General features: G+C 34.4%; 1 pseudogene; it reads left to right on the top strand.

The window, feature by feature from the left end:
- Positions 1-50,181: 50,181 nt before the first annotated feature.
- On the top strand, positions 50,182-59,114 carry LOC119511977 (annotated as a pseudogene).
- The last annotated feature ends 12,975 nt before the right edge of the window (positions 59,115-72,089 follow it).

Raw genomic sequence — 72,089 nt, 5'->3', positions numbered from 1 at the left:
CCTTTTTAGTTTTTAATGTATTAGAATAGCTAGAAAGATACACCTGAAATGGTTGAACGACAACCCAGTATCCTTCATGCTTGAAGATGATTGTATAATTATATTGCTTACATGGTGTACCCATGTGATTGCAAAAACCTTCTGGCTCCCACTCCCTTTATCCAGTGTATGGACAGATGAGTAGAAAAATGGGGACAAAAAGTAAATGAATAATAGGGATTGAGGAAGGGTGTGAGATGTTTTGAGTGTTCTTTTTTACTTTTATTTATTTATTTATTTATTTATTTATTGGAGTAATGAAAATGTTCAAAAATTGATTATGGAGATCAATGCACAAGTACATGATGATATTGTGATCAATTGATTGCACACTTCAGATGATTGTATGGTATGTGGATATATCTCAATAAAATTTCATCTTAAAAAAATAATGAAAAAATGCATATTTGGAATTTTTAAAATGCATTTATAAAGAACCCATGCATCAAATAGTAAATCATAGTAGAAAGTTTTTAATGTTTACTGAATAATATTGAAAAAATCCTACATAATTGGATGGTTTTGATTGCTTTAAAATGTTTTTTATTGTGCACAGCTAAAACATTTAATTGCAGCTTGAAAAAAGGAAAAAGCTTAGATTGTCTTAAACATCAAAGTTCAAAAGGTTTGCATTATACACATTTGTGTACATATATGGTAGCAGATAAAAAAACAATAGTAAGAAATCAGAGAGCTTATTATATTGTACAATTTCCAGTTTAATAAACCACATAACTAGAAATGCAATTCAAAGAGCATTTGCCATTTTGCTGGAGCAGCATATCTTTCAGTCAGCAAGGACTTTATTTTCCATATAAATTGCTTTCCTTCATGCTGTAAAAGAATATATTAAAAATAAACAAAAGCAAAAACAGAAACCTCAATAAGCATACTTAAAACAGTGGAAAGTTTTATATACCTGTGTTTTACACTCAGATAACAATAATTTCAAGAATTCCTTTTAGCTTAGCTCACATAAAATGCTCTTTAATTCTACTTTATTACAGTTTGAAATGTGCTTTAATGTAACTATTAAAGAAACTTCATAATAGATATTGAATTGAATAATATTAGAAATGCTGATTCAACAGCCCCTGTTATTATCTAAGTCCTAGATAATTAAATAAAAAAACTGGGCATTAGGCAACAGACATCTGGTTCTAAAATACATATTGATCTACATTTTCTTTATGTACAAAATATATTTTAACTGCTAAGTAGTGAAGGTTCACCAACATTATTAAATCAATCATATTTAAGACAGCCTCATTAGAGGGTTAAACTGTTATAAAGAAAAATACCAGTATTTGAAAAAAGTGTTTGAAGATGATGAAAGGTTTCATCAAGAGTATAATAACCATTGAATGAATGCATAAAGGCTAAAAAGTTAAGGAAGTGTGAGTTTAAAATTAAAGGAGTCTGAGCATAGTGTCAGAGATGTTACTTGAAACACTGATTTCTTTATTGTGAACTTTACCATATATACATAACTGTGATAACTTTCAAAGTATGATTTCACAAGTTGCTAGAGAACAAATTTCAAAGAATGTCATGGGTCACAGTTCCACAACTTCAACCACTTCCATTATTGTAAAATACAACATAAGTAAAGAAAGGTGCAAATTCTCAATGTACAGCTCAACAGGCAGTTATATAGGTATTTTCAAATTGTTATGGATTCCGGTTCCATAGTCTCGGTCTCTTCCCTTTTATGCAATACAAGGTATATACAGAAAGGTGAAGACCGTAAAGGCACAATTCAACAAGCAGCTATAGAGAAAATCCCAAAGGATGCTATAGGCTATATGCATCATGTTCCACTGTGTCATTTACCTTCTTCCAGCCATTTCAACACCCTGACATCCAAAAATATATATAATCATGTAAAGTTTCAGTGTTCAAGACCTTTGTTAAATCTTTTCCTGTTTGTTGCTACCCCTTCCTCTAACTTAATCTCTTTCTCCATCTTCAGGGGTGTCTAGGCAGTGACTACCCTGACTTCTTCATGTTAAAGGGGGTGTTTAAATTTATTTAAATTTTTTAAATAAACTTTCTATTTTAGAAGATACACAGAAAAATATTTAAGGAAGTATATAGTTCATGTATACCTCACCCAGTTTCCTCTATATTGTACATTTGCTTAGTACATTTGGCACAATTAATTAATGCATAGTAATACATAATTATTCACTAAAGGCCATATCTTACCCAGATTTCCTTGGTTTGGGCAAATGTTCTTATTCTGTTACAGGATCTTATCCAGTACCTCATGATATTTAGTCATCATATCTTCTTAGCTTCCTCTTGGCTGTGACAGTTTCTCAGATTTTCCTGATTTTTGATGACCTTCAGAGATTTGAGGAGTACTTGTCAGGTATTTTGCTAAATGTTCAATTGTGATTTGTCTGATAGTTTACTTATGTTCATTATGGGAAAGATGACATCATACCAAGGGTATATATTCTTGACATGACTTATGAGTGTGGATGTTGGAATGAAGATCTCAGAAAGAAAGTACCATTTTTAATCACATCATATTAAAGGTATATAATATTTGTGGGGAGGACAGTGAATTTTCCTGCAGAGTTGGTTTAGAGAGAGAGGCCACATCTGAACAACAAAAGAGGTTCTCTGGGCGTGACTCAGGCATAATTATACATAGGCTTAGCTTCTTCTTTGCAGGAATATGTTTCATAAGGGAAAGCCCCAAGATCGAGGGCTTGGCCTGTTATTTGTTAGTCCCCAATGCTTGTGAGAATATCAGGAATTCCCCAGGTGGGGAAGTTTAATATTTTCACATTTTCCTTGTCCTCAAGTGGTCTTTGCAAATGTGTTTTTACTCTCTGCCAAAATTACTCTGGGATGAATCAGGGCATCACAGTAACCTTTACAAACCATCAAGGTCTCATTTCCTATTCAGTGTTCCATGTACTCATGGTATTCAGATAAACTGACTATACAAGTTAAATTAAATAGTGTGGTACATAAGATACAAATTTTGTGCCGCAAAAACATCTTTTCCCTTGGTCTCACACAGATGACATTTTAATACACTGTCAATATCATTTTTTACCCTTTAGTCTGATTTGCCTTAGTCCTAACGAGATCAGCTTCCTTGATATCTTTAATTGAAGTCTGATTTCTTTTTTAACTTTTTGTTAACAGTTGCTGTATTGAGTAATACTGACTTTCATAGCTGCAGAACTGTAATTCTGATTCTCAGGTGTCACACAGATACCCAAAGTTCCAGGAAATGACAAGGTTTGTACACAAAGATCCCAGAATGTCAGAATGCAGAAATAACCGTAACACCTCAAGAATAAATGTGATTGCTGTAAGGAATGTTTACAATAAGCCTTCCCCTGATAACCTATACTTTTGAATTCAGTTCTCAGAGTTTGCACATTATATTTAGCCCCTATTAGTGACTATTTCATTTCTGGCTTATTTCACTCAATATACTGTCCTCAAGGTTCATTATCTAGTTGCATGCTGTGCCAGTTTGGGTGTATTGTGTCCCCCAAAATGCCATTATCTTTGGTGTGGTCTTGTGTGGGCAGATGTGTAAATGTTGATTAGACTGTGATTCTTTGGGTGTTTCCATGGAGGTGTGACTCACCCAGCTGTGGGTGATGACTCTGGTTGGATGGTTTCCATGGAAATGTGGCTCTGCCCATTTGGTGTGGGCCTTGGTTGGTTTGCTTGAGCACTGTGTAGGCTCAGACAGAGGAGCAAGCTTGCTACAGCCAGGAGGAACACCTTGAAGAATGCACAGGAGCTAAGAGAGGGGCTGCAGATGAGAGACATTTTGAAGATGGCCTTTGAAAGCAGATTTTTGCTACAGAGAAGCTAAGAGAGGAACAACACCCTAAGAGCAACTTAGAGTGACATTTTGGAGAGGAACTGGAGCTAAGAGAGGAACATCTTGGGAGAAAGCCATTTCTGGAGGAGATGCCAGCCACTTGCCTTCCCAGCTAACAGAGGTTTTCCGGATGCCACTGGCCATCCTCCAGTGAAGGTACCCTATTGTTGATGACTTTCCTTGGACACTTTATGGCCTTAAGACTGTAACTTTGTAACCAAATAAACCCCCTTTATAAAAGCCAATCCATTTCTGGTGTTTTGCAAAAAGGCAGCATTAGCAAACTAGAACACATGCCTTATGACTTCATTCCTTTTTGCAGCTGCTCAATATTCCATTGTATGCATACACCATAGTTAGCCCTTCTATTCATCAGTCATGTACCCTTAGACCACCTCTATCCATTGCAAATCATGAATACTGTTGCCGTAAATAACAATGTGCAAGTGTCCATTCGTGTCACTCTTTTCAGTTCTTCCAAGTATACACCTAACGACGGGTTGCAGGATCATATGGCAACTTTATACTTGGTCTCCTGTGGAACCACCACAGTGCCCTCCAAATAGGCTGCACCATTCTACTTCCCAACCAACAGTAGATAGGTACGTCCCTCTCTACACCTTTTCTCCAGCACTTGTATCTTTCTGTTTGTTTTTCAAACAGTGTTATTCACACATAACACAATCCATCCTAAGTAAACAGTCAATGATTCCTGTTATAATCAGATTGTTATGAATTCACCACCACAATCTATATGAGGACATTTCCATTAGAATTAAAGAATAAAATAAAATGAGATAAAATAAAAAGGAGAAACAACAAACTGGATTCTTTTGATGTTTTTCAGAATTTTTTCTGTTATTTTTTAGTTTTATTTCCGGTAACATTTATTTAGTACTTATTATATACGGGGCCATGCATACATCTGCATTCCCCTCCCATGGCACAGTATTTCTGTCTCTGTTATGATACTGCTGTGCCTTTGCAATGTTCCTCCTGGTGTTTAGTCCACTCTGCCATCTCAGTCTTAAGTCAGATTCAGTGTTTCATGTGTCAGGGTTTCAGTCCAATCTCATGAGGGAGGAGTGCTCTGCTGTTAAGGCAATGCTCTCCCAATCAGTGATGGCTAAATATGGTTCCCCCTAAAATATCCAAGTGCAAAGTGATTTTATCCTTTGAGGGTTTAATTTTCTTCTGAGGATCTCAAAGCATAATTTTGTTGATAGATATATTCTTACCTTTACTGGGACTTTGATTCTATTCTGTAAGAAATATAATCATGCCTGTATTTTGCTAAAAGTATATTCATTATATCTCTAGGGTGGTTGCCTTCACCCGTAAAATCACTGCAACTCAGCATGATTATTTCCTTTTTCACATCTTATACAATAGACATAAAATAACTGATTTCACTAGTCAAAGACCATTCTGCTACAACAATTGATTTGTGGAGTTTTATGACATTTTCATATTAAAATAGTGATGGAAGCAATGTTCATATTACTCCATATTAATGATAGATTAGCATTAGCATTCATTTACATTTAAGTAAGTCAGGGATTGTCCTGCCTAGAAACCTGGAAATATTTTGTTTTATTAACTCATTATCAGATATTTAGAAACTTTTAAAATTCAAGTTGTGCTCTTTAACTAGATTTTAAGCATACTGTAAGCATGCTTGACTTATGCCTTTTTAAAAATGTGGTTATAAATTAAAAGTTCAGATACTGTAAAGATACTTCAAAAAATGAATTAGGCATCAACCAGCTGCATTCTCCTACCTCATAAACTTGACACCTCTTTTCAACATGATGAAGTTAGAATGGTCATTGCCCAAATATCCCTGAAAACCGAGAAAACAATGAAATGAGAGGGAGGAGATGTAGCAGAGAAGTTAGGATTTAACAAACGATTGTGATTACTGAATCATAATATAGATATTTCTTTTTAGTTTCTAGAATATTGAAACAGCCAGAAGGAAATACCTAAAATTGTGGAACTGTAACCCATATTATACTTTGAAATTTGCTCTATAACTACCTGTTAAACTGTGTTTTGAAATTTATCACTTTTCTGTTCATATGTTTTATTTCACAATAAAAATGTTTTAAAAATAAAAATAAATGAGTTAGGACCAAAATAATTTAGATATTTTTGAAGATTAATGAAGATTTGTAGTTTAGTAGTTATTTAATAGATCCAATTATCTTCATCATAACCATCTTTAAATTTTGATTGTTTTTCTGACAAAATTAAAACACATTAACATAAACATAATTCTAAAACATTTTAATCTATTTTTCAAAATGCAAAAGGGACATTTACCAGTAAATCAATAAATAAATGGTGAAACAAATATTTCTCTAAGAAAAATTGGCAAAATTGTTGAGCAACTAGCAAGCTTAAATATGAATTTCTTTAAGACAATAGAAGATTACTGACTAATGTGAATATATGAATACGAAACAAGTCATGCTAGTCAACTCTAAGGAAAGTTAATTTTATGGTTTGTAGGAATGAAACTACAATTCACCTTTAAGGCTACTTTATTCCTTCAGATATACTTCTGGAGTCTAGGACCCGGTATGGTAGCATGGGTTCAATGATTGATCTTTCTTCAGTGATGTTAGCACATACCCAGAGGCATTTAGAAAACTAAATATCAGTTAGCATGTTTATACTAACATGTGTAGCCATTAAAAACTGTGGAGAGTTGTCTTAGTTCATACCCAATAAAGAGCTCAATAGTTGGTGAGGGGTTCAAGAAAAAAAGTCTAGGACATAAAGCTGTTATCCACACCTTGTTACAGGGAAACTGGAGAGAGGCAATTTTACTGGGACCAATACTTTTGAGGGAATAAGGAATGGAGAAAGTATCAAAATATAACCCAGATCTGAGGATAAAGGTGGAATTTGCTTCCATTTTCCACAACAGTGACAGTGGGATACTTATGGCTCCAGAGATGCTTAGGGCTGCAATTTAAAATTGGATTTTTTATTACTCAAAGCTTTGAGTAATATGTAGCTATATTTGCAAATACATGTTTGAGGGTCAGTGATTGCAGGGAGCTCTGGGTTATGCTCAAGACAAAGAACTGGATGCTATTTCAGCAGTCATGAGAAATTTAAATTTACCTTTTTTTTTTTTTTTTTTTTTTTTTACAAAAATAGCAATATATGTCTTTGTCTGAGCTGCTCTAACAAACATCACATAATTGGTTGGTTTAAATGATGGGAATTTATTGGTTCATGATTTTGAGGCTAGAAGTCCCAAATCAAGGTGTCAACAAGGATTACTTTCTTGCTGAAGTCTGTAGCATTCTGGTCCTGGCTGCCTGAAATCATTTGGGGTTTTGGCTTTATTCTTGCCACATAGCAATGTCCTCTCCTTTCTGGCTTCTGTGATTTCCTGGTTTTCTCTCTCTCTTTTTGTAATAGAAAAGTTGTAGATTTACAGAAAAATCATGCAGAAAATACAAAGTTCCCAAATACCCCCTAATATTAATTCCTGGTTCACTTTTAAAGGCCTCCAGTAATCCAGAATAAGATCCACCCTCATTCAGTTTGGACACACCTTAACTAAAAATAGCATCTTAAAGAGATCCTGTTTATAATGTGTTTATACCCACAGGAATGCTGATTAAGATAAAAAACCTGCCTAACTTGGAGTATATAATTCAATCTACACAATATATAATGGTTAAAACTCTCTTTGAAATGTCCTATAAGCATAGTTACTAATGTTTAGTATGATAGAATAATTATCTTAGAATCATTATTTTCCTTATAACTGATATCAATAATTATAATTTAATCTGCATCCACAGCTCATAAAATATTCGCTTAATGCTAGAAAACTTTTTGGTGCATTGAATTCATGATGCTAAAAAAATAAAGCTATACCAGCTTATTACATAAATATATGAGGATATAGTATAAAGCATTTGGCAAATTGAAAATATTGTGCAAATATTTTCAATCTAAAGCAGCCTAAATAGACTGATAAATACTTAAGGAGTGGAAGATAGCTTGAAATGGTGGTGTGAGAATCTCTGAGGAGCTTCATGCTCTTGAAACAACCATTATTGATAAGCATTATTGAAATTAATAATAAAAAATCTTCTGGAAATTGAACTAAGAGCGCAAAGCAAATGAAGAAACATTTATCAAGAAAATGTACTAAATCTTGGTAAGAATAGTAAGAATCTGTGGCACTTGTGCCAAGACCTGCTCCCTCCCTCATTCCCCCTGCTCAGCCTGACAAAAGTTTCACTCTGTGTAGGTGTGATAAAGAAGACTGGGCTTTGTGATTGTTGTATGTCAATTTGAATAGATTATGGTTTCCTGTTATTTGTCCGAACACTAGCCTAGATGTTGCTGTGGAGTCATTTTATAGATGGCATTAGCATCTACATACAGTTAACTTTAAGTAAAGGAGGCTACCTTTGATAATTGAGTCACATCTATTCCATTGAAGACCTAAAAAGCAAAGACCGGAGGGTTCTGGAGAGAAGAAATTATGCCTCAAGACCATACCATCTACCCCTCTTTAAGTTTCCAGCCTACTTCCTTCCTCTGTGGATTTCAGACTCAAGACTTTGTGATCAATTCTTACCAAAACCATGAAACATATTTCATCCCATGAAACTTTTCAATGAATTTTTCAGAGGGTGACCCCAGCAGAGAAGAATTTTAATAATTAGGTGGATAAGTAATAATCAAAGTGGCCCATTCTGTGAAAACTAGTCAGCTGTTTTATTTGCTCACTCTTATCATTGGGCAATGGACTAATGAACAAAACAATCATCATGGCAGTGATGAAGATATGTATGAACTCAGCAACATGGACTTCGACCAAAAAGTCCACTACACTACACTCAGCCACTGCTGAGTGTCCAGTGTACCAGCAGTAGAGACCAACTGTGAGCTTTCAATATGGCACTATATACCAACTCATCTGCCAGCTAACTGGTGGCAGGATGATTTACATTGGATGGCTTTCGTCAAGGAGGGGCAGTGATTTGTTCTTATTGGAGTACACACTGACTGTGGATACAGGTTTGCCTGTATACAATGATTCTGCCATAACTACCATTCATGGACTTATAGAATGCCTTATCCACCATCATGGTATTCCACACAACTATGTTTCTGATCAAGGAACTCACTTTACAATAAAATGAAATGGGTCAATGAGCTTATGCTCTTGGAATATGGTTTTACAGTATTCCCCCAACATCCTTCAGCAGCTGGATTGATAGAATGTTGAATAGCTTTTTGATTCAATTATAATGTCAGCTAGGTTTTCTTCTCTCTATTATCCCATTATAAAGCATATGTTGTATTAGCTTTATGTCAGAGTATTTAAGTAGAAGGTTATCAATGATGAGAGTAAGTTTCACCCAAGGACTTGCATCTTCTTCTGAGGAAAGTGCTAGTGAATTTTCCATTGTAGGTGAGACAATTGTATTATGTTAGCTGAAGGTGTGACAATGTTATTGTCTTTATTGGGTGAATAATTATGGTATAAGGAGAGTATGGGTGTCAATTTGAGAAGGGTATGGAACAAGTTGCTACAACAATGTGTTGTGAGAACAAAGGTTCAGGGCACAACAGAAATTTTTAGCAAATGATCCCTTCATTACTTGCACAGCATAAAAAGTCCAGAAAGGATAAATATTGTCTTTGTCATGTACATAGAACAAAGAGTCCAAAAGAGCAGGGTAAGTAATAATCAAAATGACCCATTCTGTGGAAACTAGTCAGCTGTGTTTTTGCTCACTCTTATCATAATGGCCAGTCTCTGGGCTTGGACAGAAATGCTCCAGGTCTGGGTCAGTAGATGACAGTTTTGCACACCCCATTTTCCATCAGCGAAGAGAGAAAAATCTATTCTGAATGTGATTCTTATCCATTGGGGGTGAGGGTCCTGCTACTGAGAATTCCTGTTCTGATAGCTTCTAGGGCTGCTTGCTCCCAGTTTCCTGTTCAAGGCAGGGTCTTTTCATTAGAATAACATCTCCCACAGTTTGTTTAATAGCATACAATAGAAAAGGAGGTGGCACAGTGGCATGTTTCAATTTGGATAGATGGTGGTGCTCAGTTGTATGGTCAAGCAAGAACTGGCCTGATTACTACCATGAGGTTATTTTGTAAATAGATTTGTGTGTATAGTCAATTGGCTGCATTTGATTGATGGCATCTACAGCCAACAAAGGGGATTGCCATCAGCAATGAGGGAAATCTCTTCATGAAATCAGTTGGAGGTCTTAAAGCAAGAACTGAGGATTTCAGAAGTCAAGAAGATGAATTCCTGCCTGTACTTCAAGAAACCAGCTTCTCCTAGGGAATTCATTTCACCTTCATTGGAGTTTCCAACTTGTGGCCTGCCGTATGGAATTTGGAATCACCAATCCCCATGGGTGTGTGAGACAATTCCTATAAAAACTCTCTTATTTACATGTATGTACATTCTGTTTGTTCTATTTCTCTGGAGAAATGCTGACTAATACACTACCTTAGATGGGCAGGCTGCCAGCATTTTTCAACCCACTTGATTTAAGTTGTAGACACTAAATTACAGGTTAGTGAAACCAACCAAGAAGCTGGGAGCAACCTTCTTCCACCAAGTCCTCTCATGTTGGATGGATGTTCTCCCCCAGGCATGGCTATCCAAGAATATTGTTGTATCAATCACCTTTGCTCCAGCTCAAAAAGACAAGAAGCTACCTCTGCCTGGCACTCTGAGAGGAGGAGCCCCCACAGTCACAACCCTAACTTCTGAGGTGTGGTGTAGAGATTTTGACTGGAGGAGATGCAGGCCTTAAGAACAAAGAGCTCAAAATGTCTCCCCAAGGGAAATGACTTTATTTAAATAGAGTGTGGAGAGATTCTAGCCTAAAGGTACTCTCAAACACAATGGAGATTTTAGTGGTAAACAATAAGTAGAAGACTGGTAACTCCCTCAGATTAACTATCTAAACAGTAGTAGAACTACTTTACCAGAGACAACCAGGTTATCATCATATTCAAACTGTTGTTTTTAGCAGTAGGTTCATGAGTTTTTATTAAATTATTGAAAATAAGAAATTAATTCACTGATTAATACAACAGGACTTATGAGAAGCAATGAAAGTGTGTCATGAATAGTCCAGTTGTGTGTAACTGAATTACCCCCAGATTAAAGTAGAGAAATAATGACAAAAGAAAAAAAAGATGCATTCTCAATTTTATATTGAATTTGGTCTTCTTTGAAGACTTTCCTTTCTCTCTCTCTCTCTTGCTCGCTCTACCCCCTCCCTCCCTTCCTCTTTCTCTGCCTATAAAAGGAACAAGTAATAAAATTCATTGCTTGATTTCTCTGATGAAAATGTAGGGATAGTCTAATTTTTTAGAATTTTACAACTTTAATAATTTTCTATAATTTCTCCTGACTTTTCTGTTTCTATTGTCTACATATTTCACTTAGTAAATCTTCCTTAATTTTTAAATTACAAATATTATCTCATAAACATCAGTAAAAATCATCATATATATTATTTGAAATGCCACATAATATCCTGGCAAATGGGCATAAGTTTAATATTTCATGCACATTTAATGTATAGATTATTTTTCCTTATATAGATTATCAAAGACAACACCATGAATAATTTGCCTGAATTTTGTGTAATTTTTCTAGATTATATTCTTATAAATGCCACCTCTATGACAACAGTATGATATTTCTAAGGATCTTGATAATGGGGTTGATAGTAGGTAGTTGCTAATATCTATAATTTGCATAGAATTTTACAGCCATACTGAGCTGAAGTTTCCCAGGATACTTACTTGAGAATTTTCTGTCTTGAGAGCAATTATAAGTTTTCTAATAAGTACAAAATGGCTACTTTTTCCTTCAGCATTGGAACAAATAGTTGATTCTTAGGTTGCACAACAGATTTTTAGTTGCATTAGGATGATTTATTTTATGAAAACCATATACTTCAAAATAACATCAAAGGTATCACAGCTACATACTCAGAACAGAAAAGGCAGAAGGAAGAATGAATTCACATCTTACAGTGAAAACTCACTGTAAGACATCCACTTATTAAGAGGAATGACAATTAGGATTGTATATCTAATAAAAATATTTTAGTTAAGGGCCAACTGAATTAACATCTATACATTGCTTAGAAAATGGCTAATTTGTGACTGTAAGTTCATGTTGTAATTTGTTTGTTAAATGCTAGAAATCATTATATTTACTAATATTATTGTTAGTATTACTCATTATTAAATGAAAGGGCTGTTTAACAGAGTGATGTCTTACATGAGCCACACAAGTAACAAAGTAAGGGAATGATAAAGTATTGTATAAAAATAATATATCATACAAATAATGTGTTATGGATACTTGAATAAGAACACTCTTTGGCCTTTTATCTAAGATAATATATTATGTAAATACCATTTTTATTTCACTTTTATTTGAGTCTTTATTTATAGCTTTCATGCCAAAAACAGTAAAAGAGAAAAACCTAACCATACAAAAATTCTTTTTATGTTTCTTGGATATGTCACCCATCATGCACATGATTTGTTTTGTTTTTCTCCCAATGTGGAACACATTCTCTTCTCTTTATTATATATATACAAATATTCCATTTCCTAAGTGGCTCACACTTTTATCTCAGATGTAGCTTTGTTTCATATAATATTTTTCTCATTATATACTCTATATTGTAGTATTTTATTTTTCTATTTTAGCATCAGTCTAAATAATTTATCATGTAAAACTCAAGTTACTGACTAGTTCCTAGAAAGAATTAAAAGAATTAAAAGTGAATATCCTTGCACAATGACTTACATCTCAGGGATGACATCTTTATCATGCTTTATGATTATTCTATAATATACAGAAGTGAGTCATTTGAATATTTGAATATTTGTACACTGCATCAGCAAGAGGAACCAGAAGATGCTTCATTATACCAAATTCTATCCTCCCTTTATTTCTAATATTCAGTATAAATGTTCACCAATCATAGATATTTTGTAATTTTATGTATTATAAATATATTTATTATTTCTACTTAGACTTTAGTATTTAAACTTGCATCTACCTGATAAATTTTAGGTTTTATTTTTCAAACTATGGGAAAAATAATTTTTCGAATATAAACCAATTAACTCTAACAAGAAACATAACTAAATAAAAGAACAGATGTTTTCATTCATTCATATTATTAAAGATAGGGTCACCAGTGTAAATTAATAAAAATTAAACAGATTAAAACTTAAAGGAAAATTTCTGTATTGCTCCATTAAGACATAATGAAGAAATAATACAATACACACATATTCCCTTTTCAAATATAATTACAACTGTTTTAATATCACAAATTAAATTATGTTTTTCATACTTTTTTTTAGTGTTTAATGAGGTTGTTCACATACCATACAGTTTTCCAAAAATTCAAAGTGTATAATCTATTACCTATGGTGCCATCATACAACTGTGCATCCAGCACCACAATTAATTTTTTTCAATTTTTAGAACACTTTCATTACTCCAGAAAAGAAATAAAGAGAGAAAAAGGAAACTCCAATCCTCCCATACACCTAACCACCCCCCCTCCATTATTGATTCATGGTTTTGGTATAGTACATTTCTTACTGTTGATGAAAGAATGTGACAATACTACTAACTGTAGTGTATAGTTTGCAATGGATATATTTTTTCCCATATGCCCCTCTATTATTAACTTGTAGTTATAGTGTCATATATTTGTTCTAGTTCATGAGAGGAATTTCTAATATTTGTACAGTTAATCACAGGCATTGTCTACCACAAGATTCATGGTTTTATACATTCCCATCTTTTAATCTCCAACTGTCTTTCTGGTGACATACGTGACTCTGAGCTTACCCTTTCCACCACCTTCACACACCATTCAGCACTGATAGTTATTCTCACAATGTGCTACCATCACTTCTGCCCATTTCCAAACATTTAAGTTCACCCTAGTTGAGAATTCTGCTCATGATAAGCAACTACTCCCCATTTTTAGCCTCGTTCTATATTCTGGTAACTTATATTTCATGTCTATGTGTTTACATGTAATAATTAGTTCCTATCAGTCACACCCTGCAATATTAGTCCTTATGTGTCTGTCTTATTTCCCTAAAAACAGTGCCCTCAAGGTTTCTTCATCAACACATTTTTAAGACAGTTTTGTTCACACACCATATATTCCATCCTAAGTAAACAATCGTTTCCCCCTATACTCATGTATTTATGTATTCAGCACCATCACTGCTATCTATATGAAGACATTTGCATTTCTTCCACAAAGAAGAAGGAAGAGTCATAGAGGGTAGAGAGACGAAAGAAAAATAAAAAAATAGAAAAATAACATAGCAGCTAGAAAACAACAAAAGGAAACATAGCATTAAACTAAAATAGAATTTGTCTGATAAATTGTCTGAAAAAACAGTAGAATTATCTGATAAAGTCAGACAACGTCACCAATGTCAGGAGTCCCATATCCTTCCCCTATCACCCCCCCTTATGCCTTTAGCTTTGGTATATTGCCTTTGTTATATTAAAGGAAGCATAACAAAATGTTTCTGTTAATTATAGTTTCTAGTTTGCATTGATTGTATTTTTGCCCCAATCCCACCCTATTTTAAACACCTTGCAATGTTGACATTCATTTGTTCTACCTCATGTAAAAACATATTTGTACCTTTTATTACAATCATTGAGCACCCTAGGTTTCACTGAGTTATACAGTCCCAGATTTATCTTTCCTCTTTCCTTCTGGTGTCCCATATGGTCCTAACCTTCCTCTTTCAACCACATTCACAGTTAACTTTGTTCATTGTTATTGATATAAGTTATCAACTTATATTGCTGTGCTACTATCTCCCAAAGTTGTTTTCCAAACCTCTCACTCCTGTCTTTTCCTTTTTGTCTGTGCTTCCTTTAGTGTTTCCTGTAGAGCAGGTATCTTGTTCATAAACTCTCTCATTGTCTGTTTGTCAGAGAATATTTTAAGCTCTCCATCATATTTGAAAAACAGTTTTGCCAGATAGGATTCTTGGTTGGTGGTTTTTCTCTTTTAGTATCTTGAATATATCACACCACTTCCTTCTTGTCACCATGGTTTCTATTGAGAAATCCACACATAGTCTTATCAAGCTTCCTTTTATGTGATGGATTGCTTTTCTCTTGCTGCTTTCAGGAGTCTCTCTATTTCTTTGACATTTGATAATCTGATTATTGTGTGTCTCGACATAGGCCTATTCTGATCTATTCTGTTTGGGGTATGCTGTGCTTCTTAGATCCATAATTTTATGTCTTTCATAAGAGATGGGAAATTTTCATTGATTATTTCCTCTACTATTGCTTCTGCCCCTTTCCCCTTCTTTTCTCCTTCTGGGACACCAATGACACATACATTTCTGCATTTTGTTTTGTCCTTAAGTTCCCAGAGATGTTGCTCATATTTTTCCATTCTTCTCTCTATCTGTTCTTTTGTGTGTAGGCTCTCAGGTGCCTTGTTCTCCAGTTCCTGAGTGTTTTCTTTTGCCTCTTTAGATCTGCTGTTGTATGCCTCCATTGTGTCTTTCATCTCTTGTGTTGTGCATTTTATTTCCATAGATTCTGCCAGTTGTTTTTTTGAACTTTTGATTTCTACCTCATGTATGCCCAGTGTTTTCATTATACACTTCATCTCTTTTGCCATATCTTCCCTAAACTTTTTGAATTGATTTAGCATTAGTTGTTTCAATTCCTGTATCTCAGTTGAAGTGTAAGTTTGTTCCTGTGAGTGGGCAATAACTTTATTTTTCTTAGTGTAAGGTGTGATTTTCTGTTGTCTAGGCATCTGTTTCCGTGGTTACCACAATCAGATTTTCCCAGACCAGAATAGGTTCAGGTCTCAGCAGGAGGAAGTGGTATCATGTCTCCCTTAGGGTTTGTCTTAGAAGATTGGTAAACCCTGTAAGGCCTCAAGTCAATGTGCTTTTCTGCCCAGCAGGTGGTACCTATCAGCCTTTAGCTGCAGACTGGTGTAAGGAGGTGTGGCCCATGGCTGTTTTCCCAGAGGCTCTTGGGTCTGGTTCTGAATGGAAGGTGGGTAGTAGAGCTTGGCACTACCTTCTTCCTCTTAGGGAAGACACACCCCCTAGGGAGAGGTCATTAACATTTGAATGGTCTCTCTCTACCTGTGCTATCTGAACCCTTGCCTGGTCAGAGTGCTGGGGACAGAAAATGGCTGAGGCTTTCTCCACTGAGCTGATAAATGGACAGAAAGTCCCCTTCAGGGCCAGTCTGCAGCCACTCTCTGGCTCTCCAAGGTCAGTCATCACCAAAAGCCTCTGTCTGCTTTTTGAGAATTTGTATCTTGTATTGAGGAATCCATGTTTGTTAATTAAAACCCCAGTTGGAGCTCAGCTGAGTTATATTCACTTGCTCAGAGAGTGCTGCTCTCTAGCACCATGAGGCTTTGCAATTCAGGCCATGGGGGGAGGGGTCTGCAGTTTTTACTTACAGATTTTATGCTATGATCTTGGGCAATCCTCCCAATTCAGGTTGGTGTATGATGAGTGGAAACTCATGTTTGCCCCCCCACAGATATTCCAGATTATTTACTAGTTGTTCCTCGCTGTTTATTAGTTGTTCTGGGGGGGACAAACTAGGTTCCACTCCTCTCTATGCCACCATCTTCTTTAATTAAAAATAATTCTTAATTTTCAATGACTAATTCAATAGACTTAATATCCAAAATGCACTGTTGATTAGATGCTTATGTCAGTTTTCTTTTAATCAAATCAGTAATATTTTGATTTGTGACACATGATTTCTATTTTTATTTTTTTCTACATGGACTCAGTTCGGACAACTTTCCTTGAAGTGTGAACATATAGAATCAATTGTCTCAGTTTATCTAAAAACACATTAACCATTGCTGTCATTTAATGATCTCCAATTGTGATGTGCTGTTTGCATAAGTTCTTTCTAATTTCCTATTTTACAAATTGGGAAACTGAATTTGAAACAAGTTAAGGTCCTGCCCTGGGAGATTACACAAATCAAAGTGATGTTCCTATATCCTCTTGAATCCCTGAAAATCATAACATGTAGCATAATCATTCTTCTTCCACTCCAAAGTAATGAATATTTCTATCATCTGTCAGTATAAACTAAAATATTTCTATATTCCAAGTAGTCAAATATTTCTTAGATCAATTTAGACACTTTTATTTTGTAATTAAAATATTTATTTTGAGATGTAAAACAAAATGAAAGTGTAACCCATACACAGGAAATAAAGCAGGCTATTAAGGGGGCCCTGTTGTGTAATGAGACAGACAAAATCTTAAAAACAGCTATTATAAATATGATCAAAGGATCAATGGAAACAATGTTTAAAGAAAGTTTAACGATGCTTAATAACAATGTTTAAAAGAGGTAGGAAGACAATGTGTCTTCAAGTAGAGAATATCAATAAATATATATAAATGATAGCAAACAAATAAAAATCCTGGAGATGAAAAATACAGTAAACTAAATGGAATATTCATTAAAGATGTTTAATGAAGGATTAAAGCTGACAAAAGAAAGAGTAAACAAACTTAAACATAAATTGATAGAGATTACACAATCTGAAGAGCAGAAAGACAAAAAAAAAAAAAGAAAAATGAAGATATGACACTATTAAGCACACCAAGACATAGATAGCAGGAAAATTAGGAGGACAAAGACAGAGAAAGGAGCAAAGTATTTAAAGAAATAGCCAATAACTTATAAATTTGATGAAAAATATTGCTTTAAACATCCAAGTATGTTAGCAAACTCCAACCAGAATAAAAGCAAAGAGATTCTCACTGCAACCCATCAAAGTTAAAATGTTGAAAGACAAAGAAAATATTGAAAGTAGAAATAAAATAACATTATCTTATACAAGGGAGTACCCAAAAGATTAGTAGGTGATTTAACAATGGAAATAGTCCGTGTGAAGAGGTGACATGTTCAAGGTCCTGAAAGAAACAAAAGAAACTGTCAATCAAGAATCTTATATCCAGCAAAAATATCTTTCATAAATTAAGACAGAATAAAAATACTCCCAGATAAACAAAAACCTGAAATAATTTTTGACTTACAGACTTTTCTCATAAGATATGCTATAGGAAGTTCTTTAGGATGAAAATAAGTGAAACCAGAAAGTAATGTGAATCCACAAGAAAAAACAGAGTACCAATAAAGGTAACTATGTTAGTAAATTTTATAGACAGAATTATTGAATATTTTTGTCACTTTTTCTCTTAACTGAATTATAAATTGAATAAAATAGTCTCTATGCAATTGTACTGTCAGGTCTATAATAAATAAAAATATAATATGTTTAATAATGGCACAAAGGAAGTGAGTTGCAACAAAATTGTAATTGAATAAGGAAATGACACTAACTAGTAAAGCATATCCAGAGGAAGAAATGAAAAGATTGGAAACCAGAAATAAGGTTAATATAAAAATAAAACATAAATATATACTTGCTCTCCTTTCTACTCTCAGTTTAAGTAAATGGCATAAATTATATAAAACAATAGTTAGAACAATGCATTGTTATTACATCTATATATGCTTGTTATATTTCTAGATATACAGAGAGAGAGAGAGAGAGAGAAAAGAGAATAGCTCAATATAGCAGAAAATTTTCCCTGTCTCACTGGAATTAAATAAGTATAAACTTTAAACTCATATATAGAGATGAAAATCAATAAATAAATTAAACGTTACAGTGGAAAATATTCATTTGATGCAAAAGAAAGAAGTAAAGTAGCAACAGAGGAAGAAAAAGGCATGAGTCACATGAAAAACAAACAAACAAAAAATATGGAGATGGAAATCTGACCTCATTAATGATAGCATTAAATGTGAAAAGACTAAATCATCCAATCAAAAGTCAGAAATTGTTGAACTGGATAAAATCATAAAACTCAACTATCTGCTATCTGCACACTTTAGATTCCAAGACACAAATAGTTTAAAAGTAAAGGAGAAACAGACATATCATGCAGAGAGCAACCATATGAGAAATGATGTAGCTATACTACCATCAGACAAATAGACTTTAAATCAACAATAAAAATATTCCTAGAGTTAATGAGGGACATTATGTAATTATTAAAGAGTTTACCAACCAGGAAGATATAACAATTATACACATATACCTACTTAACAACAAATCCCCAAAGTACATGAATCAAAACTGACAGAATTAAAGGGAAAAACAGACAATTCAACAGTAATATTTAGACATGTCAATACCCCCTTTCAATAATGGATGGAACAACTAGGTTGATGATCAATAGGAAATAGAAAACTTGAACATGATAAGCTGACTAGACCAAACAGTAATGTATGCAACACTGTACCAAAAAATAGCATAATGCAAACTTGTTCTCAAGTGCATTTAGAACATTTTTCAGGTTATATTATATTATAGGCTATAATAAGCCTAAATAAATTTAAAATGATAGAAATAATAAAAATGGGACTTCAATTAGAAATCAAGCAGAGAGGAGGATTTTGGAAATGCACATATATGTGATTATTAATTGCATACCCCTACATAACTGAGGGGGCAAGTAAGAGGGAACTTAAACACAAAATACCAAAACTTATGGTATGCAGCCAAAGCAGTCATATGTCTTTGAATGCCTGCATTAAAAAAGACGGAAGGTCTCAAATCAATATCATTAACCACCACCTTTAAAAAAAACTGGAAAACAAGAGCAACACAACACAAAACAAATAGAGGAAGTTGATAGTTAAGATTAGAGTGGATATAAATGAAATAGAAGTAGACAAAAAGAGAAAATTGGCAAAAACAAATATAGGTTGTTTCTTTGAAGAAAATGACAAACATCTAGCCAGACCAAGGTAGTGAAAGGAGACTCAATAAAATCAGTTATGAAAAGGAGACATCACTACCAACCTTAGAGAAATAAAAAAGGGTAAGGATGGGGAATACCATTCAAACTAATAAATACTATGAGAAATGTATACCAACATACTAGATAATTTAGATAAAGCAAATTCCTAGAAAGGCACAAATCTACTGATATTGCCATAAGAAAAAATAGTAAATTCAAATAGATCCATAAAAAGTAAATGAGATTGAGTTCATAAAGAAAAAAATTAATTTCCCCCAAATGTAAGCCCAAGCCAAGATGCTTTCTTTGGAAAATTCTACCAAACATTTAAATAAGAATTAAACCAATCCTTCTCAAATTCCTCCAATATCTCCAAACTTATTCTATGAGGCCACAATTACCTTGATAGCAAAACCAGACAAAGACATGACCAAAAAATAAAACTACAGATCACTACCCTTTATAGATATGGACTGTAAAAATCCTCAACAAACACTTGCAAAGAAATGCTTCAGCATAGGAGAGCAGTTATACACCATGACCATGTGGGATTTATCCCATGAATGCAAGGTTGTTTAACATTTAAAAATCAATTAATATACTATACCATATCAATATTATGGAAATGCAAAAACACAGAGCAATTTCAATATTTGCAGAAAAAGCATTTGACAAAATTCTACACATTTTCATTATAATACACTCAATAAACCAGGTATAGAAGTGAACATCCTCAAACTGGTTAAGGCTGTCTAAGTCACAACTAACAGCATATACAATGGTAAAAGTGTGGATGCTTTTCCCCTAAGATTAAGAGCAAGGAAAGTATATCTGTTTTTATCACTTCTCTTCAATATTGTATTGGGCATTTGAACAAGTAATATTATTCAATGAAAAGATAACCCATTGAAATTGGAAAGGAAGAAGTAAGACTATACATAGATTGCATAAACTTGTATATAAAAATTGTAAGAAACAATAAAATAGCAATTAGAGCTAACAAAAATTTCAGCAAATGTGTAAAAGAATACAAAATCAATAAACAAAATTCAATTGTATTTCTGTATATTAGCAACAAATACTTTAGAAATGAAATTAAGAAGAAAATTCCATTATAATAGCATCAAAATGTATAAAATAAATTGAAAACTACAAAACATTTGCTTAAAATGTTAAGGGAGATCCAAATAAATCTATATTCAAGTAACTGAAGATTTATAATTATAGGATGGCAATACTCCCCAAATTTATCTACAGATTCAATACAGTCACTATTAAAGTCACAGCAGGATTTTTTGCAGAAATTGACAGGCTGACCATAAAGTTTATTTTGAAATGTAAGGGTACCTGGATACCAAAATAATATTTTAAAAGGAGGATAAAGTTGATGACACATTTACTGATTTCTAAATTTAATAAAAAGCTTCAGTAATAAAGAGATATATAAATCAGTGCAATATAACTGAGAGTTCAGAAAGCTCAGGACAAGACACAGGCCCAGAAAGAAAGGGAAAACCTTGCACACTGCATTCTCCTTGGGCACACCTTCCTGACGGGAGGCCGAAGCTCAAGAATTCTGTTTCTTCATCAGCTGGTTAAAAAATCAAGAAACAGTCATGCCAGGGAATAAATCCCAGAGTTAAGATTTTAAAGTAATAAAACATGCAACAAAAGCTTACAAAACAAATAAACATGAAATGTTGGCCCATCCAAAGAAGAGGATAAAAATTCAGAAAATACCAACAAAGAAGACCAAAACTAGATATACTGAAAAAAGCCTTTTTAAAAAATGATCTTAAAAACAAGGAGATGAAGGTAAATACAGAGAAATAGCTAAAGCACATCTGGAAAACAATGAGCAATATGAGAATCTTAGTAAAGAGACAGAAATTTTTAAAAAAGGAACCAAACAGACTTAATGGAGTTGAAAACAACAATAACTGAAATGAAAAATTTCCAGGAGGAATTCAAGAGCAAATTGGAGATGGCAGAAGAAAAGAATCAGCGAACTTGAAAACAAGACACTTGACATGAGTCAGGCTACGGAGCAGAAAGAAAACAAATTATAAGCAATAATAGCCTAAGAAACTTCTGGGACACCATCAAGCATACCAGCATATGTATTATGGGAGTCTCAGGGAGAAAAGAAACAGAGAATGGGGCAGAAGGAATATTCAAAGAAATAATGGCAAATAACATCCCAAACATAGTAAAAGATTTGGATATGGACATACAAGAAGCCCAGAGAACACCAAAGAGGATAAACATGAAGAACAATACATCCCATCTATATTGATCACACTATCAAATGCAAAGGACAAGGAGAGATTTCTGAAAGCAGCAGGAAAAGAGCAATGTGTTATGTATAAGGAAGTCCCTATTAGATTAAGTGCCTTACTGTTTATAATCTCAAGTTGCTCTCTAAACTCAGAGGCCTATGCACAATATGGTTTAAATTTGAAGATGGTTCCATTAATTCAATTTTTGCCTTTAAAACACCCTGCTTTCCTGCCCCTGGTTCCAAGTTTTGGACTAAGTCTCTGACCTCTATCCATTCCTTTGGTTTACCTTCAACATTTGGAATCAAAGCTCCTGAGGACTTGACTCTTAATATTATATGAGTTACGCTATGTTAGACAACTACTCACAAACAGGATGACAAGTTGGAGTGATTTTAATTTGTGTCATCAATTCTGTACATATAGGAAATCACAAATTTTTATATCTTAATTTTAAAATAGTGTTTAACACAAACCCTTGTGAAATTCAAAATGCTAGACTAGATTTTTTTTTATTAAAAATAAATTTTATTTTGAAATAAGTTCAATCTTATGGGAACAGTTGTAAAAACAGTACAAATCCCCTACATAGAATTCCATCATACCCCAACCCCTCTCCCCCGATACCCTGATCCATCACCTTTAAGATCCTGTCACACCACTGTCTCTTTCTTTCCCTCCCTCTCTCCCTCCCTCCCTCCTTAACACCCATCAACTATTGCTCTGTCTTCTGAACATATGAGAGCAAGCTGCACGTATCTTTGAACAAACAATATAATTCACATATACCTTTCCCATGAACAAGAACATTATTTTATGCAATCTCATTAAACGCAGCTAAGAAGTTCAAGAAATTCAACATTGATACAAAGCTTACAGTCTATATTTCCTTTTTTTTTTTTCCTTGTGTCCCATCTGTGTCCCTTTGAGCCTCCTCTCCTCTGACCTCAGATCCCTTCCAGGATCATACTTGGCATTTAATTTTCATCTATTTAGACTGTCTTATTTTTTTTTTTCAATTGTGGAAAGATGTATATAGCCTAAATCTTCCTTTTCCACCCCTCCCTAGCATTCCCTTAGTGGGATTAATCACATTTAGAATGTTGCAATGCTATCACCTTCCAACCACCCGTTTCTAGATGTTTCCCTTCACCCCAAACCAAAACCCCTACTCTCATTTCTTAACTCCCCATTGCCCCTTCCCCCACTTCTTGGAACCCCAACTCTACTTTTCATCTCTTTGGTCATATTCTTTGATACAATCACTTCCAGACAGATGAGAGAGAAGCTAAATCAAGATCATGGTATAAAGTGATTGAGTGTGTGTGTGTGTGTGTGTGTGTGTGCGTGCATGTTTATGCATGCATGCATATGTGTGTTCCTGTTCTCTAGTTGATAACTTAAACAGTTGGGAGGAATTAAGATTTTTTAATAAAGATTGGGAATGGAGCTAGGAAATGCCAATCTTTTTATCATCTAAATTGTAGTTGACAATCTAAATTGTCCCTAGAAATCTTTTTACTTATTTTGTTTCCTAAATAGAGCAATTGATTTGCATCATATAAGCAAAATCAACATGTTATCTGAAAGGAAACTATATGTAGAATTATAGGGGAAGGAAAACAAAATATGTTTATATTTTAATTTCAGTGAGGAAATGAAATCTTACAAAGGTGACAAAAGTAAAATAATTAAAATCAATAACCAAAGCATTTTTCAGAAGAAATGTTTTTAGTCATTTTTCCAACGCCTTACCTGCATTTCTAATTATAATTATTATTCTTAATTGTAGGGAAAATTGGAATTAAATTCCTCATCTTATATTATGTATATATGGATATATAAAAATATTTTAGTATTCCTGTGCTTCCAGTAATAAATTTAGCACTTAAAATATTGCAGTGATTATATGAGACATTTTAATTTTAAGATTACATTGATTTATTAAAAAATACATAAGACCTTATAATATGGAATGCTGTGGTCAGTACTGAAAATATACTTTTCCTATATTGGGGGAATTGAAAGTGAGGCACATTGGTCAATTGCTATTTTCCAAACATTTTAAAGACAAAGTACATCCTGCCTGTGGTTGTAAGATGTGCTCATGATTTTGAAAGCCCATAGATTATTTCCAGTTTTTATTTATTATTCATTGCTATTTCTTCTCCCTCCTTCTAAACATATTGAAATTTATTTCTCATTTCCACTATTTTTTAGAAGCTATTTTTATCACTCTAAATAATTTAAACTTCAGTGTTTTAGTCAAGACTCTCAAATTGAGTTCTCATCAGTACTATTAGTGTCTGAACCAAATTATCAGGAATATTGGGAAATGAATATTTTTTGTAAACATTACATAAAATAAAACTAAATGAATTCACATATATGTACATGTATATCATCACTTTAAGCTATTTGAATTATTATTTGAATTATTATTATTGAATTATTATTTGAATTATTATTCTCTTTTTTAATCATTGCCTCTGCCCTTATTTTAGATATGTTTTATAACTCATTTCAAAGTTCTTTCACTGAATACTCTTACAAATAATACAAATGGGAATGGCAAGTAGTTTTGAGCTCTCTTTCTAGACGAGGCAATTCAAAATGGTTAGTGACAAAACCAGGATTAGAAACCATTTGTTTTTACTCTTAATCTGGACATCTTTAACAATAACACACAGTATCTATATGTGATTTTCCAGTGAAATGAAACAACTTAGAACATTTATCTGTAAACATTTTGTAAAATAAATTGTTAAACATAATGTATGTTCCCATTTCTTGTTTCAGTTATGACAATAGCTAAATTTAATGGAGATGGGTGATTCTCTACTTAAGTCCTAAAAGATACTTGAGAATTGACTTGATATTTCAAAGTAACATTGAATGCAAAGTTCAGCAACAATAGGGATAGGAAGGAGACTTTTCCACCATAAATTATTAGAAACCAAAGATTATTTTCTGTCCCCAAATTATAATCTTTCACAATTTCAAGCTTATTTCTAATTAATAGCTTTTTCAAGATCTTAAAAAATAATTTCAATGTGCATATAATTTATCTTTTTATAAAATTTACCATGTACTTATTTATTGTTAAAAACAATTAAGATAGCATTTGTTCAGTAATTATTTATTGAGTATCTTCTATCTATAATTTCATGGTCTGGTTCAACAGCATGTTTAAAATACAAAGTATGAAGCCCAGCATAAATATTTATAGCTACTTTCTTCTAGACAAAGTTCACATGAGTGGAAGACTATTAGGGAAATCAGGTAACTAAAAAAAAAAAATCGTAATCTAGAAAATAGGAAATATTTTAAATTATGCAATCTAAATAAATAAAAACTAAATGAAAAGATGTAAGGTAATATATACATATAACACATATGAAATATAAAAATTCAAAGCTTCTCTTTATTTAAAGTAGCAATATCATCTGTTGCCTCTTAAAAAGATCCACACTTTCCACTATACATTCTTTGAAAAATTCACTAGCAGAAAGAAGTTAAAAATAATATATCAACTATATAAAGCCAGTTGATTTTTGCCCACTTGTTTGTCATACATCAGGACATGCTTCTATTTGTGAAATGGGCTGGAAAATAAAAGATGCAAATATGCAAGAAGTTATAGCTGTGGCTGATGTTTCTGCATGTAAAAGGTATCTAGAATTAAGAATAAAAAGAAAAACTACTGTTACATGTGTAATTAAACTTTTTCAGGCTTCTAAATGTTTAAGTCTGAGTCAATCTTGTAGATAAGCAAAGTACAACAGATGGTCTTTACCAATTTATTTTCTATAACCAGAAGCATTTAAATATTACAATATTTGAATTCTTTGCTGTCTTACGTACTCAACAGAGACTGAACCTTATTTCTCTCTCTCACAAACCATGTCTGTTTTTAACACAAAATATAGTATGCAGTATTTTTGGTTTAAACTAAAGTAAAAACAAAAAAAGAAATATGAGAAGTGGAGCATGATTCAATTTTTGCAAAATCTGTTATTTTCCAAGACCATGTCTAGTTATCACTTTGAAAAATGTATTAGATAACAATTTGATAATAAGAACATCACATGACTAATTGCTGTCATGTCATTTACTATGGAAAAGAAAACAGTTCACATTAAAATCCTTTTTACCCATTGTCATAAGTAAATTGTCATCAACTTTCAAAATCTCAATTTTTACTTTTCTAGAATTTTGGAAGCATATTTTCTTAAGGACTCAGGTTAATATATAGATCCCTTGAATAGTTATCTTTTGGGGCATTACTTGAAACAATTTTCAGTGTAAACAAAATTTTCCACTAAAATCAGAGAAAAATTACCAATTTTTTTTTCTTGGTAAATGCACTTCTTTGTAGTATTGGAGTTATAAAATCACTTTCTGACTTAAAATTGAAGATAAATTCTCAATAAAGTATAATTGGAAAGATCACCAGTTCAATAACTATGAAGTCTTCTTGCAGCACCATTACAAAGAACAACGAAAGCAACAATACAAAATAAATGCTTTTAAATGCATCCTATGGAGTGATAAAAAATACACATTTCATAAGTAGAAAATGTTTGCCAGCCAAAAATAATGTTGCCAGATCATTTCAGTTGAATGTTCTTGGAATTTCATGCTGTCTTATGATTTCTCTGTAATGCTAACACCAGACCTAAAAATAAAGTAAATATATCAGGAAATCCTAGGAGCAGCTTATTACAGTCTCAAATAATAAAAACAGAAATAAACTAAAAAACAAGAAGAAATTACTGTTTATGCCTCCAAAATGAATTAGACCTTTCAATCTTTTAATATGCCTCTTTACAATAATAAATATTGTGGTTTCTACTTTTAATATAATATTTCATTCTGTTCTACTTTCAAATGAAAGATTAAGGACAAGTTTAGCCACTACTCTGAAATTCTGAACACAAGTTTTTTGATAGACAATTTAAAGCAGGAAGCTATATCCTTGGACTGTAATTGCTGAGGATTAATTTGGAGACAATTTTCAATGATTTCTTAGCCTCTAGATCAACATAATAGATTGTACTTTTCCATGGGGGGGCATCTTCAAACTAACTGTACCCAAGTTAGAGTATGATTGCAATAGGAAATAAATTAATTACCTGGACTATATAAAAGTAAATCTTGAGGTGTAAGAGTGGGTTGCAGGAGGCAGTCATCTTTCTTGTGACTACAATTGTGTTGATCAAGAAGATACGTGAGCAGCTGCATTGCTGCAGAAGTGGCAGCACTGGAGAAAGGATGGCATCAGCTCACTTTAAAAATATACTAGAGAACATCAGCAACATGGCAATTTAAGACATCTTCTGAAATAAACCTCCCCAGGGATTCAGCAAAGGGCAAATCTCACTTGCTTAGAACTCTGGAGGATGGTTGAGACTGGTGAAGGACTCCACAGACACTGAACCAAAGAAAAAGAAAAATATTAGGAAGGAAACTTTCTCTGGGGCTGCCAGTCCCCTTCCCTCCCCCTTGCTCAGTCCTGCATAGCTTGGGAGTTGCTCAGAGGTGATGGTCTGGATCCCTCCACCTAGCATCAGGGACATGGACTATAGAGGCACTCACAGCAATGTGAATGCTTCTCTAGGCATAGAAACCTAAGTCCACAGAGACCCAGGGTGGAACCGAAGTCACTGAGGAGTACTGCATGCAAAAGGACCCTTGGTGGAGAAGGTAGGGAGGAGACTACAACAGAAAGACTGGTAAGAAGTATTGTGCCTCACTCAATCCATTTTCTGTTGGCTGGACCACTTAAACACAAAACAGACTTTTCTAGAGTGACCCACTGTGTTGGTGTGGATATTATTACATCCCCCCAAAAGACATATTCTTTAATGCAATCTTGTGGGGGCAGACCAATGTCTGTTGATTGGGTGGAAACATTTGATTACATTATTTCAGTGAAGATATGGACCATATATAACCCACCCATTCAGGGCAGGTCTTAATTAGATCACTTCTATCCAACACCAGGAATCCACATGCCTTCCCAGCAGACAGAGGTGTTTCCGACACCATTGGCTGTTCTTCATTGAAGGTATCTTCTTACTGATGCCTTAGTTTGGACATCTTTGTGGCCTTAGGACTTTAAATTTGTAACCAAATAAACTCCCTTTATAAAAGCCAATAAGTTTCTGGTATTTTGCATAATGGCAGCACTAGCAAACCAGAGCAACCACCTTTCTGGATTGACCTCATCTTGCTTCACTTGGCAGGATACCCTAACTAGAGGCAGAATTGCCTTACAGAGGAGAAACAATAAAAGGGGTGGGGGTTAAACTGAATTGCTAAGACAGGAGGATCCCAAACTGATAAGTGTAAGGAAAATGGGGCACTGAGTGAGGGAGAGAACATAAACAAATCATAGGAGAAAATTCTGCACAAAAACAAACAAACAGAACAGATTAAGATTCCTGGAGAAGGAACAGAGGTGAAACAATTACACAAAAAGTCCAGCCTTAAAAATTGTACTACATATGCAGGGCAAGAATCAGATGAAGAAGGGCTCAGAAAATCTTATCAGTTAAACACAGGCTACTCTAAAGGTCTAGAACATATTAGACCAAGCATCAAAGAAGAGCCTTACCTCAAAGTCAGTCAACAATAAAACCTTAGACAGGAGGGAGATACTGGCCTTCAGAGTTAACTCATAAAGATAATCAGATGCTTGGACATCAGAAGAAAAAAATTACATGCCATACAAAGAAACAGGAAAATATGGTTCCATCAAGGGAAGATGCGAAAGCTTCACTGGAGACACAAAGTTTGAAAAAATGAATTAAAGAGGCTCAAACATATCTCCTGAACCAATTCTAGGAAATGATGGAATATATACATGAAGAGATAAAGGATATTAAGAACAGAGTGTGTAAGAATAAAGAAGAACTTGAAAGTTTAAACAGAAACTTAACAGAACTTATGGGAATAAAAGGCACAGTAGAAGAGTTTAAAAATACACTGAAGGTATATAACTGCAGATTTGTAAAGGCAGAAGAAAGAAACAATGAACTAGAAGATGTGACAGTTGAAATTATACAGTCAGAAGAAGAGATAGAGAAAAGAATAGGAAAAAAAATGCGCAGAGTCTCAGGGAGTTGAATGACAGCACAAAGAACACAAAGATAGACATCATGGGTGTCCTAGAGAATAATAGAAGGGGAAAGGGGCTGAAAAGAATATTTGAAGGAAAAATGGCCGAAAATTTCCCAACTCTTATGAGAGACATAAATATACATGTCCAAGAAGTGCAATGTACTTTAAACAAAATAAATTCTAATAGATCTACACTGAGACACCTACTATTCAGAATGTCAAATGCCAAAGATAAAGAGAGAATTCTGAAAGCAGCAAAAGAAAAGTGATTCATCACAATCAAGTGATCCCCATAAGACTAAGTTCTGATTTCTCATCAGAAACCACACAGATAAGAAGGCAGTTGTGTGATATATTTAAGGCACTGAAAGAGAAAAGCTGCCATTCAAAATTTCTTTATCCAGCAATACTGTTCTTCAGAAATGAGGGAGAGTTTAAAATATTCACAGATAAACTGAAACTGAGGGAGGTCATCAACAAAAGATCTGCCCTACAAGAAATACTAAAGAGAGTTCTGCAGTTTGAAAAGAAGACAGGAGAGCATGCCTTGGAGTAATGTGAAGAAATCAAGATTAGTAAGGGTAAATAAAAAGGTAATTTCAAAACAATAGTACTGTATCCTCAATATACAACTTTACTCTTTAATTCCTATAAGAGTCAGAATGCAATTGAACAAGAAAAAGGCATATTTCCTGATAATGGATATGAATGGAATATTGGAATATTACTCAGTCATAAAAAGGAATGAAGTCTTGATGCTTGTGACAATGTAAATGAGCCTTGAGGGCATTATGCTGAGTGAAATAAGCCAGACACAAAAGGATGTATGTGCTTACTGACATGACCTAATTACTATCAGCATCTCATAGAGTTAGAATCTAGAATATAGGTTACTGGTGGATAGATTGAGATAAGAGAATGGGGAGTTGATGCTTTGTTTGTACAGAATTTCTATTTAGGTTGATTGTAAAGCATTAGAAATGGATACTTGTAATGGTAGCACATTATTAACAGCACTGAATTATATAGGTGAATGTGGTTGAAGGGGGAAACTTCAGGTAGTATATGCTACCAGAATAAAAATTAATGATAAAACATAGGACTGTATAACCCAGTGAAACTTATTGTAGATGATGGACTATTGTTAATAGTACAAATCTAGAAATGTTGTTTCATAAATTATAACAAATGTATTACAGTAGTATACAGTGTTAATAGAAGGGTGGTATATGGGGAAAATACAGGTAATGTAAACCATGGATGATAGTTAATACTATTTTAATAATCTTTCATCAATTGTAACAAAGGTACAAATTGTACAATTTCATCAATTGTAGCAAAGGTTAAAAATAATAGTATAATTACAAAAAAAGTGCTATCTTCAGTTGTAATAAATGTTCCACAACCATGCAATGTGTTGGTGGTGGGAAGGGGTATGGGGATCCTATATTTTATGCATGATTGTTCTGTAAACCCACAACTTCTCTAATAAAAAAAAATTAAAATGTAAAAATATGTAAATCTTGAAAATTTTCAATTATAGATAGACATATCATGAATTCAAATAGATACAAATATGCCAATTAAAAATGTCCACATTTCTTCAAAAGTAGGTGTTTGATCTTGTCTTGCCAGAGAATTAATTCATTTGCTTTGTAAATCCATCACACTAATCTTTGATAAAGACTTTTAGGCAAATTTGACATGATCTCAAGTATTTAACAATAAAAGTAAAGGTATTATTTGGGTTTCTGTCATTTAATGAGTCTAAGATGAAAGCCACAACATCAAACTGATCAAAGCAGGTTATTTAGAGATTACATGTGTTGCACAAAACAGTAGAAATGACAAATTTTCGTTGATGGATTTATTGTCCCTGGCTGGCATTTTCTCATTGGTGGATTATGGTGCTACAGATCCTGCTGGATCACTCTCCTATTACCAATAATTCCTTCAAGCCCAAAATCTCATTTGTGCAGGTGATTGAGTTACTTAAACCTTTCTCTTTTATAGTGAAACATGACATTTTCAGAAGCTATCATCAAATAAAGTTTTTTCATATTATCTTCACCATTTTATTCAGACCCTATTAATTATTTTCACCACTTTTGCCATCATTCATAATATTTTATTCATAAAACCTTTCCAATATGCATTTGGAGCAATTCTTTGGGGATATTTCTTGCACTTTTTTATTGTTCCAGAAGAACCAGAAAAAAAACTGACTCAGATTTCTGATTTTCTATGCAGATCATTGATGAGCCTGCTGGAAAATATATGGGATTGTGAGAACTGAGCAATATAAGGTCAAGAACATGTTATATTCATAACAAAAAATATGTAAAGGATGCCTCATCTGAGCTGCTGGTTGTGTTGTGTTGCATGGAACAAAGTAACCATGCTTCATTCTATAAATTTCTAAACATATTTAGTTACTCATTGGGCTATCTTGTCATTGATAAGCTTTCAGGATGCTTTGATAAGGATGTGGCTATATTGTATATAAGAGAAAAACACCTTCTAGAGATTTAAACAGGTAACATCTGTTTTACTCACCTTTGTTTACTATGATTTTTAATGCAGGAATAAGAATGATCTAACCCTAGACAAAAAGAATATTTTCAGTTGGCATGAAAATGCAGTCTGCTTCACTAGCCTCAAGAGCCATAATTATCAGTCTCTCTGCATTTCTTTGGTGTGCACTAAGCCAGCTGTGGACCATTTCACATATGGCATAATGTCACTCTAACCCCATTACTCTCTTCGGGAAAAAGAACATTTGTGAAACAAGTATTATTTTGACACAGTAGCTGGGAGTAAACATTGGTCAAAGACTTTATAATGACTGTCAAATATGAGGAAAGCACAAGGCCAGCCTTCTCTCTATTGGCTTGTAGTCACTTATTGGTGGCTCAAGTTGGTTAAACAACTATGTTAATAAGTTCATGGCCCCTTGATTACTTGATTAGTGCAATTATTTGAATAGCTTCTGAATACAAATGTATATGTAGTAAGCAAAAAAATGGTTTGTTATTTTCTTGATTGAATATGGTCTTTGTTATATCCTGAGCAAAATTATAAATTCAATGTGCTCATACAGATATAACATTTGCCAGTTGGCTAAAATACAATGAAATACTGAGCCTGATCTCACAATGACCCAGTGACTGAAAACCTCTTTCTGCTTTCTCTCCTTTACTTTTCAATTTTAATGGACCGTTTGCACAGGATTCAGATATCTTTGCATGTCCCTGACTGAAGTATTCTTCTGCATTCCTATTTGAAGTAAGCAATCAACTCTAGGTTATTTGCTTGCCGTCTATTATTAATAGCAGAAAAAAGATCATTATTAGCCTATAGCAAGGGAAATAAAAGTGCATTTTCTCCTTTTTTTCTCTTTTTTTTTTGACATGATGAACCCTGCAGCTAACAGGAGGGAAAATTACATCTGAAGGAGAGGGCTATTAAGAACAGACTTCAGTTCTTCAAACTGCATGAAATCAATCCTGTAATAGTATGAAATGTATGTCAGTAATATCATGAAAAAAGTGCAGAAAAACATACTTAGAGAAAAACTTGTATCATGCATATTAAGTAATTTGAACTCCTTAAAGCAATTGGACTTTGAATTATACATGTTATGTGTAGCTTTTATTATGGCTTTATTATATATTATTTTTACTTCTATATTTTAAATATTTTGTCTACTTTCCTTATACACTATAGCAACTTAGAGGCTGGATATCAGTCTGGATTTTTACATGGCTAGATTCTCATATATTTTAGGTTGTTTGAACTATATAAAATTACCATTTTTGAAGGTTAAAATGGTTGACTATTGGCAATTTCATATTGTTCAACCTGTGAAATTCCTATAAACATTTGAATATTAAAATTGTCAAAGCTGGAATAAATCCTTTTATTCCAGCTTTGCTGCCAAGACCATGTGTGATTCCAGAAATTACTAACATAATTTCCTTCACATTTTCTCTGAGCATTAATTTCCTTCATATTTTCTGTAAGCATTGAATATCATGGCTCTAAATTGAATGTAGTTGCATAGTTCTGATGTCATTAAAAAAGAGAGAACAGAACTTAGGTTTGTTTTGCAGCCTACTCATGTCCTTTTCAATAATATTTAGCCACACTGATCTATTGATGCAGCCTGGCAAATTTCTAAATAGCCACATTTTTGTCTCAATATATGAGTCATTGAGTCAGCAGACAAAATCTGACTTTGAATTTGAAATCTGGTTGCTGAAGACTTTCTATGATCTATAATCCCATGTTTTATTTCACAAAAGCTGACAAAATACAATATACAAGAAATGATTTGGCTTTTACAATAGGGATTTATAAGGTTACAATTTACAGTTCTGAGGCTGTGAAAAATTTCCAAATCAAGGCATTGATGGTATACTCCTCCCCAAAGACTGGCTGCTTGTGATCTTCAACTCCTCTGTCACATGGCCAGGCAGATGGTGATATCTACCTGTCTCCCCCTTTTTTTCCATGTTTCATTTTTCAATCTTCAGGCTTCAGTGACTTCCTCTCTGAGCCTCTGTGTGTCCTTGTCTCTCAGCTTCTCTGGTCTTCTTAGCTTCTCTTGGGCTTTATTCTGTGTCTGCACTCAGTCTTTTATCCTCTTATAAAGGACTCCAGTAAGAGGATTAAGACACACCCTAAGTGAGGTGGGTCACATTTCAAATTAAGAGCCTACTCACAATGGGCCCACACCCATGTGAATGTATTAACTTTAAGAACATGGTTTTCTGGGGTACATACAGCTTCAGATTACTACACCCCAAATATGCCAATATTTTAATTCCTATTTTGTTAGACTTAATTTAAACATGCACACACACACACACACACACACACACACACAGATTATTTAACCAGAATTTGACTGGAGTAATTTCTAAAACAAACAAAAGTAAATGCTCACCAGTTAGATCTATACCTATATAGTAAAACTGACATGAACCAGGAAGGACAAGAATAAGATGGATCCTCTAGTGAGGCTAGTAAATAACCACAATCTGTCTGGAAAAACTGTCTGGTGAACATCTGTGACTGGACACACATTGTATACCAATCTGGAATGGGTGGAAGGGCTGAGATTGCAACATAGAATTGTAACTACAAATACTAAACTGCAGAGCCTGGCACCCCTCCTGCATGCACAGCAGGCTGAGTTGGAACACTCCCCTGTGGGAAAAAGAAGCATTCTCTATTAGAAACAATGGGAAGTAGCTCAACAAGCTCCAAATTCAGTTTTAATTAACAAATTTGGACTGCTGAATACAGGCTACAAGCACAGATAAATCTGCAGCAAGCAGGAAAGGAACCCTGAGGTCTCTCCCAGCAAGAGAAGGCAAGGCTGAAAGAAAAAAGTAAAATAAAATGAAATTAATAAATAAAAACAGAGACTTTTGCAGTTGGATGAGCTCAGAATACTGCAAAAGGGCTGTGCCCCAAGAAAAGGGGTACATAGAGCTGTGTACCAACTCTGGCTCTTGACTGGTGAAACTTGGGAGCTGGGGACTGGTTCTTAAAAGAGGATTTTTTCTTGTTTTTTTTTTTTTTTTCTTTCTTAAAAACTATTATAAGTAGCTCACCAGAGAAAGCCTCAGGCATTTTCAATTGTCAGTGCTGAACAAGACAAGGGTGGAGTTAAAATAGAGACAAGATAGGTAGGTAACAATTCCCTAAAAGGTGTATCTTCCCCAAGAAAAGGGGAGGCAGGGCCCAGCTCAAGTGATAAACCTCCTTTAGAGAATTCAGACCCCAAGAGTGGAGTTAAGAATAAAAAGAGAAACAGATTAAGCTTGTTTTCTACCTCTGTTGCAGGGAGAAGGTCTGGTGAGAATTAAAAGGACCACACCTCTTTGCACCTGTGGGGAGCTCCTGGCTCACAAGCATCACCTACTGGGAAGGATAGGAAAAGCATAGATTCCAGAAGCCTTACAGGAAACTTGGGTCTCATCCGCAGGGAAACTTGATACTGATTACACCCTTTACCTGAGTTGCGGGATTGTCTGGTCTGGAAAATCTGATTGGGGTCAATCATATCTCAGTAGACAACCCTCAAAAGGGGGTAGGGGTGTTCCATACAGGTAGGGCAAGAGCCTGAATAACAAGAGCTGAAACATTCTGATTAGTTGAACAGAAGCCATGCTAAAGGTCTAGATTAAGCTGAAATGAATGTCAAAGAACAGATAGAGAACAAAGCCAACAAACAAGAAAACCGTAGGTAAAAGAGTGAAAATGACCTCTAGAATAAACTAATCAAGGAAACCAGATGCCTAGACTCCAACAAAAAATTACAAGTCACACTAGAAAAAACAAAGAAATGGCCCAGATAAAAAGGAGCAAACTTACATCTCAAATGAGATACAGGAGTTGAAACAACTAATTAAAGATGTTCAAACAAATATGCTTAATCAATTCAAAAATCATATCAATGAGTTGAGTGAAGATATGGCAAAAGTATGATGGATATAAAGAAGACATTTGAAGAACATAAGGAAGGACTTGAAAGTTTGAAAAACCAAATGGCAGAACCTATGAAACAAAAGGCACAATAGAAAAGATGAGAAACATAATTGAGACTTACAACAGCAGATTTTGAAGAGGTAGAAGAAAGTATTAGTGAACTAGAGGACAGAACATCTGAAATCCTGCACAAAAAGAAAAGATAGGGAAAAGAATGGAAAAATATGATCAGAGTCTCAAGGAATTGAATGACAGCATGAAATACATGAATATTTGTGTCATGTGTGTTGCAGAAGAAGAAGAGAAGGGAAAAAAGGAAGAAAGAACAATGGAGGAATAAATCACTGAAAATGTTCCATCTATTATGAAAGATGTAAAACTACAGATCCAAGAAGCACAGCACACACCAAACAAAAGAAATCTGAATAGACCTATTCCACATACTAATCAGATTGTCAAATGTTAAAGACAAAGAGAGAATTTTGAAAGCAACAAGAAAAAGTAATCCATCACAAACAAGGAAAGCTCCATAAGACTGTGTAGATTTTTCAGCAGAAAACATGGAGAAAAGAAGGCAGTGGTATGATATATTTAAGATACTCAAAGAAGAAAACTACCAAACAAGAATTCTATATCTGACAAAACTGTCCTTCAAATATGAGGGAGAGTTTAAAATATTTTCAGACAAACAGACACTAAGAGAATTTGTGAACAGGACATGTTCCACAAGACATAATGTTCTGATCTGCTAATGCTGCCATTTTGCAAGACACTAGAAATGGATTGGCTTTTATAAAGGGGGCTTATTTGGTAACAAAGTTATAGTGATAAGGCCATAAAGTGTCCAAGGTAAGGCATCAGCAATAGGGTACCTTCACTGGAGAAAGGCCATTGGCATCCAGAAAACCTCTGATAGCTGGGAATGCACGTGGCTTGTGTCTGCTTCTTCCCAGGTTACATTTCAAAATTGCATTCTCCAAAATGTCAGCATCAGCTTTCAACAGCTGTCTTCAAAATCTCATTCCAATTTGGAGCTCTACTGAGTCCCTTCTGTATGTCCATTCTTTTGTATGGCTCCAGTGATTTAATTAAGACCCACCCTGAATGGATGGGGTAACACCTCCATGGAAATTATCCAATGAAAGGTCTTTCCCAGTTGATTGAGTCACATTTCCATGGAAACAATCAAGTGGTTCCAACTGAAAACAACACTAATACGTCTGCCCCCACAAGATTGCATCAAAGAACATGGTGTTTTGGGGGGCATAATACATCCAAACCATCACTCCACCCCCTGGACCCCAAAATGGCATGATCTTTCTTATACAAAATATATTTATCCCATCACAATATCACAAAAACTGAAATCATTTCAGTAACAATAACTACAAGATCCTATCAAAATCAGTTACAGGCATGGTCTGTCCTAAGGCAAAAATTCCCCTCTAGCTGTGGACCTGTGAAACTTAGATCAAGTTATCTGCTGCCAATATACAAAGGAGGGACAGTCATAGGGTAAACACACCTATTGTCATAAGGAGAAACTGAAAGGAAAAACATAGTTCACAGGACCAAAATAATTTCTAAAACCCACAGGGCAAGCTTCATTAGATTTCAAATTCTGAGTCATTTATAGAACAACATTTTATTCTTGGGGCTTCAGTGAGTGGGAGTTTAACCCTTCCTAAGGGCCTTTGAGGCAGACTTTTTCTCTCCAAATGCTGGGGTAAGTGCTCCAACATATCCACATATTAAGAAGACCATCTTTGTGTCCTCACCCTCCTCAAACATGGAGTGCCACCCAGACTCTGCCTCTCTGGGGCAAAGGCTCTCATCTCTCAAAAGAGTGGGGAATATGCTCCACCCTCTCTGAAGCCTGGAGTGGCAGCACTCTTCTTGAACATGGAGGTGGAAGGCCTGCCCTCTGTCTCCAGGGCAAACTCACCCTTTCCACATGCTTGGGCCACTCTGCTCTTCCAGCCTGAGACTACTTGACTCCAGACCTCAACCTCCATGGTTCTGTCTTTGAAGAATTTTTTCCTTCAATTTGTTCCTTTTCCATCACTTCCAGTCTGGACCGGCAGTGTCTCTATTTATACAGATGCCACAAAAATTCTGTAGGCTTGGCATGCAGTTTGCAGGGGTCAAAACCATCAGACAAAAGGACTTTCCACAAATCCTTTCTAGATAATTCCCTCTCCAATTCTGGCTTGTACTAAAACGGCAGTTGGTTTCCATGTTTGGTTAAATCCTCATGTAGGGCTGTAGCCTCTGGAGTCTCACTTTCTGGAAGCCTGGAATTTTCCAAGCTATCCATTTCTGCTTTCTTTGTACCCAAGAGTTCATTTCTCAGCTTACCTCCATCCTGTAGCATTTTACTATAAGTGTTTTACTATAAGCTGCCAGGCTACATCCTCCACACATAGTCTGGAGATCTCCTCAGCTAAGTATCCCAGCCCATCACTTTCAAATTCTGCCTTCTATCCAACACCAGGACACAATTTTGCCAAATTCTCTGCCACTTTAAAACAAGGATTGCCTTTCTTCCAGTTGTCAATGACACATTCATCATTTCTGTTCAAAGCTTTGTCAGAAGTATCTTTAGAGTCCATGTTTCTACCAATAGTCTCTTCAAAGCAGTCTAGGCCTTTTCTATCAAGCTCCTCACAATTCTTCAAGAATTTTCCCTTTATTCATTTAAAATGCCATTCCAACATGTTTGGTATTTGCAAACCCAGCAGCACCCCACTTCTCTGGTACCAAAATCTGTTTTAGTTAGGGTTCTCTAGGGAAACAGAATCAACAAGAGACATCTGCAAATATAAGATTTTATAAAAAGTGTCTCACACAACTGTGGGAATGCATGAGTCCAAATTCCATAGGGCAGGCAGCAAACTGGCAACTCCAATGAAGGTGTTTGATGAAATCCTCAGGCCTCGATCTGGCAACCCAATGAAGGTGTTTGAAGAACTCCTCAGGAAACACTTTTCTGGATAGCTGAAGAAGAAGAAGTGCAGGCCCTTTCTCTCTCTTCCTTAAAAGTCTTCAACTGATTGAATTAAAGTCAGCAGAGTTCTCTCATGGAGGAAGACATGCCCTCCATTGATGTAATCAGTCACAGCTGCAGTCAATTGACTGATGATTTAATAAACCAGCCGTCTGGTTTATTAACTAGCCAAAAATATCCCTGCAGTAATGGTTAGGACAGTGCTTGCTTGACCAGACACCTGGACACCATCATCTGGACAAGTTGACACATAAACCTAACCATCACACATACTAAAGGGAGCACTACAGGTAAATAGGAAAGACAGGAGGGATAGGAAGAGCAGTGCAGATATCAAGACTTTCAGTAAGGGTAAAGAGAGAGAGAAAAAAGTCACTAATATCAACTGACATTAATGAGTGAACTTTGAGAGTTAAAGTTGAGAACATGGGTTATTAGGAGACAGATGGTAGAGATTGGGCATTTGATGATGAAGGAGTAAAGATTATTCAACAGGGTTGATTGTAAATATCCAGAAATGGGTAGCATAATACTACCTGATGGTAGTATAATGTTGTGAGTACACTGAACAAAGCTGAGTGTGAGTATGGTTGAAAGAGGAAGGCTAGGGGCAGATATGACACCAGAAGGAAAGATAGACTATAAGGCCTGGGACTACATAACTTAGTAAAACATAGAGTGGACAAATGATGCTGATTAAATGTACAAATATAGGAATGCTTTTACATGAAGGACAACAAATGAATGTTAACATTCAAGGTGTTGAAAAACGGATGGTGTTCCAGCTTGCTAATGCTACCCTTAGGCAAAATAACATAAATGGATTGGGTTTTACAAAGAGGGTTTAATTGGTTACAAATTTACAGTCCTAAGGCCATAAAAGTATCAAAATTGAGATGCCAACAAGAAGATACCTTCACTGAAGAATGGCCGATGGCATCTGGAACATCTCTGTCATCTGGGAAGGCACGTGGCTGGAGTCTGCTGTTTGCAGGTTGCGTTTCAAAATAGCATCCTCAAAAATGTCTCTGGGCTTGTCTCTCTTAGCCTCTTCAGCTCCTGTGCATCTAACTATCTGGGGTTCCTCTCTTAGTTTCTCCAGAGCAAACTCTGGGACAGCATCTCTTAGCTTAGCATCTACAAAAGTCCTTCTGTCTACATCTCCAAGTATCAGTTTTCAATGGCTTTCTCCAAAATGTCTCTCTCTTATAGGACTATAGTGATTTAGTTAAGACTCACCATGAATGCACAGGGCCCATAGTTCCATGAAGATAATTTAATCAAAGGCCTAGCCCACTGTTGATTGAATCACATCTCCATGGAAACACTCAATCAAAAGATTAATGTCTCTCCTCACAAGATTGCATTAAAAGTATGGCTTTTTGGGGACATAATATATCCAAACCAACACATGGGGGATATGATTCAATTCTCAACAGATATCCTTTCGCTGGGCTTCTCATTTCATGAGATAATGTTTCCTTACTATTTAAGCTTGAGTTAGAATTCCTCCATTTGTGGTCAAAGAATTTGTGATCAGATACAAAAATGGCCACAAATTCTTCTCCTGTCATCAAGTTGGAGTCTATTTCCCCAGCCCATGAATCAGGGCTTCTCATGTGACTAGCTTTGGCCAATGGGATATTAGGAAATGTGACACACACCAGAAACTTACAAATCAGGGCTTTCATACTTGCTGCTTTTGTAACTCTTTAATGGCCAGCCTGTGAACAAACTCAGTCTAACTTACTCAATGATAAGAGGAACTGGATAATGAGAGGCACACAATTGTCACCATTGAATCACCCAACTGACAGCCAAATGCAAACATGTAAGTGAAGCCGTTGACCACTACATGACTGCTGATGCATGAATGAATCAAGTCAAACCCAGTGGAAGCATTGCTTATTGCTGCTGGCCCACATAGTTATGAGCTAAATACCACTAAATTTATGAGCTAAATACCACTAAATTTGGGGGTAAATTGTAATACACCAAACCTAAATGATTTAGGCTTTTAGTATTTTTCAGTACAGTGACAAAGCTGGGATTTTTCTGTTTACTTGCACAATAAATATTCTTTCAGCCTTAGCAATTATAATAGTATTCATGTTGTCAATCGTTTTGCATACCAAACCTAGAGATCTGAAAGGTGAATTTCAATAGGGGGAAAGGATGCTAATGAAAAAGACCAACACAAGCATGTTCTTGTCAGTTATCTGAAGAAGGGCAGACCAGGCCGTAATAGCACACTGAAGAAGGGCAGACCAGGCCCGTAATACCACACTGAGAGAATTCCCAGTCATAAATACCACCGATTAAAGTATGAGGAAAACTTAGAAACAATAGTTTATTTTCTCACTTTGTATTCCTAAGTCACATTCTTTGGTTAGAGACATTTATGGCACATTAATCCTAATAGGTCCTGTTTTTTAAAGTTATTTGTGTCTCAAAAGTCTCACCATTAAAAGAGAATGATAATGGCATCTAGCAGATCAACGACATATCTGCGTTCTTTTACTCAAGTAAAATATAAGTAATTGCAGTGTAAATCAATTGAAACATAAAGATACTATTTAAGAAAAATATAACTTCATTCAATCTTTAACTTCTAATATAATTTCTAGCAAGAATTATTTAGCTTATATATGAAAATGACTCACTTGTTATGGTAAACATAATTTTAATTCAAATAGTTTAAATTCAATATGTTCATTAATTTTCTTAAAGTTTGCTTAGTAAATCCAAACTTTCTTATATTATTCTCTGTGATGACTAAGTTCATTTGTCAACTTGTCCAAGTTATAGTGTCCAGTTGTTTGGTCAAACAGGCACTCACCTGATTGTTACTGTGAGGATATTTAATGGATTTAAATTATCAGTAAATTGATTGTATCTATGGCAGATTACATGTACAATCAACTGAGAAGTTCACCTTTAACAATGAGAGAAGCCTCATCCAATCAGGAGAAGTGATGATTTCAGCAGTCAGAAGGGAGAATTTCCATCTCTACTTCAGCCAGCCAGCTTCTCCTGGGAATTCACTGAAAATATGCATTGGAGTTTCTAGCTTGCAGCCTGCCCTATGGAATTTGGACTTGCCCATCCCCACAGTTGTGTGATCCAATTCCTAAAGGAATCATATTTACATTATATATTTGCATCTCTTGTTAGTTCTGCTTCCCCAGAGAACCCTGGATTTCTCCAACCCAGAAAACTTTGGATTAAAAGTTGCATATAAGAGATATTCAGTAGCACATTTGGCTTTGGTGAAAAGAAAAATGTAATATAAATGATTTTCCATAGTAAGTTGCGTTACTTATCATGTAAACAAATCCTCAAACCTTATCATTGGTTCCAGAATTTTCTTACTTGTCTACTTAGAGATGCAAAGAAATATGGGTTTAACTTTTAGGCTTAATTTTCTATTTTTGAGCTGGAAATATTTTTTTAATGTCAGAATAAGTAAAGACATAAAATTAGATGTATTTTAAATAAATATCTTTCATGGATTCTTCACATTATTTTATGGCTCCAATAAATAAATGGATATATCAAGAATAATACATCAATAAAATTGTTCTTAATTATTCATGCTTTATATATTTGTATTAGATTTTAGCCCTTTTCCCCATTTTTCTTAGTTTGCCAGGGATGCTAAGACAAATACCAAGTACTGGTTGTCTTAAATAATGGGAATTTATTTTCTCACAGTTTTGGAGGCTACAAATCCAACATCAAGGTAATGGCAGGGCTTGCTTCTCCCAGTGTGTAGTGTTCTGTCAGTCCTCTGTCACATGGTGAGCCTTCTCTCTTTGTGTCTGCTCTTCTGATTTCCACTGAATTCTGTCTTCTGACCTACTGTGTCCAAGCATCCTTTGTTTATAAGAATTCCAGTCATATTGCTTAAGTCTCAACCTGATTCAATTTGTTCTCTCAATACCCAGTTCAAAGCCACTTCCACATTTTTAGGTATTTATAACAGTATCATCCATCTTTCCAGTACCAAGAACTCTTAGTTCACCAGGACAACTATGATAAGCACCACATTCTGGTTGGTTAAATAATGGAAATTTATTGACTCATGATTTTGGAGGCTAGAAGTCCAACATCAAGTTATTGGCAGGGCTTGATTTCTCACAGAGTCTGTAGCATTCTGGCAAACCTCTGGTTCTTGGTGATTCCTCTATGTGTCTACTCTTCTGATTTCCACTGACTTCTGGCTTCATCTGAGTTCTGGTTTCTACTGACTCACTGTCCCCGAATATTGTTTGTATATAAAGACTCCAGTTGTATGGGTTTAGGCCCATTCTGCTACAATTTGGCCTCAACTAAACAGGATCTTTGAAGATTCTGTTCCCAGATGACTCCACACCTTGATTAATAACTTCAAATATCCTGTTTACAAATGGGTTCACACCCACAGAACCATAGGTAGAATATGAAAACATATTTTGTATGGTATACTATTCAATCCCCAATGCAATTTAGAATCAATTTTAACACTAGTAATTCATGATAATTCTTCCAATTAATCTCCATTTATCCTTCAGAAGTATCAATAGGAAACAGATAATTTATAACACCTTAATGAAAAACAAATACATAATTACAAACTTTTAGAGATGTTTCCTCCATTTTTCTCAGAAAGCATTAACAGTCCATCTGTTAGATGTATCAGCTACTACTATTGTGTGTAGATCGGCGGTATACAGGCTAATTGTGGTTGGTTGAGTTGGATGTTTAACTTCTAAGTTGAAATGATTCTGTTCATGTCAGTCAGTAAGTTGTAGGTCATACATGTGTGTAATGGGATGGACTTTCATTCACTAAACTGTACTCTAAGGAAATATAGGATTCATATTTTAATATTGGCTTCTTATGCTAATTACATAAACTACTAAATATTAAGCACAAATAGATACCAGTTCTCTAAGGTTAATTGCTGTATTAATTTTCATGAGACATCAATGTCATTTTAAAAGGTTAAAGCAATATGGTTAAATCAGTGTACTTATACTCTTTCACTTGACATGGTGAACATGCTACAAGTCATATAGTAAATTATAACTTGGATTTTCCAAGGATGGTAGAAATGAGAGACATGCAAAAAAATATGGTATGAGAATAAAACTGAAGAGACTATTTTGAAAGATCATTAGAAGAGGATTTTGTTTTTTACTGCCTTCAAAAATGATGAGATAAGGCCCTGTCTACTTAATACAGTTGAGGCAATTTGAATAATAAAATATAATCCTTTGACTAAATTACTCAAAATATTTAAAAAATCAAAAGGATGTGGCAACATGTTGAGAAAATAGCTTTGAAGAAAATTTACTTAAAATAAATGATATTAGCTATCATAAATATTCTGATTTTCTGGAGCATACCAAAATCATGTACTGCCCTGAAAGCTTATCTAATGTTTGCATTGATGCTAACTGTTTTGTCTTTAGCTAAAGAGCAAGCTATTGTGAGAGCCACAGGTTCAGCAAACTGAACTGAGTTGTCATTGACCATAGGTCAATTCTCTAGGGTTTTGAAAATCCATAATGCCATATCTTGGTTAGGAATTTCCCTCTGAAGTGTGGAGATGTGAGCCATCAACAAAGACAGTAAGGTCTAGTTTATAAAGGGACATGAAAGATCAAGTTGGGGGAAGGCTGAGGCTTGTGTGGCCTCATGTAATATGGAATGAAAAGGCACAATCTTAGTTTGTCGGACTCATGACAAATACCACACAATGGGTTAGTTTATATACTGGGAATGTATTGGCTCATTGTTTTGAAGCTGTAAGAAGTCCAAAACCAAGTTATCAGGCAAGCCTTGCTTTCTCTCTAAAGATGGTGACTTTCTGGTGCTGGCTTGCCAGCAATCCTTTGGGTCCTTTAGCTTTTCAATAATATTCCAATGTACTCTCCTTTCTCTTCTGTGTTCCTGCTGACTTCCTGCTTCTCTCTGTGGCCTTCTCTGATTCTGCTTTCCTGTTTTAAACTTCATAAAGCCTCCAGTAATCTGGATAAAGATCCAATCTTATTCAGGTGGGCCGCACCTTAATTTAAAGTCACATCTTCATGAGATACTATTTACAATGCATTCATACCCACAGGAATGTGGATTAAGATTATGAAGCTGTTTAAATTGGGGTACATAATCCAATCTGGTGCAGGCACAAAATGGATGATTAGGAAATTGATAAGAGAGGAGAAAATGGTAGATTAGAAAAAGTGCTGGAATCATATCATAAAATGATATTTGTTAAGCAAAGTAGATACCATTGCTTTGCTATGAATAAGAAAATGTCATTGTGAAAATTGTACCTTATGAGATTAATTCGATAGTTACCTGCAGGACAAATTAAAGAGGAAAGCTGAGAGGCAGTTAGAAAGCTTCAAAAATATTTAAGATTAATTGATTCTCAGACCTAAATTGAAGAATGGAAATAGAATGTATGTGTGTGAGTCTGTGTGTGGGTGCAGGTGTGTGTGTGTGTGTCTTTATGCATATGTTGTGAGTAAAGACAGATGGCAAATACCATGGACAGTGTGGGGGAGAATTAACAAGATGTGGTAAATGATTGTAGGTAGGAATAGAGAAGGATGCAACAAAAACTATTTGATTCTGGTAATGGCAAGAGGCATAAATAGGACAGAAGAGAGGTGTTCATTTCACAGGAAGAGACAGTTCAGTTTCAGACACACTGAATTTTGTCTGATCCCAACATATCAAAATAGAATTGCTAAGAAACCAGAAGAGAATTGCAACTTAGAGATGTAGTCTGAGAAAGTAAAGGAGTAAGTAGCAGTAACATGAAAATGGGGCCCTTAAGCATCCTCCCCCATGGAATTCTAAAAAAGATTTAAAATCTCATTGAAAAATAATTTCACAAATATTCAAAGAATGTTCTTCCCTTGAGATTGATTTGCAGACTAACTTTCTTAATCATATTACATGTTGAGGTATTTAATATATAAACAGCATTCTAGTAAAATTGCAAAGCTCTTTTGCACAGGTTCCCAGCGAATAATTTCCAGAATGCAATTACAGCCTACACACTTCAACCTTGAAGTAAGAAGCCAGAAATGTGTTAATGTATTCAGTTTAAATTAGCTATTGAATGCGAGTACTGGGTGGATAATTGAATTCTTTCCAAACCAGTGTAAAGTTATGTTCATTTGTCAAACACTTCATTTACGCTAAAGGCAAATTTTACATAAATGTGTAAAAATAAAACACTTATTTTTATAAATTTTCTTTTGCTTTTTCCCCCCAAATTCCTTCAGAATTCATATAATATCTTTCTACAGCCTCTAATAAAATATTTTTAATTCAAATCTCACCTACATATGAGTTGTGAATGTTGATTAATATGTTAACTATATTGAATACTTTTAAATTTTCTAATGCATATTATTTATTGACTCATTCATTTATTCAACAAACATGTATTGGCTCTCTGGAACATGCCTGGAAATGTGCCAAGTGCTTAAAAATAAATATTATAAGATGAAAAGACTGAAAACCCTGACCTTAAGGAATTCACATTCTGGTAGGCATATACTACATAAGCACACGATAATATTCGTGTGACGTTAGCACTAATGGATGCTGACATAAAGGGGTTGGGATAGTAAAGGGAAGCTTCAACAACTTAATACAAAAGCAGTCTCTTGAAGGAATACTCTTTTAATACTTGAAAAATATAATCAATCTCTCTCTCTCTCTCTCTCTCTCTCTTTGTCGCTCTCCATATATATACTCTGTAGATGAAAAGGTACCTTACTCAATACATTATTGTAAGGTCAGGGACTAGATCCCAAGAGCACACTCATTTCTGACACCTATTGCAATTTCAGGGTCCTCAAGATGAACTTCAATAATTCACCACAGAGCTCATTGAGAGGTATAAGAAACCAAGTCTTAATTTCCAGACTCTACCACCTCCAAAGTCTGCATTTATCCAATAAATAGGGTGCCAGATATAGTAAATAAAAATACAGAATGCCCAGCTTAATTTGAATTTCAAATAATAAATAATGAATAGTTTATAGTATAAGTATGCCCTGTGTCACATTTAAGACATATTTATATTTTAAAACGTTGTCAATCTTAAATAGAACTTATTTAGGCTTTTTGTATTTTATTTAGTAACTCTACAAATGAACTGCCTTGTTGTGTAGATAGGCCCTGGAGATCTGATCATGAACACTTACACATGCAAGAGAGTTCAGAGAAACTAAAGTCTTTGGGAGATCGGAGTCACTTCTCAGCAAACAGAATTTCAGATGATTTAACTATTTATTGTAGCCCAGAAATAAGATGCTACTACATATAGGAATTCTGTTGGGGGAGGGACATTTTTCGTATTCTACCAGACAATGTGCTATTTCTATCATATTCCAATGCATGGTGAGAGGAGGAGTAGTGTATTTATGAGTTTCGTCTAAGAGGGGCTTTTAGTTGCCTTCATTGAGTAGTTCTATTCAGTTTAGTGCTAACTTTTCATACCTCTATGGGCCAGTAGTTTTCCTTCAAAAGTTTTAGCATTATGTATTAATGAGCTGAGAGTCAATTCAAATTAAATAGCTATGCAATTAATTTCTCAATTCCATAATTTTCATAATTTTAATTCTTCCAAATAACTTTCATAATTTTCATCATTTAGGGAATAAATGAAAGATCTCAGCTTTCTTCATGAAAGATTATGTTGTAACTTATCTCTAAGAATTGTGGAGGAAGGGTGCTGGTTAATATGTTAAATTGCTTTCTCCTTTGCCTCATCTCTCCTGAGACTTTTTAATCTTCTTTAATATACCTACATACCAACTTCCCACTCTAGCAAATTAACCATTCATTACCTAATTATCTCCTCCAGCTGAGCACTCTACTTCTTCAGACTAATTTCCCCCTTGTTATCATTTCTTTAAAGTATTGTCTGTGCTCTTTATTAAGTGATTTCTAGTAATTTGAATAGCATTCAAATAATTCAGCTAATTTACAGCCAACATTTTTAGTTTTCCTTAGATTTTTTCCTATTAAAATAAGTATACTCTAATTTTTACTGTCATTTCACAATTATCAGACTATCTCAGAATTTACAAAGTGTACAATGATCTGTTTTCATTGTAGAACTGTAAAAAATTCCAAGGTACTAAACATATGGTGGAACATTTTCTTCATGTACCACAAATAACCCATGGAATGAATACTCTGGATGAATAATATCATTTTGTGATTCTGAATACTAAGAGAAATAAAACAAATACATTGTCTTTATAAGAAGTATTTTCCTTAAAGTCTATATCAAGAAGCCATAATGGAATCACTGGTACCAGACTAGCCCTCCCACTGTAAAGGAAGCAACTGTTTTCAGGCAGTGGGTGACAGCACAACTGTGATGACTGTAAAATGGGAAACTCAGGAGTCTATCTGCACAAATGATATTACATGTCTGTGGACAATTTTTCCATCAACCATGGTTCGGAGCTGGAGTCCCAGCAGAGTTTGGATTCACAAGAAGGCTGAGGAGCCAATAATCAGGGTTTTGAGTGGCAGAGGTGTCTGGAATCTATCAGTGAAGCATCAGAGAGAACAGAGCTAGGTGGAAAGTTCCACAGGTCAGGGTGAGACTCTTGATTGTGCACCTATGGGGGTGGGGCTACATATGCAAAAGATGGGACCACTCATGGTTCCCCACATACTAGCTGCTGCAGAATTGTGCAGCGATGGAAAAAGAGAAAACCGTGCGTGGGGACATCTACTTCCCTCCCGCAAGTGGAAAGATCTCCCAAACATCCAGCTGAGATGTCAGAAAGGCCTCAGTTTAGGAATAAGCACCATATCCTAACAGAGCTGAAACCCAAGACCTAACAAAATCCTTAGAGGACACAGATATCCCTAATTCAGTGGGGTTTATGAAACACTTTGTGCTTCCACTGGGTCTGCATTAACAAAGGGTAAAACCAAACTTACACAAGTTCAAGGGATTGACATCCAGCAACTGAATGGCCCACTAAAATAAAATTTTTGGAGACAGATAAAAGAATTCCGGGTTTCTACAAGATATTTCCATAATGTCTAACATTCAAAAAATACTGTCACCAAAAAGTGTGATATGACAATTCACTGGGGAAAAATAGTCTTGAAGTTGACCTCTCCCTCATGTCATATATAAAAATAAACTAAAAATGGATCAAAACCTAATGTAACTAAGACTAATGAACTCTTAGAAGAAAACATAGCTATCATTCTTCCTGACTTTGGATTATGCAATGGTTTCTTAGATATTATACCAAAAGCAAAAATGACCAGAGTAAAGATGAATAGGTTTGGCCTCATCAACATAAACTACTTTGTTGCACAAATAATGCAATCAAGAAAGTAAAAATACAATCTGTGTAATGGAAGAAAATACTTGCAAACCATATATCTTATATGAGACTTGTACCCAGAATATTTAAAAGCCTTTATCACTCAATAATCCCAAGACAAAAAAAATGAGCAAAAGATCTGAATATATGTTTCTCCAAGGAAGATGAACAAATGTCCAATAAGCCAATGAAAAGATGCTCAACATAATTAGTCATCAGAGAAATACAAGTCAATGGTACAGTTAGATACAACTGCTCACACACTAAGATGGATATAATGAAAATGATGGATAATGTTAGTGAGGGTGTGGGAAATTGGAACCCTTATACACTGCTGGTTGGAGTGTAAAGTTGTGCAGCTGCTTTGGAAAACAGTCTGAGAATTTATCAAAATGCTAAACACAAGGATACCATGGTCTAGCAATTCTACTCCTAGGTTTCTATCCAAAAGAGATGAATATATATGCCCACATACACACCTGTACATGAATTTTCTTAGCAGCATTATCATAGTAATAAAACAACCTCAAAAGTCCATAAACAGATGAATGGATAAATAAAATGTGATAGATACTTGCGGTGGGATATTATTTGACTTCTCATGGCAACAAGAAAGGCCAGAAATAATGCAATGATATATTTAATATACCATGCATTTATTACATATCTAGAGGTAAGAGATACAACAAAAATCACAAATGAAGGGAGGTGGTAAATGTAATTATACTGTTTAAGAAAATGATATGTATAAAAGATGAAGAGGGAAATTGAAAGTGTAGTTATGAAGTGGAAAAGGAGATGCAAATAATTTTCATGAAAGTCATCAAGTGTTTCAGATTTTTTTTTTTTTCTTTTATGGACAGAGTTCTTACTATAAAGCTAGTCATTATGCAGTAAGCTCAGGTTAATCCAGGAATAAGACAGACTTTGTCTCTATTTTCTTGGAATGTAGAGACTTGCAAGAAAGACAAATACATTATACCCATGTTTATTCAATGTCAATTGCAATAGTAATAAGGTATATTACAATGTAGAATGTGATCAATATTAGGGGGACAGTTATTTGCAATAATGATAGTGATAGTGTCGCTTCAAGTACCCCAGCAAGATGGCACTGTATGATATAACATTTAACAAATTGCCCTATAATAACATTTGTATCTTTTCATGGTGAGCTGCTTTTAAGCAAGAAATACCCTTCATCTTTGGAACTGTAATTAGCCCTGTGCATAGAATTTTCATTCAAAGATCATGAAACTTGTGAAAGAGAAACAAATTACATGCACAAAAAAAATCTTTAGACAGACTATTGCCTTATATCAAGTCTCATAAAATAAAATGGTGGGTAGGATGAAATTTCCTGGTGTGAGAATAATGTCTGAGTACATTTTCAAGATTCCTAATTACTGGGCAAAACTGAGAAACAAAACAGACTTTCCCATAGTACTGGTTACTGGAATGCCATCTTCTGTTAATAATTTGAAGCATTAGGAGAAATTGGGTCTCCTGACATTCAGGAAATATTCTAATATTTCATTTCTGAATTATTTTTTTTTGTTTTATTTGGGTGCTCAGTACTCACTTTCCTCTCCTATTTGAAACAATTTTAATCATCAGTAACATTAAAGAAGTTTTTCCTTAAAAAAAAAACAAAACTACATTCCTGCTTGTATTGCATTTTACAAAATGTATTTTATAAATGTGAAATCTGAAAATCTGTTTTTATTTAACTGTATTTATTAAATTCTGCTTACTTTGTTATATAGTGTAGAAAATAACATAATGTATGCGTTATATCATATTAATTCCTTAAATTCCTTAAATTATTGTGATTTTATAAGATTCTTTTTCCCTTTCGGTTATTTGAAACTATTTACAAGTTTGAAAGATAAATTCAATTTTCATCTCAAAGAGTTATTTTTCAGGTGATTGATTATTTCCTTAGAAAAGTTTGACGACAGTATTTTATTACTCTGTGCCTGATAATTCATTCTAATATTTCATTGAAAATTTTTAATTTTATTAAGGATAATTAATAAAATAAATATATATAAATATAATATAAACGACAGTTCTTTTGCAACTGTCAGATGGAAGAAAAGAATTTATATAGACGCTTTTTTTTAAAAATGTTTATACTGAACCTATTGATAAAACTAGCAAACAGATGGCAAAGTCGATTGCTTACATATCAACAAAAAGCCTTCATCTTTCCAGAACTCAACAATGACATGTAGCTTCCAGGTATACCATGTAAAATTGATAACAATACATGTGAATAAAAATTAAATGAATGGCTAAAAGCTTGTATATTATAATATGAGGTCTTTCATATCTAGTCTATTTTTAGTTCAATTTCATTGACATTACTCACAAACCATACAATCATCCACAGTATACATTCAAGTGTTCACAGTTCCATTACATAGTTGCAAACTCACCACAACAATTTTTGATCGTTTTCATTACCACAAAAAAAGAATAAGAATAAAAATTAAGGTAGAAAAGAACACCCCAAACATCCCATATCCCCAATACCTCCCTATTATTTATTTACTCTGTCATCATTTTTCTAGGCATCTGTCCATACACTGGATAAAGGGAATGGGAGCCACAAGGTTTTACAATCAGTCATACAGTGTAAACTATATAGTTATACTATCATCTTCAAGAATCAAGGCTACTGGGTAGCAATTCAACAATTTCAGGTATTTCCTTCTAGCTATTCCAATACACTAAAAATTAAAAAGGGATATCTATATAATGCATACTAATAACCTCCAGAATGATCTCTCAACTCTATTTGAAATCTCTCAACTGCTGTAACTTTATTTTGTTTAATTTCTTTTCCCCCTTTGTGCCGGTTTGAATGTATTGTGTCCCCCAAATGCCATTATCTTTGTAGTTTTGTGCGGCAGAAGTTTTTGTGCTGGTTGGATTTGCTTGGAATGTGCTCCACCCAGCTGTGGGTAATAATTTTGATGAGATGTTCCCATGGAGGCGTGGCCCTGCCCATTCGGGGATGGGCCTTGATCAGTGGAGCTATATAAATGAGCTGACTCAGAGGGAACGGAGTGCAGCTGGGAGCGATGTTTTGAAGAGGAGCAAGCTTGCTAGAGAGGAACGTCCTGGGAGAAAGCCATTCTGAGGCCGGAGCTTTGGAGCAGACGCCAGCTGCCTTCCTACCTAGCAGAGGTTTTCCAGACGCCATTGGCCATCCTCCGGTGAAGGTACCCAATTGCTGAGGTATTACCTTGGATGCTTTGTGACCTTAAGACTGTAACTGTGTAGTGAAATAAACCCCCATTTTTTAAAAGCCTATCCATCTCTGGTGTTTTGCATTCTGCAGCATTAGCAAACTAGGACACCTTTTAGTCCAAGAATGCTTAACAATCTTACAATGCCAGGACCAAGCTCATCTCATGTTTGCAGGGAGATTTACACCCCTGGGAGTCATGTCCTACATGGGGGGAGTGCAATGAGTTTTCCTGCAGAGTTGTCTTAGAGAGAGAGGCCACATCTGAGCAACAAAAGAAGTTCTCTGGAGGTGACTCATAAGCAAAATTTTAATTAGGCTCAGCCTCTTCTTTGCAGTAACAAGCTATGTAAGGGAAAGCTCCAAGATTGAGGGCTTAGCCTTCCAAACTGGTAGTCCCCAATGCTTGTGGTACTATAAGTGATTCCCCAAATGGGAATGTTCAATATTTCTGCATTTTCTCCAGTCCCTCAAGGGGGCTTTGCAAATATATTTTTATTCTCTGCACAGATTACTCTGGGATGTATTGGGGCTTCACACTAACTTGTACAAACCAACCCGATTTCACTCCCTATTCAAAGTTCCATGTAATTATGGTATTTGAATAAACTGACCATACAAGTTAAATTATATAGTGTGCTACAAAATATATGTATATATATTGCACCTAATAAACATCTCTCCCTTTGGTCTCATACATAAGTTGAAGTTTTAAAAAAACCATCTATATAGTCCTTTAACCTTAGTCCTAGCCAAGTCCATTTCATTTATATCTTTAATTGAAGTCTGATCTCTTTTTCAGCCTCTTCAACATTTGCTGTATGGGGTAATGCTGACATTCATTGCTGCCGGACTCTGGCTCTGAGTCTCAGGTGCCACACAGATACCCAAAGTTGCAGGGACTGACCAGGTTATACACAAGGAGCTCAGCATCTCAGAATTTAGAAACAGCTATTACAACTCAGGAATAGATGCAACTTCTATAAGAGCTTACAATCCAGGAATCTTTATAATAAGCCATCCCTTGATAAACTATGTTCTCAGATTCAATTCTTAGAGTTTGCACATAATAGCCCACATTAGTGAGGCACTGTAATGTTTGTCTTTTCATTTCTGGTTTATTTCACTCAATATACTGTCCTAAATGTCCATTCACCTGGTTGCATACCTCACAACTTCATTCCTTCTTGTAGCAGCATTTTCCATTGTATGTATACACCATAGTTTGCCATGCCATTCATCAGTTGAGTTTCCCTTAGGCCACCTCATCCATTGAAAATCATGAATACTGCCACCATAAACCCCACTGTGCAAATGTTCATTCATATCCCTCTCTTTAGTTCTTCCAAGTATATTTCCAATAACTGGGTTGCAGGACCATATGGCAACCCCATGCATAGCTTCCTGTGGAACCACCACACTGCCCTCCAGATGGGCTGTACAATCCTACCTCCCCACTAATGGTATCCAGCACTTGTATTCCTCTATTTTTTAGACAGCTTTACTCACATACCATACATTCCCTCCTAAGTAAACAATCAATGGTTTCCTGTATAATCACATGGTTATGTATTCACCCCCTATCTATATGAGAACATTTCCACTTCTTCCACAAAGAGGAAGAGGCAAAATAAAAGAAAAAAATAAAGGAAAAGAAAAAATAATATAAAAATAAAATACAATATAATTAAAAGGTGAGACAGCACCACCAATGCAAGAATCCCATGCCCCTTCCTTATTTCCCCTATTTTAGATGTTTAGCCTTGGTATATTACCTTTGCTACAATTAATGGAAGCATATTACAAATTATTCTTAACTACAGGCTCTAGTTTGCATTGATTGTATTTTTCCCTAATACATCTCATTTTCAACACCTTGCAAAGTTGACATTCATTTTTCTCCTTCATGTGAAAACATTCTTACATTTGTATATTTTATCACAATAATTGACCACTCTAGGTTTCACTAAGTTATACCATCCCAGTCTTTAACTTCTGTCTCTCCTTCTGGTATCTTACATGTCCCTAACCTTCCTCTTTCAAGCTCACAGTCATCTTTGTTCAGTGTACTTATAATATTGTGCTACCATTACCCAGCATTGTGCTACCAATTCTAGATCAACGCAATCAATCCTTTTGAGCATTCTGTACTCCTTCAGCATCAAATGTCTGATCTTTACCCTCTATCTCCTGGTATCTTTGTTTCTACACTCTTCTCCAAACCTCTCTGTCCTTTCTTTTCCTATTTGTCTGTAACATTCCATTTAGCATTTATTGTAGAGGAGGTCTCCTGTTCACAAACTATCTCAGTGTCTGATTATCTTTAATTATTTTGAACTCTCCTTCCTTTTTGAAGGACAGTTTTGCAAGATATAAGATTCTTGGTTGGCAGTTTTACTTTTTCAGTGTCTTGAAAATATCATAGCACTTCTTTCTTGCCTCCATGGTTTCTATTGAGAAAACCTCAAATAGTCTTATTGAGCCTTCCTTGTATGTGATGGATTGCTTTTCTCTTACTGCTTTCAGAATTCTCTCTTTGTCTTTGACATTTGAGAATCTGAAACTGTGGGATTCCTATGCTCTTGCTTTGCTGGCCAAAATCTAGCTCAATGTGGGGCTACACGTCTGGCAGAGTACTCCCTCAGTTGACCCAGTACTCCAGCCACCCCCAAGGCTACCAGCTGCTGCTTTCCTCAAGGGTGGGGAAGGGTTTTCAGACCCAGGGCTGGACATGCAGTCTCTTTCCACATTTTCTCAGACTCTTTGTCCCTCACTGACCTGGGCCTTGAAATGTCCTCCCCTGTCCCACAGGTCTTCAAACAGTGGAGGTATGTCTCACTTATGTGAGAGATTTTAAAACCTGTGTCCCTGGTGGGAAGGGGCCTGTCTGCTGATTCTGTGCCTTTCCCACATGGAGACCAAGTGATGGGGAGGGGAGAGGACCAGCTGGTCTGGGACAGAAGATTCCTACCTGATATTTCTTCTCTTCCTTCAGTTCAGTGTCTGCAGGGCCCTTCTTTAGTCTATATCCTTCCCCTGAGCTTCAAATAATTCAGAATTATCCTTTTGTCCATTAAATCTCTGGAGAGGAGTTTTCATTAGCTCTTTACATTGCCATGTTGATATATCCAGACTATTTAAACTTATACCAAATATAAGCAGTTTTGATTATTAGTTTGTAGTTGATTTGTTTCATTACATAGTCATTATTATATCCAAAAATTGTTTTGAAGCATTGATGATTATTGTAAATGATAAGAATACAAAAATACAATAAGACAAAGTCCCTACCCTAAAGTTTTTTTAAATTCAATTTCATTGAGATATATTCACATACCATACAGTCATCCAAAGTGTACAATCAATTGTTCACAGCACCATCATATAGATGTGCATTCATCACCTCAATCTATTTTTTGAACATTTTCCTTGTACCAGAAATAGTAAAAATAAGAATAAGTAAAGAAGAACACCCAAAACACCCCCCACCCTATTTTTCATTAAGTTTTTGTCCCCATTTTTCTACTCATCCATCCATACACTGGATAAAGGGAGTGCGATCCACAAGGTTTTCACAATCACACTGTCAACCCTTGTAAGCTACATTGCTACACCATCATCTTAAAGAGTCAAGGCTACTGGGTTGCAGTTTATAGTTTCAGGTATTTACTTCTAACTATTCCAATGCATTAAAACCTAAAATGGGTTACCTATGTAGTGCATAAGAATGTCCACCAGAGTGCCCTCTCAACTCCATTTGAAATCTCTCAGCCACTGAATCTTTATTTTGTTTCATTTCGCATCTCCCTTTTGGTCAAGAAGATGTTCTGAATCTCATAATATCAGGTCCAAATTCATCCCCGGGAGTCATATCCCATGTTGCCAGAGAGATTTACACCACTGGGAGTCAGATCCCACGTAAGGGGGAGCCTGCCCTAAAGTTTTTCACATTTAGTCTGGGAGATATTTTTTAAAAGAAAAAAATTCAGTAAGATGTGATATAGGCTATAATGGATGTGGGTGATGTTGGCCCAAAGAAGATCCCATGATTCATATATTTATAATCATATCAGTTTGTACAACTCAGAATCTTGGAATGGTTAATGATTAAGAGATATTGAAATAGAATTACCATGTTGATTTGAAGCTGTCAAACCAGAGTTTGGAAGTATCTGTTGATACACTAATGTGAACATCTCCAGGGGTACATCAATCTGAACCATAAATGGAAAATAAACTGTCTTTGATGCAGTTTTTAACTAAAAAATTGCTTCTTTGTGTATCTCAAAACTACAAAAAAAAACACCACCTGTCTGTTACTCAGTAGATAATAACCATTAGGTAGAGATCATATGTAAACATTCTATAATAGGGACTGACAACTGTTTTCTGTAAAGGGCCGAATACTATTGCGTGTGTGTGTGTGTGTGTGTGTGTGTGTGTGTGTGTGTGTGTGACCTATACAGTTTCTGTTGTAACTACTCATTCAGCTGTTGTAGAGCAAAATCATAGAGAGGAAAGAATAAAATTAAAACAAGCCAGAAACAAAGCCAGAGGCAGTAGGTTTCCATGCCTGTTTATATGTTCCCACAACTAGTACCATGTTTGCATTGTCATAGCTTTTCAACTAAAATTAGACGAAAAAACTGTGTTTTGAGTTAAAGAACATGGACACTATGGATCATTGGATTTGTTTCCTAGTGAGATTGTCTTGCTTTTATTGTGATGTGTAAATAGAAATTAGTAGGGAAATAACGATATTAGAAATGTAAAATCTTTTTAGAAAGGCTTGCATCAAAATATGCCCTTTGCTCATTGGCTTTGCAGATTATTAGACATTATATCAAAAAATTCTTCCATGTTAAAGTCAGTCTTAAAAATTTGTTTTAAATAAAGTTTAAGAATGTGTTTTGTTATAGTAGTTATCAAAGTGAAATCACATATTTAGGCATTATGAATATCTAAGGGAAGCATGGACTATCCTGGAAGATTTCTCATACTTATTTTACTTCTAAATTCTATTTTCTCAAATTTTCTTTTTAAAAAATCAACAAGAATTCTGTTTATGAATAGTTAGGGGCTGCCTTATGTCACCAATTTTGGAAAGCTCATTGATTCTTTCATATAAAATCAAAACAATCATTTGAAATTCTAGAGGAAGCAAGGCCAATCAATAAAGCATTACTATTTGTAAAATTATATGCATATGAAAAGCATGATTTGACCAAGAAAAAAATTCATTATACATATATTTGCTTAAAAAGTCTTTAAAATATTTGTTATAAATTCAATATATATATAACTGTATAATTGTTTCTCAACAATCATGACATTGTAACTGTTATTTGTCTTTTGAAGAATAGATAGACTATTAAGTTCTCTCAAATTCATTGGAAAGTGAAATGTCCAAATTCTTAATATTTTTATTAAAATATGGACACTCATTAAGATATTCTAAAAGGGATTCAGATGAAGAAAATTAGAATATATTTGAGAAAAGATAAGGTTTCTAGGAGTGGAGAGGGAAAAAACTATTTTAATCTATAGGTTCAGTTAGCTAGTCAATTTTTCAAGAAAGCTCTTTGTGAGTTCTCATTTCTGTGTTAAAAACACATTCATGAAGGATGCTGGCTGGGAGTCCTGTGGTTTCCAGTAGGGGCGGGCACCGAAGACCTGACTGAACCAGCTGAGCCCGCCCGGGAATCAGAGGCCTCTGGGATTAGAGGCTGGAGCTCCAGCCCTAGAGCTTGGCGTCGTTTCCCCAACTGAGGAAAAGATGACCACCCGGCGTATTTCCAAAATTTGAAACAAATCTGGATTCGTGAAGAATAACTGCAAAAACCTGCAATATAGATAGAAAAAAAAGATTCAATAGAAATGTTTCATTCTGGGCAACTGGTAGAAACCTGTGCTCCAATGGTTCGATATTCAAAGCTGACTTTTAGAACAATAGTAAGAAAATACAGCTGTGATCTCTGTTATATACCAATGATAGTTGCTGTTGATTTTGTCAAATCTATAAAAGCCAGAGACAGTGAATTCACCACAAACCAAGATGATTGCCCTTTGATTGTTCAGTTTGCTGCTAATGATGCAAGACTTATCTGATACTATCGTTATGCAAATAGAATATACATTAACTGTGGTTGCCCTCAGAGGTGGGCTGTGGCAGAAAGTTATGGGACTTGCTTAATAAATAAGCCAGAGCTTGTTTGGGGTATGATGAAATAAGTGAAAAATCAAGTGGAAAACCCCAGATACTCAGAATCTATTAAAATCATCCATGATGATCTTATAAGAACTATAGACTTTTGTTAAAAGGCTGAAGCAACAAGAGTTTATTAGATTACAGTCCGTGGAAGAAGTGTTGAAGAAAGAGATAAGCCCATCCACTGTGATGCCATTAAAATAATTAAGGAAAATATGTCTCTACCTGTAATTGCTAATGGAAATAGCAAGAGTTTAAAAGAAGCAGAAAATGTGTGTCAAATTACTGGGAAAGACGGTATGATGGTTGCAAAAAGACTCTTAGCAAATCCTGCCATGTTTGCTGCATATGAGGAAATTCCTCTCCATCTGAAAATGGGTTGACATTACTCTTGAACCTGGAACCCCTTATATGTGTTTCCATCCATAGCTAATGCACATGATGGAAAAGATAACTTCAAGACAGAAAAAAGAAGTGTTTAATGCTTTGTTAAGCACAGCAGCAGTTTTAGATTATCTTATAGACCATTATGACATTTGACTGGGACTTTCTAAATTATTTTAATATATACTTTATTTTATCCTACAATGAAATCACGCAAGATTACATTTAGTTTTTGCTTTAAATCAGCGGGTCTCAAACTTTAGTATAGAAACAGTTCCCTGGGAAGCATTTTTAAAAATCATTCCTAGACCCTACTCTAAGAGATTTTAATTCAGTTGATTGGGAGATATGCATATTTAGAAAAGACCCCTAGGTGATTCAAACATCCTGGTCATACTGGGTCCAAACATCAACAAACACTGCTCTGAATCCTATTATGGATTGGGGAAAAAAAAAAAAAAATAGTGAAAATTGCTGCTTTTTCTTCCCTAAAGGAATCATGTTATATACATTTTTAAATAAAAATGTTTATTTTAATACTAAGAAAGTATGACTCATATAGTATCTATCAATTAGCAAGAAGGCTGTTTTTAATTAAAATAAGCATGCAGAAGTGGTAGAAAAAATGCCAAAATCATGTAAAATGAAAAGGAACATGAGATTCTATATAGCATTGCATTCAAGACTTAGATTAAAAATTCAAATTGGAAAATCAAACTGGCACTTCCTAATTGAATTTCACACCTCACAGTATTTGTTTTTAATGTAACTGAACTTCATTAGACATGATTTCTATCTAAATCTACTAAAATGCCATGAAGCTCTTGAAATGACATTAAATTTGGTACATTTCAAGCCTTCCAGAAGGCTTGAGCGCTTGATAAATATATCCATATTTGAAACGCTAAAATTAACTGCAGTCCCTTGAATCTTAAGTATAAAAAATGTGGTCACTAATCTGGAGATAAGTATAGTCTTGAAATACTATTTCTTGGAGAATAGTAGGCTGTTTTTTATTTTTTATTTAAAAACTTACTTTTCATACCTTGTTTTAGTAATGTTATTTTTATTTTCATACCCTGTTTTAGTGATGTTATTTTTATGCCTTTTTAGTTTTAAAGTTTCATGGTTTAGGAATGCTACTAATAGAATTGTGTTTTTGGTGAATGTATCACGGCAAGAATTAAATATCTCAAGTTGAAATAAAACTGTTCCATTTGTTGATATTAATAAAGTGAAAAATGTTATTAGAAGATAATTTTCTAAAAATGCTTAATTCAAGAGTTTTGGATATACTAAATGAATTAATTTTAACATAAGCTCTGTGCTGCCATATTTTTTTCTTAGGCATATTCACAGTGCTTTCACTTTTCAATTAATGTATTTTTAAAAATACTGGCTTTTTCACTTGGTATGAATAGTATATCAACAAATAGGATGCTATCATTAAAACTTAGTCATTTTTATGTTTATAATTTAACTCTAATTATATTAGTTTGAGCACAGCAGCACAATAAGAATAAGATGCATAATGTCTTAAAGGAATCAGTGTGAAACTATTTTATTAAATATGTAAATTTGTTATGGTTACTTTACGTTTGAAGTCTCCTTTCTTATACATGTTATGAAATATACTTGTGATAGAATGAGAAATGCATCAATTTAAAAAAATCACATTTATTATTCAGTGATAAATTAAAGAAATATGTCAATCAAAAAGTGCTAGGGAAAACAGATATAGGAAATACAAAGAGGAAACATCTTTGTGCTGGGCAGATTTGTCTGGGTGGGAAAATTACAAGTCAACATTTCCTCGAAAAAATAGACAGTGGCTGTGCTATCTACTTTTTTCAGGAGCTTCCCTTTCCTAGGTGGTGAAAGTCAGTCTCATTATCTTCCACAATATTCAGTTGAAATTATCTTCTCACTAAGGGGAATTACTCTCATATTTCTTCATTGTAATATTTATTACAACACAATGAGAAGGAATGGGCTACCATATAAGACAGGAGCACTTAATGTGAAGGACTTGAGAATAGACAATTGAAACCTAATAAATACAATATAATGAAAACCTTGGTGTAATTTACCTTATCATAAAGGAAATATACTTTAAGGAATGAAAAAGAAAGAGGCATAATGATGGGAAGGGATGGATAAAAACTGCATTATTTGCAGATGATACAAAAATCTGAAAAAATCCCAATAGAATCTACAAACTATAGACAAAAGAAGAGAAAACAACAATATTTCTGGATAAAAACAAGTTAGAAATCAGTAATATTTCTCTATATCAGCAATAACCAATCTGAAATTATAATAAAAAATAATTTTCTTTATTAGCAATAAAATATACAAAATAATCTAGATATTTTCTTATTCAAGGATATTTGTGTGTGTGTGTATATATATATACACACACACACACACACACTGAATATATATGTATATACACATTGGGAGATATATATAAACTGAAACAATTAAAACTGACAAGAATATAGACAATGATTTGAGTAAGTGGAAAGGCATTCCATGCTTCTTGGATTTTGTGCCATGGTATCAAATGTCAGTTGTTCCCAAATTGATTCATAATTAAATTCACTGCCAATCAAATATTTTCTTGGAATTTGAAATTGACAAATGTCTTCTAAAATGTATATGAAGAAACATATTCATAAAATATGTCTATTTTGAAAAACAAGATTGAAGATAGGTGACTATGACAACCAGAGATTTTAATATACTAAACCCATTGTTATAAAATATGTACTGGTTCATAGAGGACCAGAAAAAGGCCAAAAGTATGGATATGAGATCTCAAAGGTAAATTTATGTCTACATAGTATTCTAGAAAATTGTAAACATATATAAAAGTAGGAAGACTAGAATAATGAACCCCATTATTCAAAACCTTTAGGGGCTGTTACCCTGCCAGGTGAGTGATGATCAACTTCTGTCATCCAAAATCTTTAGGGGTTGTAAAGTGGTGAGAGTCAATTTCTGTCATAACTTATTTATTAATTGGAATACTATATAAAACAATCTTTTCATTCATCTACTCTAAATAAATTCTTATTTTGTAAAATGTATATAATTGAAGCTTTCAGAAAATCACTAGGCCATCTTCTCCCTTATTTTTCCACTTAAAAACATGTAATAATGTGCGATGCAATACTCTTATCTCACAACGTGAAAACTTAAAGTTAGCAGCAGGAATACCTTTAGATTGCACAGCCGATTTAGAATTTAGAATTTAGTCTGAATTTAGAATCTGGGCCTTCTGGCTTGTAAAGTTTTTTTCTCTTTCCTTTTCATTTCTTCAAAACTATCCTTGTGGGATGCACTAATATTTCTAAGTGAGTACTTGGCAATGGAAAGCAAGTTATACATTTTCCCAGCATACCATAACAAATAAATTGATGAAGACAGATAAATTCATTATATCATGCTTCCTTACATACACTTATTCTGCTGGGATAGAAGAAGTAAGCGCATTAAAATGGAATGTACTTCTTCATAATAGTGGACTGTAGACTACATAATTTTTGTACATCTGTTTTCAATTTCTGTTCTTTTTATGTCTGAGAAAATTGCAGAGATGATGACCCCCAAGTAAGAATGATATAGAATTTTATGTGATAGGGGTCTAACTTCATTTTCTCCATGTGACTATCCAGTTCTCTGAGCACCATTTTTTGGAAAGAACTCTCTTTCCCCTTTCCCCATTGAATTGTCTTGACACCCCTGTCAAAAATAAATATAAGAGTTGATTTCTGAGCCCTTAATTCTAGTTCGTTGATTGCCATCCCTGTCCTTATGGTAGCACCATGATGTCTAAAGTATCCTAGCTTTCCAGTAAGTTTTGAAATTAGGTAGTGTGAGTCATCCAATTTTTTTATTTTCAAGTTTGTTTTAACTATTCTTGGTCCCTTGCATTTCCATAGGAATTCTACAGTCAGGTTGTTAATTTATGCAAAAAATCACTTGGATATGGATAGGAGTTGCATTGCATCCATAGAGAAATTTGGGGAGTATTGCCGTATTAACAATGTGAATTCCTCCAATTGATGAACATGATATGTTTTTATTTATTTCAGTCTTCTTTAGTTTCTTTCAATGATTTTTGATAGTTTTCATTGTACAGACCTTTAGCTTTTTTAAGTTTATTAATATGTATTAATATGTATTATTCTTAGGTGCTATTATAAATGGAGTTATTTTATTAATTTCATTTTAGGATTGTTTAGTTTTCATGAACAACCCAGGATGTCAGAGACTGAGGCTACAGTTTCTCGCACTAAATGCTGCTGCTGCTAACAGTTTTCTTTGCATTTTTTATGCGTGTGGGATGGTGTTGGAGTTGGGTGGTACTGTTTGCTTTGGGTTGTTTCTGACACAAAGGAGGAGTGGCACAGTTTCCCTTGACAGCCGTGGACTCACAAGGGTATAGCTATCCTTGGCCTGACGAGGAGCCCAGAAGAGGCTGCAGGGCACTGTGCCTGGGTCCGACCCTTCCTCGTAGAGCTGCTGGAGCCTTCCCTGGAGGCCCAACCCTGCTGGTGCTTTCACAGCCCTGACCTGGTGTCCCCGGCTGGAGGATGTCTGCTGCTCAGTCTTGGAGTTCTTTCATTCTTTCAGACTTAAGTTCTTAAAAATGTTGTTTTTTCCTTTATTTTTTATATATTTGCTTTTTTCTTATATTTATATAAATTACATTTTATACACTTCCATCTACATTTTGGATAATGTTTCTGGTGGGGGAATTCTGTATTATACCCAGCTTTCTGGGCATCAGTCTGAAGGAATGGGCTTTGTCAAGAATAGAGGGCACCAGGATTTTCTGTGGACAAAACTGCTTTTTTTTTGAAAATAATAAAAAAGGCTTGATGGGGAAAATACATTTTTATATTGATCATGTATCCTGCAGTCTTACCGAACTTGTTTAATGGTTTTAATAGTTTTTTGTGTGTGTTTGTTTTCCTTAGGATTTTCTATATGTATCATTTCATCTGAAAATACAGAGATTTTACTTTTTCCTTTCCTTCTGGATGCCTGTTATTTTACTTTTTAACCTAATTTCCCTGGATGGAACTTCCAGTACATCAGTGTTGAATGGAAGTGGCAAGAGTGGGTATTCTGTCTTGTTCCTAATGTTAGTGGAAAGCATTCAGTCTTTCACCATTGAATATGAGGTTAGCTGTGGGCTTTTTACAGAGAGCCTGTATCAGGCTGAGGAATTTAACTTCTCTGCCTAGTTTGTCAAGTGTTTATGTCACTTAACATCAGGATTTTGTCAAATGCTTTTTCTATATCTATTTAGTTTAAGATGTGGATTTTGTCCTTTATTTATGAAAAAAAAAGTATGGTTTTTACATTAATTGATTTTTTAATGTTAACCTGCAATAGCTGGGATAAATCCCACTTGGTCGTTGTTTGCAATCATTTTTATATGTTGCTGGGTTTAGTATATTAGTGATACTGAACAAAAGCAAGGTATTCTCTGCTCAATGCACTCAAATGACTGATTGCTGAGAAACTGGGGTTTCAAAGAGAGAAAGAGTTTATGGCTAAGCAAGAAGCAGGAGATTGGTTGGCCTAGGAGCCTTACAAACTGTTTACCAGCGTCTAAGGAGTTCAGGGATTTTTAAATGGATTCAAACAAAGGAAGGTAGAATGATTAGCACACAATAGAGAGTGAAAACAAGGGCTGGGACTAGTTCATGTAGTTTCAGTGATTTCAAGTATTACTTTTGTCTATTCTGCAATATATTAGAAAGAAAAAAACATCTTAGTTACACTAGCATTTTGTTGAAGGTTTATGCATCTATATTCTTCAGACATATTGGTCTGTAGTTTTCTATTCTTGTGATGGCTTTGTCTGGTTTTGGTATTAGGTTAATATTTGCAAAAAAAAATTAATTGGAAGTGTTCCCTGGGGGAAAGGTTTGTGAAGGATTGGTAGTAATTCTTTAAGTATTTGGTAGATTTCAGTCATGAAGCCTTCAGGTCCTGGACTTTTCTTTGCAGGATTTATGATTGTTATTATTATTATTACTACTACTAATTTAATCTCTTTACTTTTTATAGGCCTATTCAGTTTCCTATTTCTTCTAAGTCAATTTTGGTAACCAGTATAAGGTTGGTGCTGATGTCTCTTCTGTCATCCTGATCTATTATTTGAATCTTATCTGTTTTGTTCTTGGTTAGTCTAGCTAAGGTTTTGTTAATTTTGTCAATCTTTTCAAAGAATCATCTTTTGTTTTTATTTTTTCTATTTCATTCATTTTCACTCTAATTTTTAATATTTACTCAATTCTTGCTTTAGGTTAAGTATGTTCTTGTTTTTCTAGTTTCTTAAGGTGGAGGTTTAGGTTATTGACCTGAGATCTTTTTCCTTTATAACATAGACTTCCCTCTCAGCACTTTTTAGCTGCAACCCTTAAGTTTCCCTTTATTACTTTTCATTCCTTTAAAAGAATTTTCTTCTTTAAGTTGGGCTTTCGTCTTTGACCAATTGAGTATTTGTAATTTAATTTCTGTAGTATATAGAAAATTTGCCCCAAACTGGTTCCATCCCATCAACATTCCTTTGAGCTGTTGTCATAAAAATCACATTTATATAAGCCAAACAACAGAATTTATAATTATTGCTCTATGCAATTGTCTTTATATCAGCTAAAAGAAGAAAGGCATTACTAAAAATCATTTATACCATCTTGTATTTACTTATGTAGTTACCTTACTGGTGCTCTTTATTTCTTCAGGCATTTTGAAGTTACCTTTTAGTGTTCTTTCCATTTCATCATGAAAGACTTCCTTCAGGATTTCTTATAGGGCAAATCTGTTAGCAAAAAAGTCTCTTTCTCTCTCTTTTTTTAACCTGGGCATATCTTAAATCCTCTTCATTTTTAAAGGCTAAGTTTTCAGTATGCAGAATTCTTGATTGACAGACTTTTTCTTTCCACACTTTGAATATATCTCCCACTGCCTTCTGGCCTCTACGGTTTCAATTGAGAAATCACCCATTAATTTTATTGAAGCTGACCTATAAGTGAGAAGTAGCTTCTCTTTTGTTGCTTTAAAGATTATTTTTAGCTTCCAACAGTTCAATTGTGATGTGGCTAAGTTTTGAACATTTTTACCCTATTAGAACATTTTCAACTTTGGATTTGAAGATTAATATTTTTCATAAAATTTGGAAAGTTTGGGCCATTTTTCTTTTTAGATATTCTTTCTTCCCTTTTCTCTTTCTCTTCTTCTGGGATTCACATTAGTATATTGCTGCTGTTGTGGTTTTCCACAAGTCTCTGACACACTGTTCATTTTCTTCATTCCTTTTTCTATCTGTTCCTCAGACACAAAAAATATCAATTGACCTGTCTTCAAGTTCACTGACTCTTTCTTCTACCAGTTAAAATCTGTGATTGAGCCCTTCTAGGGAATTATTTCATTTTGGATTTTGTACTTTTCAACTACAAATTTAGATTTGGCTCTTTTTTATGAATTCAATTTCTTTATTGATATTATATACTTGGTAAGACATTTTTTCATATTTTCCTTTGTTTAATTAGACATATTCTCCTTTAGTTCTTTAAACACATTTACAGTAATTGATTTAGAGAGTCAGTGAAGTAAGTTCAACACTGCTTGATGTAATAAGTCTGGGCTTCCTCAGGGACTATTTTAAGAATTTTTACTGCATTTTTTCCTATGTATGAGTCATATTTTTCTGTTTCTTTGAATGGCTCATATTCTTTGTTGGAGCCTCAACATTTGAAATGATAGTATGTGGTAAAAATGGAACTTGGATCATCAACCTTCTCAAACATTTTGTTTCTTCTTGTGGTTGTTATTGGTGGTGGTTTGTTGTTGTTGTTGTTTAATTTGTTGGTTTCTTTGGTGACTTTTGTGAACTAATTCTGTAAAATCACTGTTTTTTGTTGCATGACATTCACTGAAGTCTCTGCTCAATTTGCTTTTTGTTCTGTAAATGATTGGTTGGAGATTTTCTTAAATGCTTGGAACCAGTAAATCCTCCAGACTTTGTTATTGGGCTCTGTATGTGTGTTTGAATATGCTTTCATTGCTCTGATAGACAGAAGGTCTATACCTTTAACAATTTGTCTTAGCCTTCATTTCTTCTGTATATAGAATCCTGAGCTCAGTCAGATTTGAGAGACTTAGAGCTTCTGAAATTTTTCCTGGGCATGCTCACAGACATGTGCAAGCATATGACCTTCTAAATTGCCAAGGATATGTCTAAAATTTTCGTTCCCCAATTTTTTCTTTTAATTTTTTGGCCAGCCTCTTTACTAAGCCCCTACTTGGTTTTGGCTGCCATATTTAACAAATGCAGGATTCTCTTTCCTATGTGCATAACAGCCAATCCATGACACTGAGGTTTCAAAGAGAGTGTATCACAACATGTGAGGCAGGAGGTCAGACGGTCTATTGGCCTTAAAATCTGTCACCCTGAGTCTAAGGAATTCAGGGTTTTTAGGGATTCAAACAAGGGGAGGGATGGAGTTGTTACCATTAAAATAGTAAGTATACGTAAGGCTGAAACTAGGCTAGAATAACCATTACAATAGTAACAGTAAACAGGGCTGATACTAGCCTATAATAACAGGTAATAATAAGTATACAGAGGACTGGGACCAGGCTAGAATGACCATTATAAGTAAGTAAAAACAAGGGTGAGTCTAGTTGAACTTCAATAATTTTAGGTATTAACTGCTACCTATTCTATAACATAGAAAGAAAAGTATATATATAATGATTCAGTAATCATAATCATTTGTTAATTCTGAACTTCTCAGTTACAGTTGCACTGTTCAACAATCACCACTGATTTTTGCTGTTTTTCCCCAAAACGTACACAAAGGATAAAGCTGTGTGCACAGAGAAATTTCTGAAACACATCAAATAAAGGCAATTCCTGAGAAATAAGTTTTTCAGAGGGCTCTCAGACATCATATAGTTACAATTCTCTCAGTATGGGCTTTCAGAGGGCTCAAAACACATTCTGCTAGTGGCTTGGGAGGTTATTAGTTTTCACAGCTCCCATAGTTGTGAAGCTGTTGGTTTTCAAGACTACGGGGGAGTAGGCATGCAAAAGATGGGAGCAGGGCAAGTTAAAATGACACAAAGCTTGCTATTCTTATTGCAAAGGTTGCAGTTCCTAATTTATTCAGTTATTTTTCTTTCATAAATGTTCTCCACTTTGTTGCAAGCCTTTGGTTAATTTTTGAGAGTTCTGAAAAGCTTGATTTTGATGATTTTTGCCAATGTTATCATTATTCTTATGGAGGAACAGACTTTAAGAGGTCCTTACTCCATTCTTCCAGGACTGCGTCTCCTCTATGTTAAAATGCAATATACAGTAAAGATAGCCTATAAATGAATGACGAAGGGTGAATTGTTTTGAAGAGGGTATTCGGAAAACTGAGTTATTATGTGGAGAAAAATTCAAGTGTTCTCCTTCCCAGATACCTTTCACAGTCTGCCAATACCCATATGTTCTAGTTGCTTGGTCTGTCAGCCAAGATTTGCAACTTCACCTTTCATTGGAGATCTGTGTTTAGCTTAGAAGAGTCTCAGAGGATGTTATACTCCTACCTTGGACTTCAGTTTTATCATTTGGAAAATTTGAGGTAACTATGATAAACATAACATTTACAGAATAATTAAAATAAAGTTGATAAGATTCATACACATGCACAATGTAATTTTGCACAGTAAAATTTGCACAAGCATGCACAATGTCCCAGCAATCAGTGTTACGTATTATTTGTAAGGAATGAACTGTTCCTAAATTCATACTTCCTTATTTATGATTCATCTATTTCATGAAAAAAATGTAATTTTTCTATAATTGATTCTCTACTAACGCAAATCTTCAATTTTGGAAAATATGGAAATTATATTGACTTCTGAATCTGTTTTATTTAGAGAAGAAATATACGGTTTTCCTACACACAGTTTATGAGACCTGTTAATTTTAAAAATGTTGGAAAAGAAGCATGAAAAACTGCAATTTCTTCACTTCACCATTCAAAGCAATTTATGCATTCAAATAGGATGGAAACAACTTTCTGTTATCAGATGAAATATTTCAGCATGTTGTTTAACTACCGTAATAGTCCAAGATGCCAAAACTTTTTTGAATATTGCCCTGCATTGGTGAGAGTGAAATTAATTATTTTATTTGGTTGTTCAGTAAGCAGGATGGCTTATAGGATGCTTAGTTGAATGTAAAATTAGTAAATGTAAAATTCAACACTTAGTTGGATGTAAAAACATTGATCTGTACCCTTTTGTCTATCATATTATTTTCCCAGTAATTAGGTTTTGTGAACACAGTATTTTAGAATAAGTGTTTCATCATATTTGGCATGCTTCTGGGAGCAATAAAAACCTGAATTTTAAGAAAGAAGCAAAATATGTATACATTCTTCCTTACTCTTAGAAATTTCCAAAGTGAAAGCAAAGGGTTAGGGTTTAACTAACTGAAGCATGACATAATGTAACAGAGGGCCTGAATAATTTGCTGTAAACCAAAGAGGGCTAGTTTCACTGCTCCAGTCCTGGGAGTGCAAATTCGTTTAATGTCAGCAGAGCCAATTCCAACAGAGCTGACACTAGAACGATTCAGACTTTAATCCCTTTATGAAGTAGACATGGAGAGTCACAACCTTGGTGATGTCTGGAAAAAAATTTCTGTTTTCTAGGCCATAATGCTGCCTCAGTTTTTAAGGAAAAATGTCAAACAAAGTTTGTTCATGAAGTTTCTGTAAAATTTGGTGAGAACTGTCTTGTGTTCATTTGTTTTCTATTTAAAAGGAGAAATTAAAAGAAAAGAGGTTTCAAGGCATTTTGTTATTCCACATTTTTTTATTACTTTTCCTGGGTAACATAAAATTCTTGTAAAATCTTGAGCAGTCAATAAAAGACATCCGTAACTTTATTCTCCAGATGAAAAATGAATCTATAATATGATTCAGAGGAACAGAAAAATAATATTGTCAAGTAGTTTTATCCAAGAGTTTGCATTTGATGTTATCAAACACATTTTTCTATAATTTTGATATAAACTATTTCATCCATTAATTTTCTTGGAGTATATACCTAATTCATGATTAAGTTTTATATTAGAATGAATATTTATGAATTTGCTTATAAAATGGACAACCTGTCTTGTCTCAATCTTTTTCTTGTCTTAAGTCAGAGAATTCAGAAAGAAAAATTATTATATTCAGAGACTATAAGACATAATATAATCTAAGAGAATTTAGTCCAATTATACAACATCTGAATATGCATCTGAATACATTTGAGAATATATGCGTGATGGCTTTAAAAGGGCACTAATATTTTGAAATTCCTGTTATCAAGAGGTGGCATCTCGGTTTCCTCCCTTAAAATCTGGACAGGCTTAGGATGGCTTCAATCAAGAGTATGGTGCAAATGAAACTATCTGACTCCTGAGGCTAGATCATAAAAAGTTGTAGTTTCCACCTGCATCTTTGAAACATTAGCATTAAGGACATTAAATCTCAGGGATTTTAACTCCTGGAACTGAGTACCATGATTGGAGTGGCTGAAGCTACATGGAAATATTATGTTTTGGAGCTCTAGTCAAGAGACAGCAGCTAAACCTAACCTTAAAATCATTCCAGTCAAAGCACCAGAGATGTGAGTGGAGAAGCTCCAGATGATTCCATTTCCCAGTCTATTTAGTCACCTCTAGTTATGATAGAAGAGAGGTAAGCCATCAAATGTCCTGACCTGCAAACCTTGAGCATAATAAAATGTTTTTCATTTTATGGTTTTAAATATGGGATTGTTTGCTATGCAGCAATAGATAACCAGAACAGTATATGTATTTTGATAAGTTACAAAATTAAGAATCAAATATTAACTTAACCCTAACTATAATACAGTTATAAACCCACTAATTTCTCCAAATGATATTTTGAAAAAAATAATTGAAAGTAGAAATACATTTCCATTGATTTATGCATAAGCCTAATCCAGAGCACATGTTGTAATGTAGATCCTTTTATGGAATGGTTAGTAATATGTGATCTAAAGTCTTCAGTCTAGGAACACAGATGCAAAATCAAACAAAAAACTAACAGCTCAAAGAGAGGAAATAAATCCATGCATGTGAAGTTTTACATTAAAATGGAAATATATAGAATGTTTTATAATGAACCAAACGGATTTTCATTTAAATATGATCAAATTGGACATAATAAATTGTTAATTTAAATTCAGTCAAATTTATTTATTTCAATAACAATATTTTAAATACTCCTTGGAGAGTACCTAAGAGTACTTGGAGGTAGACCTAAGAAGGTTGAGAGTTTGTATTGCATTCCCTCAAGGGGAAATATATTTTACTAATGAAGAAAAATAGTAAGGAAGCAGAAAATATAAACATACCTCAAATATACATTATAATTAGCTAAATAAAAAAATTGGATTAATGCCATCATAGACTATATGTGCATTTGAGAGAGTGGGATTTAAATAAATTGGATGAATTTGGCCTCTCTTAGGATGTGATGCTGAATCTGAAACCTGAAACATTAAAAGGAACAAGTCATGCAAACTTCCTGAGAAGACAGTTTCAGGTGGAGGTACCCATAGAACACAAAACTCTTCCCCAGAAAATATCATTCTGTGCCTCTATGGAAGAGAACTTAACAGTGACTTAATAAATATTACTGAGACAATGCATATCACATACTTTTCACAGTCTCTCACACATATTAATTTCAAAAAATTTAGGTATGCTAATTTTTACTGTAAGTATATGCCCCAAAAGCTGTCAGGAAGGGTTTATAATGATATTAATATTTCTAAGAAATCAATTCTGGCCATCTAGGGTACTGACTGGGGATTGGGAATGGCTGATTTCACACACAAGGTAAAATACACACAATCTGAAAAAAGGTGACATCTTTAATATACCATTCTATAATTTACTTAATAGAAAACAAGAGTCTTCCAAAGGACAGGAAGCTACATAGCAATAAATTTGTAAAGACCATAATGGCTGCTCCCTAGGATGCTTTTTAATCAGCACTAATTGAGAAGGAAGTTTTACTGCTGAGAAAACGG

Source organism: Choloepus didactylus, chromosome 2 (assembly GCF_015220235.1).
Source record: "Choloepus didactylus isolate mChoDid1 chromosome 2, mChoDid1.pri, whole genome shotgun sequence".
Taxonomy (NCBI): domain Eukaryota; kingdom Metazoa; phylum Chordata; class Mammalia; order Pilosa; family Megalonychidae; genus Choloepus; species Choloepus didactylus.
Note: the sequence above shows the minus strand (reverse complement) of the source record. Positions and strands in the feature narration are given on the sequence as shown.